Source organism: Mus musculus, chromosome 13 (assembly GCF_000001635.26).
Source record: "Mus musculus strain C57BL/6J chromosome 13, GRCm38.p6 C57BL/6J".
NCBI classification, from domain to species: Eukaryota; Metazoa; Chordata; class Mammalia; order Rodentia; family Muridae; genus Mus; species Mus musculus.
Genome location: NC_000079.6, coordinates 117,048,621 through 117,120,709, shown reverse-complemented (window position 1 = coordinate 117,120,709; position 72,089 = coordinate 117,048,621). Strand labels below are relative to the sequence as shown.

The window sequence follows — 72,089 nt, the reverse complement described above, 5'->3', positions numbered from 1 at the left end:
CACGGCTTGGGCTGTGCCCAGAGTGTTTTTTCCTTTGTTCTCACTATCCCTAGGCCTAGACCTGGAAGCTTCTAGCCCCTGAACAATCTAATCTTCCAAGCTGACTGATTCAATCCAGCCTTTGATTGAATTACTCTGCCTGTCATCATACTAACTTTGGCAACACATTCTAATCTTCTGGCTCCTTCTCATTCTCTGGCTTGTTTTGTTTTTACCTGTGTCTAGCTTGTTCTCTCTGTAACCTGTCTCTGTAAAACTGTCCTGATACTAACTACCATACAAGCTCATCACACACCACACCCAGTGCAACCGCTGTTTTTCCCTCTTATTGCTCTAAGGAAGCCTCTCTTCCTCTGCTGTTCTCGTGAGAGCAGGGCACATCCTAGCTCTGACTCTTTCTGTCAAGTCTTTCTCACATTTGTCACTTTGTCTGCCCCTCAATTAGATGTCACCTTCAACATGGCTGCTTCCTTCTACAAACTAACCTTATCCTCATTGTTAGGGATTAAAGGTATGTACTAAGGGCCGGTCTATATTCCAGCCAGATTATACTATAATCCTAGCATCTGCATTCTGGCCAGATCATATCTTTGAATGAGATCCCTCGTCAGAGCCACATGTTACAAGATTAAAATTCTTCTACAGTTGTGTATTAAATTTGAGGTCTGGAGCAAGCCAGACAATCACACTACAAATGAGCCACACCCTAACCCTCCAAATTGCTTTGGAACAATGAGTTTTGCAGTCACTGGAAGATATGGAAACCATTGTACACTCAGTGTAGATTTCCCACTGGATTTGGTTCGTTTCATTTTTCTTTAACAGCGAAGCTTCTAGTTAGTATGCTGAAAAACACATGTATGTGGTATGAATGCAAATGAGGGTAAGTGACCCTGAGACACATAGACCTGCCACAGCTGACTGCTCATTCTGTGCTTTCTCCAGAAGGAGCTTCAGACACTCGCCAATTTCATATTATTAGTCAAGTAGAAGCAACATATTTCAAAAATCGTTTGACATTTCTAAGCATTTGAGCCTTTGCTTTAAACTTAACACAAAATCCTTATACACTGCCATGATCTGCACTTGCCTTCCAGTACACTGTCCCCAGAGCTTGCTTCAGAGTATAAAAACCTTTTGTTTTCTTCTCAACTGAAATTCCCCTGGTTGATTTTTAAAGGCAAGATTCCTCAACAGAGACAGCCCGAAAAACGTGTGATTTTTGTTCTATTCATGCAAGGCACAGTGACTCTTCCAGCTTTGCCCAAGTTCCCTAGATGCCTGGAACTCAGTTTTTGTTTTGTTTTGTTGTTTTGTTTTTGTGCTCACTGCTCTCTGCTGATGTCACTATCAGTTTTCTGGGAAACCATTGCTTCAGAGTGGAATCTGTACATCACAGCCTTAGGAAAGAGTATTCTGGGCACTCAGATGACATCAGTCTTCTCTGGGATGGGTTCAGGGAGGGAATTCCTTTCCGTACCACTTTAGGCAGCTTGACACTGAGTGACCCTGGGTAATTAGTTAACCACCTTGTTACCCTTACAGGTAATGCTATGAAGGACACAAATATAAACAGGATTTAGTACTGTTGACCACACTCTATGTCTAGTACTAATATCTAGTATCAGATAAAGGCTCAAGAAAACATTTTGGTGGATTGAGTAAGTAACACAGCATGGTGGCCATAGCTATGAACAAAGGCATATCACATGAACAAAGGTATACCAAAATAAATATAACTTTTATTGTCTTATATATAACTTGTAATTTATATTATACATATATAATTTCAGATATAATCTTATGTTCAAAGTGGACATAGGATTAAATTTTTATGAAAATAGAAATACAGTGTCTCCTTATCTTTGCCCTTTTATTTCTACTATACTTAAAATTTTTAAGTTATTTTAGAAATTATATACAATAATGTGATAAATACCGTACTTGAGTCCCCTCTCCAGCAAACCCTCAACAAAGAGCTCCGTGGTAATGGCTTGGATAAGAGACAATGCCTGGAAACACTAGTGACACCGTGAGAGAGTGAGGCAGAAAACAGAGGCAGTTTACATGACCTTCTAGCATAATTACCAGTGCCAGAGCCTGTTACTAAGTAAGTTCCCATTCGACCTGTGAGTGAGTCTTCAGAACACAACTCTGCCATTCTGCAACTGAGGTGCAAGGAAGCTCAGGTCCTTGCACGTCCCATCAGTCATGAAGAGCGCTGCGTAAAAGGTGTGAATTTCTATTCTTCTGCTTAGTGGGTACCAGTAAAGTGGCTTCATACTGTCCAAGAAAAGTCTCCAACACATATATGCTCTGACTGTCAAAGTCTACTGATTATGTACACTATAATACTGAGGAGTAGCATATATAAGAGCAGGCAGGGTCTGCAGTAATCAGTTTTACAAATGTTTCTTGATGAGCAATTCTAAATTTTTACCTTCTTCAATACTGAAGTGCCCTATAGCCATCTCTCATTATGATATTTATGAACTAAGCGTTAAAATTGTTGGTAGTACATTTTAAAAGATAAATAGCACACATCCCCCTTTAAAGGAACACAGTAGGAGGAGACTACCGAGTTAGAACAACGATCAGCCATGATGAATCTGTTCAGTGACATATAGCCTCTAAAAAGGTTCTGGGAAGAGAGTCAGTGCAGTATTTTAAGAGTTGAACCAAAACATGGTTTGTAGGAATGCTTTCATATGTAAGCAAATGCCCTTTAGAAATCTAGTTGGCAAAAGTGGACTGCTTCTTTTCATGTGTGTGTGTTGTGGTGTGTGTGTGTATGTGTGTGAGTCAATAGTAATTTAAAACACGTCAGTAATTTGAGAGGGAGTAGGGGAATGCAGAAGAGTTGGAGGAAGAAGAAACAGGATTAGAAATGATAAAAAATAGAGTACTCATATATGAAATTCTCAAAAAAAATTTAAGTATCATTAAAAAAATAAATTAGCCAAGCATGTTCTCCGGATGAAAACAAATAGACAAAACAATATCAACAAAAGCACAAGCATATTGATTCTGAAGATAGAAGAGGGCATAGAGTGGAGCTCGGCGGAACGAAGCTGTTGGTTACCCTGAGCTGTCATGTAAGTGATGAGTGTCTTAAAGATCTCAGAATCACTTCACTGAATCACTTTTGGACATGCATATGGAATCATTAACTCTCCACGCTATGAAGAGGTTGACCTCCTACTGATAATTAAGAACTACATTTGCCTCATGAAATCAATCCATTGAATTTATACTACAGTTTTCAGCAAAGTAGAGTACTTTACAAAAACATATCATTACCATATATATTCTTTTTAGGTAATAAATATTATTGACTGTAGGCTTAGATTTTTCAAAACCTACTTTAATAAGGGTTCTCAAACGATTCAACTCCCTTTCTAGCCCACCATGCAAAGGTAGGGGAGAAAAGATGGTAAATAGGACAAAGGGGATGTGGACCTGTTTAGAAGTAGTTCTTTAGGGCAATTCCAATCTCAATTGTCAGGGTACCAGCAGTTCAGCTCAAAAAATGTGTCACCAAACACAAATCAGCAGGGGTGGCACGATCTAGCAGAAACCACATGGTCATTGCAGAATCTGCAGTAATCAATGGGAGTGACCAGAACCATCTGGGTTGCCAGGAGACATTCTCTGCTATGCCTCTCTCAGAGAAGAAAAGATTGCCTAGTCACTGTCCATTGAGTCCCACTTAAACTCTCTTTAAACATCATGTGCAGGCCATATGTCTTGCCTTACAAAATATCATGTGAGTCTGCATCACATTATACAACCAGCACCTTCCACTTCAATTGACCATCAGATAGACGATTTAAAAACATGACTATCAAGTAAAAAGGGGGGAAACTTCCTATGGGGTTGCAAACCCCTTCAACCCCTTCAGTCCTTTCTCTAACTTCTCTATAGGGGACCCTGCACTCAGTCCGTTGGTTGACTGCAAGCATCCACCTCTGTATTTGTCTGGCAGGGCCTCTCAGGAGACAGCCATATCAGGCTCCTTCCAGCATGCACTTCTTGCAATTCACAAGTTTGGGTTTGGTAACTATACATGGGATGAATCCCCAGGTGGGACAGTCTCTGGTTGGCCTTTTCTTCAGTCTCTGCTCTACACTTTATCTTCATATCTGCTCCTGTGAGTATTTTGTTCTCCTTCTAAGAAAGACAGAAGCACACTTTGGTCGTCCTTCTTCTTGAGTTTCATATGGTCTGTGAACTGTGGGACTAAGCCATCAACAAAGGAGTACACATGGCTCCAGCTGCATATGTAGCAGAGGGTGGCCTTGTCAGGCATCAATGGGAGGAGAGGTCCTTGATCCTATGAAAGCTTGATAGATGCCACAGTGTAGGGGAATCGAGGATGGGGAGGTGGGAGTGGGTGGGTGGGTGGGAGAAAACCCTCATAGAAGCAGCGTATGGGGAGGATGGGATAGGAGGTTTTTGGGAGAAGGTGAACCGGGAAAGGGGATAACATTTGAAATGTAAATAAAGAAAATATCAAATTTTTTTTAAAAAAGAAAGAAAAGAAAAGGGGGAAAACTTTCAGTTGTTAAAAAGACTGTGAGGAGGGCTAGAGAGATGGCTCAGCCATCAAAGGCCAGGCTTACAACCAAAATAACCAAAAAGAATGTAAGAATATCCTACTGCCCAGGGCTATATCCATATGAAACCAATTATTATAAATACTAGCTTCCAACCTCACAGCACCTCATCTTCATTGCTGTAAGTTATCCTTAAGACATTTTGTTTTCAACATAGGAAACTCAGTCTGTGGCTGGATGTCTGCTGAAAACCCTATCTCCTCCTTCAAAGCCAAACAAAGCCTTAGACGGAACCCACCACCAACCATTTCCTCCGATTAAATACAGTTTCATCTCCTACACTCATCTTCTCTCTTACTGGAATAAAGAAACGGTCCCTGTTCCCAATGGAGGTGGTGCCTTCTGTGTTCTGGCCTTTACCATCTTTGAAACTTAATAGTATCCACTACCTTCTTCTTTGTCACAATCATGTGAGCTTTTGAAATATCTCTGTGTTTAAAAACCAATCGAAGAAAACAAGCACATAGCAGCAATATAAAAATTAAAAACAATAAAATCCCCAAGAACGTCTACTCTGTAAGCTCCTCTCTGCTTCATGGCTAGGAAGGGACCTTGAAGGAGTTGTTCAAACTCATGGACTACAGCTACTCCTCACCTGCTCACTCCTTACTCTCTCCCCATTAACTACAAACCCCAAAGCTTTTAATTCCCACCGTACTTAACCCTTGGAAGGTTTGTGCTTATTAACTGCAGTTTCCACAGAATCGTTCCTTAACTCTAAGTTGGTACACCAAAGTCTGAAAGCGGGTTTAAGTCTCCTTTCGGTACTCTGTAGCTGGGCAGACGGTCCTGCTTGCTGCCTAACTCACAAGTTAGGGACTTTATCATCCATCCACCTCGTCCTTCAGGCCACATGTGTAATCCTTCCCAGATGCTAATAACTCCATCTTTATTCCCCCTACTTCTCCCCATTCCTGATACCACGGCTCAAATGTACATTACGGTTATCCACTGTAAACGGCTGATGTAAAACCAGTATGTATCTTTTCAGTATGTGATTACGCCCTGTACTGCTGAGAACCCTAGGATAGTTTCCCACTTGTTTTATGAGGAAACCCAGAGCCCTTGCCTGTGTCTTTACTGCTTTGCAAGCTCTACCCCAGAGTCTGGTTCCACTTCCCCCTCACTCCAATCTCCAGCTCTATCTGTTGTAGATCGTCCAGCAATTTATATTCTGTGCCTCAAAACATTCCCCTCCTCCCAGAATGCCTTTCTGTCTGTAAGGAAAACCCAGATCAAAAGACCCAGTTCTTAGAAAACCCTTATCTAACCATCTTAGTCCCCCATCCTTTAAATAATCCTTGCCTCTCCTTGGTGGCTCTGAGCAGGGTTACTAACTAAATGTTTGTCTCTGTAATTATTTCATCCACGTGTATCTGACCCAATCAGACTGGCTCAATTAAATCAGGACAAGGCTGGTTTTTATTGGTAGCATGTAATTTTTTTAAATTTTATTTTAATTAGGTATCTTCTTCATTTACATTTCCAATGCTATCCCAAAAGTCCCCCATACCCTCCACCCCTCACACTCCCCTACCCACTCACTCCCACTTCTTGGCCCTGGTGTTCCCCTGTACTGAGGCATATAAAGTTTGCAAGTCCAATGGGCCTCTCTTTCCACTGATGGCCGATTAGGATATCATATGCAGCTAGATACATAGCAGCTAGAGACACGAGCTCCCGGGGATACTGGTTAGTTCATATTGTTGTTCCACCTATAGGGTTGCAGACTTCTTTAGCTCCTTGGGTACTTTCTCTAGCTCCTCCATTGGGGGCCCTGTGGTCCATCCTATAGCTGACTGTGAGCATCCACTTCTGTGTTTGCTAGACCCTGGCATAGTCTCACATGAGACAGCTATATCAGGATACTTTCTGCAAAGTCTTGATAGTGTATGCAATGGTGTCAGCGTTTGGAGGCTGATTATGGGATGGATCCCAGGTATGTAAGTCTCTAGATGTTCCATCCTTTTGTCTCAGCTCCAAACTTTGTCTCTGTAACTCCTTCCATGGGTGTTTTGTTCCCAATTCTAAGAAGGGGCAAAGTGTCCATACTTTGGTCTTTGTTCTTCTTGAGTTTCATGTGTTTTGCAAATTGTATCTTATATCTTGGGTATTCTAAGTTTCTGGGTTAATATCCACTTATCAGTGAGTACATATCATGTGAGTTCTTTTGTGATTGGGTTACCTCACTCAGGATGATGCCCTCCAGGTCCATTCATTTGCCTAGGAATTTCATAAATTCATTTTTTTAAATAGCTGAGTAGTACTCCATTGTGTAAATGTACCACATTTTCTGTATCCATTCTTCTGTTGAGGGGCATCTGGGTTCTTTCCAGCTTCTGGCTATTATAAATAAGGCTGCTATGAACATAGTGGAGCATGTGTCCTTCTTACCGGTTGGAACATCTTCTGGATATATGCCCAGGAGAGGTATTGCCGGATCCTCCAGTAGTACTGTGTCCAATTTTCTGAGGAACCGCCAGACTGATTTCCAGAGTGGTTGTACAAGCTTGCAATTCCACCAACAATGGAGGAGTGTTCCTCTTTCTCCTCATCCTCTCCAGCATCTGCTGTCACCTGAATTTTTAATCTTAGCCATTCTGACTGGTGTGAGGTGGAATCTCAGGGTTGTTTTGATTTGCATTTCCCTGATGATTAAGGATGCTGAACATTTTTTCAGGTGCTTCTCAGCCCTTCGGTATTCCTCAGGTGAGAATTCTTTGTTTAGCTCTGAGCCCCATTTTTTAATGGGGTATTTGATTTTCTGGAGTCCACCTTCTTGAGTTCTTTATATATATTGGATATTAGTCCCCTATCTGATTTAGGATAGGTAAAGATCCTTTCCCAATCTGTTGGTGGCCTTTTTGTCATATTGACGGTATCTTTTGTCTTACAGAAACTTTGCAATTTTATGAGGTGCCATTTGTTGATTCTCAATCTTACAGCACAAGCCATTGCTGTTCTACTCAGGAATTTCCCCCCTGTGCCCATATCTTCGAGGCTTTTCCCCACTTTCTCCTCTATAAGTTTCAGTGTCTTTGGTTTTATGTGGAGCTCCTTGATCCACTTAGATTTGACCTTAGTACAAGGAGATAGGAATGGATCAATTCGCATTCTTCTACATGATAACCGCCAGTTGTGCCAGCACCAGTTGTTGAAAATGCTGTCTTTCTTCCACTGGATGGTTTTAGCTCCCTTGTCAAAGATCAAGTGACCATAGGTGTGTGGGTTCATTTCTGGGTCTTCAATTCTATTCCATTGGTCTACTTGTCTGTTGCTATACCAGTACCATGCAGTTTTTATCACAATTGCTCTGTAGTACAGCTTTAGGTCAGGCATGGTGGTAGCATGTAATCTTATTCTGATGATAACTGTACATAAAACTTTGTACTTTGGTGCAAATCTTTGTCCTCTCTACCAGTATAGGAATTCTCCACTGTAGACCAATCTGTGTGGCTGTGTGGGTGGACGTGTATGTCTAACAGATTTGGCTGCATTTCTCTAAGCCATATGCTGTGTATGTCATATATAACAATAAAAACAGAAACTCATGTTTTAAATTTTGATTTTAAAACCTAAACTTTTTTAGACAGATCTGCCATAGCAACATTTCAAATCTAGTATTTTAAAATCACACATCTTCTGACTAACTACTTTTTTTTCACTTAAAAAGTAAACAATAGTCTTAAAATTTTTGATCAAACAAAGTAGAATATTGTACCCAGGAACTTGCTACTACTCATAGATGGTCAAGTGATTTAAACAGTAGTGTTCTTCAGCTGTAGAGATATTTATTATGTGGACAGTGTTTGGACCATGCCTGAGTTTTGTAGACAACATATTAGAAAGAATAGAAACACTGGCTTTCCACGGAAACAGAGGCTTCGGTGGTCTGTCACTTGAAATCAGCAGGATCCAGGCTAGCCTGGACTATCGGATACCCTATCTCAAAAGTATCAAACACAAATAAAACTAGCAGAAGTCCCAGGCCAGGCCCAAGTGATGACTCAACAGTTAAGAGCACTTGTTTGAAGTTGTAGGAAGGGGAGCTCAGATCCCAGCACTCTTATCTCCAGAGGGGAACAAAGGACTGCCTCTGTATAGAGAGGAGACATACAGGACATGTAAGAAAATTGCAGTTTATAAAGGATAAAGGGGGGAAAGCCTATGTTAAGATGAGATGTTTGATTTCAATTGGGCATGTTAATTAGGTGAGCCAAAGGAGGTTTTTGACTGCTGGACTTCAGAACTTTGATAGAAGAACGCCTAAGTAGGAGGAAGTGGCCAAATAAGGAAATAGACCTTGGTGGGTAGTTTTAAGAATGTAATCTAACAGTTTTTAGCAAGGCAGAAGGGATGGCGGAAGAAGGGCAGGGCCTACCAGAGCCATGTTTGCAGCCTGGCTAGAGTTCCTTCACTTTCATGTTCTCTTGATGAGAGACGTCATAATGGACCATTTTGATACTGCATATTTCCCCAAATAGTTGTTTGCTTATAAAATACTCCCACCACAATGCAATTCTGCTGTACCTTCAGCATCCCCAAAAGAGCTATCGCAAGCCTCACTTGTACTCTGACTTCTGAAGACACCTCCCAGAAGCTCAAATCCAGGTTGTTCTTTTCTCTTGGGTCTTGGAATGTCAAACAGTAAACTGAAATTATGCAGATTAGATTGCCTCACCTATGGCTGCTTTCCAAGCATGGTATGGAAATCAGTACACATGCAGCTGAATTCAGTGTGGGTTCTTGGTACAGGATTAACAACATGTGAAGCAGTGCTGTGAGCATGTTTCATGCTGAACTTAATGTAAATATGCCATACCAAAACGATTTAGGATGCAGATTCATAGATCTGTTAAATCACACTGGTCGTAAGTCACCAGTGCTGTTATCTATAGGAACCTAAATCCAGTTGACATTCATTTCTAAATTTTCATTTGAAATGTCTTCAGCGTCTAAAAAATTTCTCCCTAGAGCCAGTCAAAAATCAATATAGAATCGTATTTCAAGTCATGATGCTTTTCTGGCCCACTGAAACTTTATTATAATATTAGGTATGCTGAATAATATTAAAACAACCCGAGGCAAGTTAAAGTCATTTGAGAAAAGAGGACTCCAATTAAGAAAAGGCCTTTATAAGATCCGGCCATAGGAAACATGTTGGCCACTAGTAGTTTGCGGAGGAGGACCCAGCCCATTATATGTAGGGCCAGCCCTGGGCAGGAAGTACTAGGTTCTATGAGAAAGCAGACTGAGCAAGCTGTCAGGAGCAAGCCAGTAAGCAGCACCCCTCCATGTCATCTGCATTAGCTCCTGCCTTTAGGTTCCCACCCTGTTTGAGTTCCTGCCCTGATTCCCTTTGGAAATGAACAGTGATGTGAAAGTATGAGCCAAATAAACCCCTTCCTCCTCACTTTGTTTTGGTCCTAGTGTTTCATCACAGCGATAGTAATCATAACTGAGATATTAGATATAAACAGAGCTTGATCAAATTTAATAATATAGAGAGACCTTGATTTATAAGTACTGGCTAGCGATAAACTTGAAAATGAAATAAACTGATACATTATTATGTGGTCTTTAAGAGATTTTTAAACTCTAACAGCATTTTCATTCATACAAAAAATCATATATGAAGATATTAAAGGCATTTGTTTTACTTAGTAATATATTTAACTTGGGAAATATTAAACAAGCATTAATATTTATTATAATGCTACAATGACTACTGTCAGCATGCCAGATTTCCATAGGACCTTAAATTGCTGACCAAGAAAGGATGATGGGGGGGGGGGATTTGTAAACAGCTTCCCTTATACCAACAGGATTGATCTACCCTACTACCACAGTTTTGCTGACAGCATCCTTTCTAATTACTGTGGTTATTTTGATTGGATCTGATCAAGAAGGTGGAGAATCGGCTAATATTTTTTAAGACTGTAGAAGTAAGATTTATAAATCACATTAATTCCAATGCCAGCAATCCATAAGAGGTCAGCTTGGTAGTCCAGGGTTCCTAGTTATATGTTTATGTTTTTTTTTTCTTAAAAAAAACCATTTTCCATGCTGCCACATGGTCTTAATAATTAGAAATTTAACTGTGCTGAATAATGTTATTCAACACAGAGGATCCGTAATTTGAGTAGACTACTGCTTGACTGCCAATTATATAGTTTGTTTTCATTTCTTTATTGAATTGTTTTTCTGTGTTGGGCAACAGTGAAATTAATAGTTTGCAGCAGATAACTTTAGAAGATTCCCTTGAAGTTCTATATACTTCCTTCTTAATAAGTTTTGCTGGAATACAATGCATATTTACCACAGTGCACAGACTTTAATTGTGTAAGCCAGTAAGTTTTTTCAAGTGTTCCTTTCCATTTAGTCAATAACAAAGATGCAGAGATGTTCCCCGTGATTTTAGAAAGTTCCATTGCACATTTTGTTCTTGAGGCTCCTTTATTCCCCACTGTGGAGGTTTGAATAAGAAATATCCCCCAGAGGCTTAGGGATTCAAGCACTTGGTCCCCAGCTGGTGGTGCCGTCTAAAGATGTTATGGAACTTTTAGACCTGGACTCTTGTTGGAGGAAGTACATTGACGGGGGCAGGCTTTGAGAGTTTATAGGCTTGCTTTCCCTCTGTCTGTCTGTCTGTCTGTCTCCCCCCTCCTCTCTCCTTGTTTCTTATGTGATACATTGTATTTTGTCAACTTCCAACTCTGACTACCTAGTGCAGTGGCTTCATCACTATGATGAACTTGTCCCCCAGAATCATAAGTCAGAACAAATTCTTTCTTAAGTTGGTTGTGGTCATGGAGTTTTTATCACAGCAATGTAAAATAACTTTTATACCCTCTTAGGTACCCACGTGAACAGGTTGTACAGTGTGTACTTTGGTGTCTGGCTGGCTTTTTTGGCTTGGCAAGACAATTTTCTTAGATGTCTCCATGATCATTAGTTTGTATCTCTTTAAGATTGAGTCATATTTCACTGCATATTCATGGTTGTTTAATTGTTCATGTGTTGAAGGACTTTGGGGCTATTGTGAATATTGAGGATGAGTAGAGCTACTGTCTATATTCTTGTACATTCCTGTCTAGGAATAGAAATTCTCACTTCTCTCGAGTCAATACTTAAAAGCAAAGTACAGGAACCAGGTTACAGGAGGTCTTTAATCAATGGTGACACTGGTTTACATTCCAATTGCAATGTGGGAGAGTTCCAGTTGTCCCACAGCCTTGTCAACACACCTGAGCTTCTTATACTTACTGTCAGTAGGACCATGTAACTCATTTAACCATATTACATATCCCACCCAGGTACTCAACACTACCTTATTCTAACAGCAAATACAGCAAGACAAGGACCTTACTCCTTCTTTCACAAGGATGAAATAAAACAAAGGAGGCTATTTAGCTCCAGGTCTGACATCAAGAAGAAATTCAGTACATTTTAAATGACTTTTTCAATCAGGTAACCATCTTCCTTTTCCAGTGTGCTCAGAAATCATCCCAGGAAATTGACTTTGGTTTTCAGTTAGATAATGACACAATTGTTGCAAACAGATCATAAACATTTCACTGACTGTGCCAGCCAGTTTTATGTCAACTTGACACAAGTTACAATCATCTGGGAAGCAGGAAATTGAGAAAATTCCCCCATCACATTTCCTGTGGGCAAGCCTGAAGGCCATTGTATTGATTGATGACTAATGCAGGAGGGCCCAACTCACTGTGGGCAGTGCCACTTGTGACATGGTGTTCCTGGGTGCTATGAGAAAGAAGATTGAGTAAGCCTAGAGGTGCAAGCCAATAAACAATGCTCCCCATGGCCTCTGCACCAGCTCCCGCCTCCAGGTTCTTGATTTGAGGTTTTGCCCTGACAACTCTGGGTGATGGACTCTATGCTTGAAGCAGAAATAAATGCTTTCCTCCCCAAGCTGTATCGGCCGTGGTGTTTATCACAGTAATACCAACTCTAACAGAGATGTGATACTTGATTTTATTTCCAAATAATAATCTCATTGTTCTAGCACCCAACTACCACATTTAAAGTATTTAATTATTTACTTTTATAGTCACAGATATGTGCAGCCATACACAAAACCAATTTTAGAACATTTAAAAAGAACCACCACCTATTAGCAATGTATTCTTCGTTGTTTTGTTTTGTCCGCAAAAAGGGGTTGTTTTACTAGGATTGTCTTGGGATAAGTGGTTGAATAACTGGTTAGTAGATGACGAACACAACCCAAATTAATTTTGGATCACCATACAAATGTGTTTTGAAATGAATGCAATAAAATCCAATGAGGGATTTGAGAGAGATTGCTCAGTGGGTAAAACACTTACCTCACAAGAGTGAGGACCAGATTCACGACTCTCATCCCCTGTGTATTTGTCTGGTGGGTGTTTCCCCCACCCTGGTACCACTGATAGGGCAGGCTGATAAAGGGGATCCCTGGAGAACATTGTTAGCTGGACTAGACAAATCAGTGAGCTGTGAGTCCAAGTGAGAGACTCTGCCTTTATACATAAAGTCAAGATCAATCAAGAAACGTACTTTTCCTAAATATTTTGTCTGCTGCATAAGTGTACCTATACACAGGCAACATGCATGTAAATACATACCACACAGAGACACATGTGGAAAAACATTCATGAGTCCTGTTTCAGATTAATACAATAAAAAACTAGAAAAAACAACATATTTTGATAAATAATGTCATCATATTACCATTCTTTTTTGCAGTAATCATGAAATACTCACTATCCCTGAGGTAGTAATAATATTTGGGGAATGCATTCTCATGAAATATTTCAGCTTAGCAAAAATGTCTTGCCTACAATTCTGCTTATGCTTAGGATGCCAACAGATGTGGAAGACCTGTTTTCATTTCCACTGAAACAGTGTGCTTACGCAACAAAGCAACTTAAACCTGCCATGTGGTAAAAATCCTGTTTCATGGGAACACATTATGTAAAAGAGCTAAACTACCATGGGAAGATAAAATCTCGGTAGGAGAGCGAGTTGGGGAGTGTATCGGCCCCTGGTGCAGCTGCTGAAGTGAGATGGAGATGAGTGCAGCCTTAAGCTCCCAAAGAAAAGCTACCTTCTGCTTTGTTAAAGACAAAATGACAAACATGGAATCTCTGAGCTGGTGTCAGGGCTTTAAATATGAAGAATCTTTTTTTTCCCTGCAATCCTCCATATTGAAGATTGTATTGAGTCATTAAGCCTAGAGTTAAGGCTTGAAAACCAAAGAGCTCTCAGTACTCCACAATTTCATACTTTAAAAGTCTTATATTTTTAGAAATTGAGCAATCTTAATGCCTTCACTATTATATCAAGAGAACCACACAGCTGTCATCAAATCAATGTTAGAACATTTTCCAAAGAAAAAGTGCTATTAGTTTTAACTCCAGTTATAGGGGATCCAACACCTGCTTGGATGTTGGATTTAACATCCAATATCAATCTTTGAATATTTAAAGGAATAATATATATATATATTCTAATAACATATACATTTGCATATATGCATATATACATACATTAACTTTCAATATCAACCTTGGAATATACATATTCCTATATACTCCTATATATTCATTATATATTCATATATATATATTCCAAGGTTGATGTTGGATGTTAGATTTTTTTTTCCTTGTAAAGTCCATTTTTTTTGGATGTTAGATTTTATACATACATACATATATATTATTTTTAGAATATACATGATATATAATATATATTATACAAGATATATATTATACAAGATATGTATTGTATTTGTAATATATAATATAACGGCATTCAAAAAAACATGATTGCTATTGATTGCTTATAGCAAAAATAACAAACCAAAAAGATATATTTTAAAAAACGACTGTAGCAGGTAAACATATATCAAATATTGTTCATGGTATAAAATCTTTGTGGGGGTCAAGAGGTGGGGCAAAAATAGTAAGTACATATCAGATCAGCTATCTTTGATGAAAGCTGTGATTCAGAAGTCCTAAAAGCATGATAAATTCTTTGCAAGTTGAGCAAAAGCAAGGCTTCAGACTCTCTTAAGTTCATATCTGAGATCTCAATTCAGTAATACTTTACTATCTCATTGATGCCTGGAGAGTGTTTGCCTAGTATGTGTGGACTTCAAGATTCACCATCAGCTCTAGACAAAACAAATAAAACATGGAAGAAAACAAATACCTAATCTTGATTTCCTCTCTGCCAACCCACACTAGTAATACTTTAAATGCTATAACATGGTTAGTCAATGAAAAGATGTGTAATGGTTAAGACAGCCTGGGTTCAACCTTCAGAGAGTCATAGAATAGTAGCTTTATAAGAGGTCTCTGAAATTTTATTTGATAGGCAAATGTTTCTCAGAGACATAGGCATAATTCCTCCAGAAGAAGTGGTTCTTTAAAAAGCCATCTTCTAAACACTCAGGTATTTTGAGTTAGGACCCACAATTACTGAATAATACATTGTAGTGATAATTTCTAATAACTAGGACCTTTCCCTCTCCTGTCCCTGGTAATGACCAGTGCTCATGCAAGATGCTCCTCTTTGGTCTCTTGTGCAACTTGATTGCTGATTGCAAACTCTGGGAATAAACTTGGCATTACCCCAGCCTCTGTTCCTGCCAAGTCCAATTTCATCAGGGAGTAATAAAGAACAATACACATTTTTACTTTAATGTTCAAAGACTTCTGGATCATTGAATTTGGACAGTGTTTCATCTGTGGGATGCAAATTATTCTAATTACAACAAATTTACCTAATAAAAAAGAACACCTGCTTTTTTTTTAGGGCAACATCCTCCAAACAATAATGAATTGAACGAAATTAAATTTTGCTTGCATTTAATAGTACTTGGAAAAGAATAAAAAGGAAACAAAGAATTGTGGTTGCCACTAGGGAAAGCATTAGCTGGTTAAAGAACTTTACAGAAGAAACAATAGACTTTTATGTGTGTGGATTTGTACTGGCTGTCCCCAATAAATGGAAGGAAAACAGCAAAGACACCCAGATGAAACAACTGTTTATTGACTTTCCAAAAAGGAAGTCTTCTTTTTGTAACACAATAATCAAGAACTGAGGTCTTGACTTCTGTTTACATATCAATAAAATTTCCATATAATTTAGCTGTGGAACCTCAAGAGAAAACAGTTTCTATTGTATCATTCATTCTGTAAGCATCAACTATATATAGGTGAAGCATGTTTTCCAGACACAGAGGCAACTTTGGCTCCAACAGAGAACAGGAGCCCTACATGTTGGGGTTTTTGTAATAACTTATGTACTCCTTCCTATAATAACATTCCACCAAAATTCTAGCTCACTTAAGGTATATGAATTTACCACCTTTATAATATACTTCACATTTTTGGTTTTTAATCTCCTATAAGATTCATAGGAGCTAAAACAAAATAAGTAGAGTTTGTTAAGCCATTGTATGTTCTAGGAATAAGACTGAAATAGGTCCCTGAAAAGCATCTGGTCAAAGGCAAGGATCTGAGAAACTTCTTAGATCCGAAGAAAACATTGCATTAATACGTTTTCTAACAGCAAGAGATCCCTACACGAAATGGGCTACATGTAAACCCTGCTTTCCTTATGATAATAACAGAAGAGAGAACTAGTAACAGAAGCTCATGTATACCAGACATTTCAAGCAACCCTTCCTACATGCTGGAAACCCCAGACCTAGGGAAGGAAAGGGCAGTTTCTGGGCTCTTCTCTTCATTTGATGAAGGCAGCTTGTTCCTGTGCTCCCACGAGGCAGAAAGACAATGAGATCCCTGCTCATTTGTTCATTTGTCTGTCTGTCTGTTTTTCAAGAGATATGACAATCCATCAGATGAAGACCTCGGAGTTATAACCTCCTTTGACCTATTTACAGTCTCTGAGACCTCTATTTCCAATACTTCCAGCTTCTGGTAGGATTTTAACATATGAAACACAGACATTTAATGCCCATGAGAGGTGGTGAAATCAAATTATTATACTAATCAGTAGTAGTATTGTCTTAGATAATGTGTATAAATACTTCTCAGATATTGATTTTAGTAATATTTGTGATATTATATTGATTGATATTGATTAGTGATTTTAAGGGTATTATATACCATTTGTAGTCAAACTCAGAAATGGTATTTATTTTCTGGGCTTATTTTATAAAATGTTAAATTATCATGAGTTATAGCTAGTATTTAGAATCAAGTGCACAACTTTCCCTATATTTACTTATGCTATTGATAGGAGCTGGAATGAAGTACATGTTTGGCATATGTGAGGCCTTACACACCACTCACACACACACAGACACACACACACACACACACACACACACACACACACACACACACACTGTTGACATCAAGGAATTGAGAAATAATTTTTACGTATGATTTGCTATGATGTCAGTGAAAGGCCTTTGAATATAATGAAGCCTTCATAGGCTTTCTGTGGGCTTTGCCTACTGAGGGTTTAGGAAGTAGAAAGAGGAGGAGGCAAGGATCCTAGATATTCAATGACAGGCAAAGCCCCCGGAGACAGTGGCTTATGTATGATTTGGCTCATACAAGAAAGAATATGGAAATGGAGAAAAGGACTGAGCATAGCAAGCACGCTGAGCCATCTCTCCAGGACATCCTTGGGTTTTTTGTTCCAAGGACAAAATGGTAGTTTCCAATGAAACAATTCTAGAGTGGTGATGTTTCACCTGGAAATCCCTGATTTCACCAAACTCTATAATAACTCTAAAGTTATTTATACAGAATGAACCAGTAAATAATTTTAGTATATCTTGTTGCTGTTCAATAGGAAGCTGATAATACATACAGAAAATGCCAAAGGCTTTTATTCCTGTTTTAAATTCTATAGCCTTGTGGTATTACTCCCTAGAACTTTTCCCAATAAAATAAAATCTTATTTCATTACTGTACAGCCTCACATACAAGTGGGCTGGAAGTAAATGTGTGTAACGTGCAGTGTGTTTTAAAGGTCAGCATGCACACATGTGTGTGCATGCATGCTCATGGGCGCACACACACACACACACACACACACACACACACACACACAGACACACACCACCTGAGGATATTATTAAGCCTTTCTTGAATTTCCCATCCACTGGAGACTGAAACTCTGCATTTGCCAGAGTGGTGTGGTCAATCCAGGCTGGGATTGGAGAAACAAGTCTTCAAAGTTGCAGGTTCTGTTTCTATAAGTGCATACAAGGCATAAATTGATAAGTAACATTACTACCTGATTCTCTGTGTGTGTGTGTGGGGGGGGGTGGTTCTTGAGGATAGAAGATGTAACATATATAATAATTGGCTGGCCCAAGATAGTTTTAAAACATTATGATCTATTAATGGAATAAACAAGAGACCTTTAGAGTTAGCTCTATGTTGCTGAATTGACCTAAGGCAGAGAATTTAAGGGGCTCCCTTAGGATGGGAAAGGCATGTAGATGTGAATTTACTAAATATTTTCGACTCTAAGGATGTACTTGATTTCAGAAGTGGGAGTAAAGTCATCAGTGGCTTTCAGTCATGCTGATGAGGGAGCAGAATGCAGTTTTAAACCCAAGATGATTAAAGCTCGGCAGATGAGGTGCATTTGGGCTAACTTGGCTTTGATCTCATGAAGGTGTGAGGGTAACAGTGGAAGCAATGTAAAGGGAAAAACAGGAAAAGCTTGCATTTATTGAGCTCCACTCCATCAGATTCTGCTTGACCTTACACTCACTGTGTGGCAAGACATCAGAAAGGCTTTCAGAAAGTGTGTGGGTGCCCCGACACTGTCTCATGGGTCACAGCCATGTCCCTAGGGAGGACTTAACCTTCCCAAAGCTCTTCAGGAAGTGCACTGCGTGCTTGTAGGGATGTCTTCAACACTAAAACCACATAAGGAGAGCCCATACCTCTCTGTCCCCTCTTGTCCTGTAATGTCCCCCACAGATGATAAGTAATGGCTGAATAGCTCTGCTGAGAGTTATCTCTTATTCTGAAAAGTCCACATTGAAAATAAAGTGCTGCTTAGTTAGCCGGGCTCCCCTGACCCCTCTGTTCTAGCTAATTCTTCTCAGGTGTGCCCAAGCTTCTGCTTGCTAAAGGGACGGTCAGGAAACGCATACAAGCTAGGAAGTCACAAGTTTAATGTTTCAAGATTTGTTTTTCTCACACTCATAATGTCTCGAGGCAGAGTACTGAGTGAATCCCTAGTGCTCGCTCTCCCTACTTTACTGCCAAGTACTGCAAGCTATCCAGGAAAGAGCAATGGAGTGAACGATGCCGTTGTTCTTCCATCTCCAAGTTAGCAATGTCATTTTTTTGATCTTGCAACAACCGTAGCCTGAAATATTAGTAAATATTGTTAGGAAATATGGTCGGTCAGTTGAAGCAAGACCTTCATCTTGAGTGTTGTGACCACAGCTGTGATTCTGAGCACAGCGCTTCAACTCCTTCTCCTCTCTGATTTTTGGTCCAGTTCATAGATCAACAACCCAAATAACTTCCTTTCCCACTTCAGCATTATCAAGCCATTCCTGATGCTTCTAGTTAATTTTGACCGGACCCATCTTTCCAGTTTTTATCAAAGCACATTTTGTGAGTTCCCTCCTTTTTTTTTTTTTTTTTTTTTCATAACCCAAGCATTTTATTTATTTATTTATTTTTTGTTTTCTTTTTTTTCTTTCTTTTTTTTTTTTTGGTATACATATATTTATTTTTTTTTTCCTTTTCCATTTTTTATTAGGTATTTAGCTCATTTACATTTCCAGTGCTATACCAAAAGTCCTTCCCTCCTTTTTAACTTGAGGCAAAACAAAAAGTTGAGCCCACCCAACTAAAAACACATGATAATATCAATAACTTATATATATCACAATTCTGACACTTTTTCAAAATTGGAGTTTACCTGGTATTAATGTCTTCTAAAAGTGTGTTCTTTGGGGTTTTAAAGACATGTCCTCTTATGGTACCTCTGGTCTTCTCTTTGGAGCTACTTGAGTCAGCCATCATTGGGAGGAGAGGCCCATGGTCTTGCAAAGATTGTATGCCCCAGTACAGGCGAATGCCAGGGCCAGGAAGCGGGAGTGGGTGGGTTGGGGAGCATGGCAGGGAGGGGGGAAGATATAGGGGACTTTTGGGATAGCATTTGAAATGCAAATGAAGAAAATATCTAATAAAAAGAAATACCTCTATTACGGTTTCCTTGGAGTAATGATTCTCAGTTGTGGATACACACTAAAGTCACTAGAAAGCATTAAGCAGCATCAGTGTTTGGGACCAATTAAATTAGAATCTCTGGGTTGGGGTCCAGAGGTGAGGATATTTTTAAATTTCAATAAGAAAAGCTGCTTCTTTAGTAATTATAGTCTCGGCAAGATTCTGGGAGAGTAAAATATCTCTTTCTTTTTTCCTATGGGAAAATAAAAACACAAGGATGGAAGCACATACGGCATTGGTTCAGACAGAGGAAGCCATAGGATGATGTGAAGGTCAGGAAGCTGAAGGGTTCCTTGGAGACAAATGTGGAAGTCTCAAGAGTCGGAGGATACCACTTCAGCAGGAACTTTGACTCAGCACCTCGGAGTTGTATTGGTAATCGTTACTGTAGCCGAGTCTCCTAATGCACTTGTGGGGAGCTCTTACTCAAAATGAGTCCATTAGTTGATGGTGGCTCAAAATCTCATATCCCCCTGGTCTGCACCAAAGGCTGTGGGGAACAGAGAACTCAAACATATCAAACATACTCGGCTGCAGCTTTTCACTCTGGCACTGACCCAGCTCCTCAGGCTACAGGTGACCTTCTCAGGATGCTCAGTCACAAGAGGCCTCAGAAGAGCATGATGGGTATGTAAGAGGCAAAGAATGGCATCACGGAACCCTCTGGGGGTATGAGCCACAGGTTCAAAAGGCATCTTTGTCACTTCCAAGGAACCAGGACACTTGTTCACTGGACATTTTTTTTCCTTCTGCACTCATAACTAACCATCTTGTGGTTCTATTTCCTCGTGAATCAGAAGGATGAAGGACCAAGTGCCATACAGAACCTTCTTAATAAGAAGACACACAGCTGGATACCTACAAAACTGTAATGTGGGAAGCCACAAACGCCATTACAAAATGGCGCTGGTTTCAATAAGCAGACGCCCATGAATATGGGTAAACAACCAATGTGCACATGTGCCATAGAGTTTTTTGCTGAGTCACTGCCTGACCCGAGGCATGTGAATGAGGTGCTGAGGGCACAACCAATCAGGTGTGGACATGTCACTCCTAGGCCTATATAAGCAGCGCCAGTTCTGGGCCTTGGGCTCCTTCGCCTACGCAGTCCATGCTCTCCCAATAAACGTGTTGCAGAAGGATCCTGTTGTGGCGTCTTACTTGCTGGCGAGTGGGCATCTACACTGTAAAGCCTTAATATTATCCAGACAAAATATTTCATTATGGGTATTTATGAGAGATGAGTTTGACCCATGGTCTTCTATTGATTATATTTCCAATCAAATGGAGTGTATAAAATGGAAAGAGGGACAAAATTTTTACTACCATGTACTTAATGGCATAATCAGTAAAAACAAAGGAAAATTGGTTATGATACAGCACACTGGGCACTTATGATAATCCATAACCTAGAATTATTTGGGAAATTCAGGACAAGTAAGAAGAAAATGCCTTGATTTTTTTTTTTTTTTTTTTTGTCTCATGTACAATATGTGAGTCATGATCCCACAAACTCTCCTTTTGCAGCCAGGGCGTTTTAGGGCAGAATGACTGCTTTTAATATGTTTAAGCTTCTGAACTCCGAAAGGTATCTTTGTCACTTCCTAAGGCAAAATAAAACTTCAGTCTTTGCCCCTTATTACCTTCTCCAGGGAAATGTCAGCTCCTCTATCCCAGTCACCGTGGGACCTGACACCACAAGGCTATTCAGCTACTCTGTAGTAAGAGGCCTCAGACTTACCCAGAGATTCCGTACTGCTCACTTCATATATGCAATGCACACACAGTCTTTATTCTCAAAATGCTTTTTCAGAGCAGCGGTTTTCATCTGAATATAAACACTACAATTTCATATCAGAAATGACCCATTTCAGGGTCAGGGATATAGCTCAGTAGTAGAGTGCTTGCCTAGCATACATGAGATTCTAGTTTAAATCCTCAACGCCACCAAGAAGAAAAACAACAAACAAACAAGCAGATTACCTGATGTCTGTTAATTTACCATAACCTAGAATTATCTGGGGAATGAGTCCCAGCTGAGGTTCTGATGTATTCTCTACATCAAAATGGTCTGTTAGTCTATGTCAGTAGAGGATTGTCTTGATCTTAATTGGTACAGAAGGGCACAGTCCATGGTGGGCAGCGTTATTTCCTAGGCAGATGGTCCCAAACTATCTAATAAACCTAGTTGAACATGAGTTTATCTCCCAGCCAGCAAGAAGAATCTGAAGTTGAAATTTCTGGTTTCTTTGAAGACTCAGTTGTATTTTAGGATGTGGTTCTCAAAATTCTCTTATGACAGGATGTGTTGCTGAGAGCAGACATGTGGTGTTTTTCTGGAAGCTGCCTGGAAAAGGGACATGTGATGTTTTCCTGGAGTGGATGCTTGAAAGGACATGTGATGTTTGGAAAGGGTATAAGGATAACCCACCAGACAGTGGATGATGATAGGGCATTGGTTTGCTTGCCACTCTTTTGCTGGTCTTTTTTGGTGCTTTGCTGACACTGTCTTCACTAATGATGCTGTGGAATTGGCTCACCTTGACTTCTTTGTTGATCATCATTTGTCATGACTTCATAATGAGAAGTGCACCAAAAAACTTCTCGTGATAATCTGGAGGACTTGGGCGGATTGGCAGATCCTTGTGGTTTTTTCTGTATTGAACTACTGTTGCTGATTCATGAATGGTGGTTGTGAGTGGATTGAGCTACCACTGTGGAGTCCAATGAACTGACTGCTGATATCCTGACAACAAAGTTTGGAATTGACCCAAAGAAATATTTCTAAACAGGTCCATATTCCCCTTTGCCCTATTAATCTTTCCTCTCCTCTGGTGAGTGGTGGGGTAGAAGCTCCCTTGCCAGGGCTATACAGAGAAATCCTGTCTCAAACAAAACAAAACAAAACAAAACAAAACAAAACAAAACAAAACAAACAAACAAACAAACAAACAAAAAAACCAAACCAACCAACCAAACAAAAACCCTTATTAAAGTAGGTTTTGAAAAATCTAAGCCTATAAGAGTCCTCCATGATCCCTGCCTTATTTACTTAGCTGTGATGCTCATTCTTTGGATGGAGGTAATCCTGTGTGAAATATCAAACAGATCTTTCCCCAAGCTTCTGCCTTGAGTATCTGCCTTGATGTCCCTCAATGATAGATTGTGAGCTGGGTTGTAAGTAAATAAATTCTTCCCTCCCCTAAGTTGCATTTGATTAGTCAGGATGCTTTATCACATCAGTAGAGCTAAAGCTAGAACACCTGATGTGAAATTAGAAAGGTTGTTGATGAATTTGATGAATACCCAAGGACTCTCCTGGAAACCCCACGTTATAACCAGTGAAGGAAAACAAGTTTGAAGCCATCAGGAAGGATTGTGTTCCATTTAAGTCTCCTAATGGGTACTCTTCAGTCTTCCCTCAATTTTTATGAAACCAGTCAAGTTATATTATTTTATTTTTATGATATTTTTGATGAATGGTTATGAAGAATACATGAGAAATATTACTCCTTAAAGAAAATGTTGCCAATCATTGAGTATGCTAGTATTGACTATTTAGAACATATATATTAATTTGAGTGACATGAATTGTCCATTTTCACTAACGGACCGTGACTCAAATCTCCCTCTCATGTCCAATTCTTTGTTCTTGCCGTTTGTTTCTGTTTTTGCTTTTATTCTCCTTTTCATCCTAATGCAGAGTTTCACTATATAGACTGTGCTAAACTTGAAGTCTCAGTCCTCCTCCCTCTGCCTCCTGCATGCTGGAATTGCAGGTGTGTTCCTGCTTACTGGGATTTCATACCTAGTTCTTGATGATCACTTTAAAAATATCAGATGGTTTGGCTTTAACCTGTGAATATCTTTAAATCTTTCCCCATTTACCTTTTGAATCACAAAAGTTAGCTGCTTTATCTTTTTTCCCCTGACTGCTTTCATGCTATGATAATTTGAATCATTGAAAAAGAATTTCCCTTCATAAACCTCAACCCACTTCATCATGCCTTATTGAGTTTAACTATAGTGCTTTAAGATTGAGGGAAAAAAATGCCTTGTGGATTGGGAAGTTCGACAAGAAATTTTCAGATTTACTTGTTCTTAGACCTTAATGCTTCTATACTCATATAAATTGCAACTTAGTGTGCAGTGCGGTTATTTCACTAACACCATTTTCTGATTGTGTTTATTCAAAATTTAGAAGGCAAGTTTCCTTTGTCCCATTATGTTAGGTCCTTAAACAAGTGTTTTTCTGCCATTCCTAGAACATTTGTCTGTATCTTATATCTTATTTCTTCTGTCCTCTCCTCCCACTAATAGAAAATAAAAGCTCAAAATGTTTTCTTCATAACAAGAAATATGTTTCCTCTTTGATACTAATGGAAACGACAAATGTGGATAATATTTAAAGACAGCCCAAATGACTATGTGCCTTATCACTGATTTAACTTGGCTTTCATGATTTTTTTCCCTCACCACCAAATCAGCACAGCTTCCACAATATAAAACAACAAAAATGTCATAAAAATACTTAAATTGTCACTGCCCTTTGCTGCTTTCTCATTCTGCTTTCCTTAAGGTAGCTCACAGTTCAGGATCTGTTGACTCCCAAGCGGTGAACATAACTGTCACTTCTAGTCTCTTTGATTATGATCCTTAGCCTTTAATGGCTGAGCCATCTCTACAGCCCACAGCTATGCTTTCTAAACGACAAAGTTTTAGGGACAGAATCTCTTTGTCATCTATCCCTGCCCCTATGCCTCACCCAATCTTTCTTTTTGTGTTCACTAAAGTTCAGTTTTCATCTCAGTCTACCCTGACACACCCTGACTTCTTGTTCCTTTGTTTTCCCCGATAGTTTTGCTTATTCTATATATATATATATACCCTTCTCTTGGGCAAAAGCTTTTCCCCTTACCTAAGAATTTCACATTGACTTCAGTAGTTATGTAAACACTTGCATCTGCCGATTCTGCATTGTTCCATCTCCAACCTCAGCAGCTTCTTAACCATCACTGCCTTGCCTAACCTTTCTTAAGTAGCAAAATCACTCCCAGGTTTCTTTGTATTTATTTTGGAACCACCTCCGCTCCCCCAAGACCCATGAGAGGTAAAGGAATGGAAGTGCATCTTGGAACAGGGAACAGGATGCCAAGAGGAGACATCAGAGGGGAGAGGAAGAGATCATGCCTGGAGGGCTGGAAGAGGAAGATTAACACAGTGTTGGAGAATTTGCTTCTTCTGAGCCTGATACTAGGAATGCTCTACTTCCAAATGTTCCAAAGAGTGAGAGAAAATAAGAATAGCATCTTACCTTTAAAGGGGCATTGTGAAACTGGTGTCTGCAGCTCCAGTCTGTCCTGAAGATGAGCGTTACAGGGACAGTAACAACAAACAAACAAACAAACAAACAAACAACAACATAGGTTGTGAGAAGCTTAGCTTTTCTTCATATCCACTTGTTTTCTTGCTATAATCCAGGCTAATTCCCTGTTCCCAGAGTTCATCAACCTTAATTTTCATCTTCAATGTCCCCACTGCCTCTGTTCTTTAGAGTGAAATTCTACACTCAGGAGCACTCTTACACTGCATTGGCCTGTGTGTTGGCTAGTATCAGGTCAACTTGACACAAGCTGCAGTTGCCTGATTAGAGGAAACCTCGACAGGGGAAATACCTCCATAAGATCTGGCTGTAGACATTTTCTTAATTACTGTTGGGATGGGAGAGGACACAGCCCAATTGTAGGTGGTGCCATCCTTAGGTTGGTGGTCCTGTGTTCGATTAGAAAGCAGGATGAGCAATATAGCAAGCCAGTAAGCAGCACCCCTCTGTGGCCTCTGCAGCAACTTCTGCCTCCATGTTCCTTCCCTATTTATGTTCCTTTCCTGATTTCCTTCAATGATGAACAGAAATGTGGAAGTGTAAGTCAAATAACTCCTTTCCTCCCTAACCTGCTTTTGGTCATGGTATTTCATCATAGCAGTAGTAACCCTGATCAAGACAGCCTCATTATTAACATGTCTTTATACCATCAATTTGAATGACAACATACATTCACAGTTTTATTGGATTGTCAAACAGATGGTTATCAATGAGAACAGCTGTCTTTTAGAGCACTAATAAACACAATCAAACTTAGTATGGTTCTACTAATATGAAGCATGTTTTAAAAGTATAAGTAGAAAGACCTTCCCTTGCCTTGTTGCTAGTCTGGAAGGGCAGAGACACAAAATTTATTTGCAATGTCTTGAAGCAGTCCTCGACACCAGACCAACCACTTTACCTCACGACAGCATGAATCCTACGAACCCTATGGTTAATATCCGCTCCGCCCCATCATGTTCCTTTGTTTTGTTTTGGTGCTGATGGTGATTTGTTTAGTTGTTTTGATTGGGTTTTGAGGCAGGGTCCAATGTAGCCCAAGAAGGCCTGGTACTCTATATGTAGCCAAGGCTAACCTTGATCTTCTGGTCCTCTTGCCTCCACCCCCTCAATGTTGAAATTATAAATGTGCATAAGCACACCTGGCTGCCTCTCCGAATCTTGCTGTAAAAGCATCCCTCAGCCCTGAATGGTCTCTAGGCCCTTATGCCTTCTCAGACCCTCAGCATCAGCCTCACTGAAGTGGTACCCTTTCTGTCACGTAGCAGTTTCAATTTCCTGTTGGCAAGCCAATCGGATTTTTCAAAAGGTGAGTTTGACCTTGATTCTCTTTGGCTAGTGGTTTTGTTAGAAATCTGAAGCATTAAAATAAGTTTCTCCAGTAAGCAGTTGTGATGACTCTGGACTCTAATTGCAGCCCTTGCGGAGCAGAGGCTAGGAGACCAGGAAGTCATTTTTAGCTATACAGGGACTTTGAGGTCAGTTTGGACAACAGGAGACCCTGTGTCAAGAAACAAACACATTAAAAAAAAATGTCAGCAGTCTTGTTCATATACTTGCCATATGATATATGTAAAAATATTTAAAAATTAAAATAAAACCTGAGAGAGAGTTAGAAATAAATATAGGGAGGGAGAGGGAATAGAAAAGAGAGAGAGAAAAGGGGAGAGGAAGAGGGACAGAGGGAGAGGAGGGGAGAGGAGAGGAAGAGGAAGAGGAGAAATGGAGAGAGAGAATGAGAGTCAGAGAGACAGAGACACGGAGTCAGAGATAGACAGAGACAGAGGGAGAAACATAATGGGACCTTCTGCCCAGGGGCTCCCCTGCCCTTCAACCTGCAGTTGGTGGCTGAATGTCCAGTGAGCAGAAAGGTGAGTTGCAGCGAGCTCTGAGTGTGTGAAGAATTCCATGGTGAGAGTAATGAGCTCACAGGTGACTTACCTTCTCCGAGCTTTCTGATGTTTGATTATAATGACTATATGCCCGTTGTTGTGCCACAGGAAAGGTTTTAAATATCAAATGTTTTCCATTTCTAACAGCGCTGTTTCATCTTGCAGATGCTGCCGCCACCAGCTTTCTAGCTTTATGAAATGAATTCTGACATTGTTGCGGAAAGTGCCATGTTACATCACAAGGCAGTGTCGAAGTTCCACTGAGATCACGGTTCAGAAAAATCAATATCATAGTCTCACCCGAGGTGCTGCTCTTGTTCATCTCTGACTCTAACTTACATATTGCTTTTGCTTTCACCCTTCTTGGTTTTACAATCCATACTCTTCGCATATATATGCAGACAAGAGGCTTCTGCCATCCATACTGTGGTTGTCTGCTACCCAGAGTCAACTAAAATCTCTCTCTCTCTCTCTCTCTCCCTCTTTCTCTCTTTCTCTCTCTCGTTTTATGTGCATGGATGTTTAGCCTGTGTTTGTCTGTGCAAGGGTGCCAGATTCCCTGGAACTGGACTTATACAGTTGTTGTGAGCTGCCCTGTGGGTTCTGGGAATTTAACTCAGGTCCTTGGGAAGAGGAGCCAGTGACATCTTTCCTGTCTCTCTCTCTCTCCCTCTCCCTCTCCCTCTCCCTTCCCCTCTCTCTCCTTCTCTCTCTGAGACAGGGTTTCACTCTGTAACCCAATCTTACCTCCAATTTACAGAAGTCCTCCTGACTCAGACTCCCAAGCACTGTAATTAGAGTCATGAGCCACCATACTCAGCTGAAAATCTTCAGGTTACTGTAACTACAGGTTTGCAGGGAAATCCCAGGCTCCAGCAGCCTCAACAAGCTAGGCCTGGCCACTTGACCCACTACACCAATTAAAGAGATGAGTAGCACCAAGAAGTGGGGGAAAGAAATGCATTCAAAGTGGCCACACTAGAAGAAGAACAGACAAGAGGATCTGCTGATCCAAACTCCATCTTTGGGCTATTGACTTGGACTTTAGGCTTAAATAGAGGAAGAAATGAGGCACAGGGCAAGAAACACATGCAGTTAAGCAGTCCTGCTCTTTGTCCCAGAGCTTGGCATCTCACTCTCTTATGCACACTGGCTTACTTAGAGCACAGAGTCCTCACAGCACCTCTCTCACCAGAAAGTCTCCACCCCAACCCCTTTTTTGCATGGAAAACTGAAGATGTCTTCATAGCTGCCATCACTTGAGGGGTGGCAACCAAGTGGTTCCTGCAAGATGATTGGGTCTCCAGGATGCAGCCTCACCTTTGTGGATAATTGCTCTCCTCTGAGCAGGGGTTCAAAGATGTCAGACTTTGTGGGGTTTTATGTGGATTCCTGACCTCCAAATAATTTGTGAGTGTAGGACAATGACTTACCCTCTGTGTTTTCAGCCTCGATCGAGGTTGAGATAGCTTAGCATTCCCTCGAGTCCTTAACAATCCTGTGTGCAGAAGTAAGCAGGTGAATTCAAAGGAAAAGACAAATAAAAAGTGAAGACAGAAATACCAGACTTTCCACCACCTGCCTTTTCTCTCGAAGCCCAAATGAAGCAGCAGTGAGTTCCAGTTTCTGTCTCCAGGTGCCCGTCTTAGAACTCTGCTGTGCAGAGAAATGCTTCCTAGATAATTCCTTGGATCTCTCCTAATCATCCAGCCCTTAGGACTTCTCAGTGTCCTGCTTTTCAGAGAAATCATATCCATAAGGACTGACCGAATATTCCAGCGCACTGGAATAACATTGGGTAATAAGGAGGGTAGTCATCATGATAATTAATACCACCCATTCACTTTAATTTCCCTTTCTGCTCTCCCCACTGGTTTTAAATCCAGTTGTTAGTGCTTTTGCCTATGCTTTGGTCCAAGCCTTGCCATCCACTTCATCACATCTGTTAGCCCTGTTTCTCTGATAGCTTTTTGCTGTTGTTTTTTCTATGTGCATATTTACATCTTTCTGCTTTTCTACTGGAGGCTTAGACAAACTGCTCCCTGGCTTGGCATCTCGCTCTCTTATGCACACTGGCTTACTTAGAGCACAGAGTCCTCACAGCACCTCTCTCACCAGAAAGTCTCCACCTCAAGCCCTTTTTAGTTTTTTGCTTAATTTCTGGAGCCTCTGCAGACTCATGTGACTCGGTTTGTTGTTTCTGTTTCGAATTTCAACACCTGGTGAGAAGTAGCTAATTTCTCCCCACCTCCTTTTGTTTGTTTGGTTTGGTTTGATTTGGTTTGGTTTGGTTTGGTTTTTCCAGATAGGGTATCTCTGTGTAGCTCTGGCTGTCCTGGAACTCCATTTGCCATAGCCAAGGCTGGCTTTGAACTCAGAGATCTACCTGCCTCTGCTTCCCTACTGCAGAGGAGTGTTACCGCCACTACCCAATGTTAATCCTATTCTTTAGTTCACTAGTTTGAAACTCTCGTGACCTGTTTCTGGCACTTTTGTTACAGCTAGTGATTTAGAACCACTGGTTCACAACGGACTCAGGATTATAAACACCTTCTTTGCTCTGTGAGAAACCAGAAGCTCATATGTCTAGATTTCTGGAGCACTTTTCTAACACTATAACTCATACCATTTTCCCCCTCCAAATTTGGGAGTTAAACCAAGAGCCATGTACACACCACACAAGCTCTTCCACTGAACTATATCCCAAATATCCCAAACACCCATCATACATTTTTGGAATTGTGTGTGTGTGTGTGTATCATATCTATGACATAAAAATATGCATACTTGTTCATTTATTCCTTTTGCAGTGCTGGGTGTTGAATTCAAAACCACTCTACCACTGACACCCAGCATATTTTATCGTTTATGGTTTTTTTTTTTTAATTGTTTGATTTCAGAGACAGGTTCTTGCTATGTGGTGCCAGTTGGCTTGGAACTCACTGTACAGATCAAGTTGGCCTCCAGCTCATGAGGAGTAGTCTTCCTCTCCCTGCCTTCTGAGTGCTAGGACTACAGATGTACAAGTGCACTACTGGACTAGGCTCCGGTAAACGTTTCAAAATTGGTGTTTTATATTTGCATAGTCCTCTTGGTTTTACAATGGTTCTTCACATCTGTCTTTATGTGTCTATAGTTTAAGTTATTCTTGCTCAACATTGCCTGTCCATATCATCCACAGCCTTGGGAGACTGCTGTGCTGATATTGCATGTGTCTGCCCAGCCCTTTGGATAACTACATAGACACCCCCTGCCCCCTACATCTCACCCCCACCACCATACACTATTTTTTTTCTCTAACAGTTGATTCCTCTTTGAAATACAAATTTTGCTATTAGCCTTTCATGATCATGATAGGGAGACAACAATCTAGATGAAGAAGTTTCCTTTAAAGCAAAGCAAAATAACCAAGATATTCGTGGATATCACCTCTTTACGACTTTTCTGTATACTTTAATAGTTTGGGGGTATGTTGTTTTCTAAGACAAGTCTTTCTGGGTAATTCAAGCTGACATTGATCATGGTACTTCTCCTGCCTCAGCATCTCCAGAGTTGAAATCACAGCTTATAGCAGCACTTTCTTGAATCTGTCAGCTATATAAATGACACAGAGACTTACTAATTTTGTTACAGCTTAGACTTTTAACTTCGTGCACTTTCAGCTAGCTCAATCTAAACTAACCTGTCTATTCTGCCCATGGCCCACCATGTAGCTAGTTCTTTACCTCTCTGCCACTATTCATGTCTGTCCATCTCCGAGTCATCTGGCAAATCTTTCACCTCTCAAGTCTTCACTCATAGACCAGAAGTTCGGCCCTCCTTTCCTGCTCAGCTATTGGCCCTCATATCTTTATTAAATCAATCAACAAGTGAGGAGGGTGAGTTTACAAACAAAAAAAATCAAGTGATGGACCATAGCTCTCTGCCAGTATGGAATTAACAACTAAATATACAGAGACATACCATCAAACAATGTACCCCAACAACAGTCGTTTACAACTATAACTTGCCTGTAGGACTTCAAAACCTTTATTTATCTTCTCCTAGAAACTAGTTCTGTTTTCTATTTCTTGAGGGACAATGGCATTTTTATTTTTTTGGTATCTGTTATTTTGTTTTGCTTTTCTCGTCTTCCTCCTCCTTGTCAGAAATGCATGTTAAAAGAAAGGGAAGGAAGGACTTGGGTGTGTCGTAGCCACATCTTCATACCTGGTCCCTAAGCCTGCAAAGTCTCTACAGCAGAGACAGAGATTTCACATGGGTATCATCAGCATCCTGCAGGGTAGATCACATGCAGGGGCTCAGGGCATGCAGAGCCTGAAGAAAGATGATCCTGTGGGGTTTTCATGGCCTTCTTTTCCCCTATGCTTTCTTATGCATTTCAGTTTTCTCTGCAATTGTTGCTCTATTCGTTTGTTTAAGTCACTGCTAGAGCCACTAACCTTGTCACCCTCACTCAAGCATTGAGCACTCATCCTCAGTATAGACTCTTAAAGGAGTCAGAGACCAGAAATTTCTTAAATTATGTGGTAGGGAGAAAGATTTAGCCATTGTCCAAAATTGCTGGGAATTAATAGGCAAGTCTCAAACTTAGACTTAAGTCTCTGGATGGGAGCTCACTGCTATTTCCCTTTGTTTCCTAAAAGTACATCAGCACAGTGCACAAAAATTCCCAAAACAAGTGTAACTTAGCGTATACTATGGAAACAGATGTACTGCATAGAAAGCCTTTGACCATATGTCATGCAGGCCCCTCGAGGGCTGTGTTTATATGATTACTTTACATGGGAAGCAGGAGGCATTAAAACAACTGTCAGGATGAACGCAGGCCAGCTGTAGGAGGATGAATGTGTTTAGTCATTTTCCTTGGTTCACACTTCAGCCCCATTTTTTTTTTCTTCTGGGTCATTACAATGGCTTTAATCTCTTCTTTACTTTGACATTCAGGATAGTTTTTAGCCATTACCCAATGAAATATTGATTCTCACTTACGAGCCTCTCTAATCTTCCCACTCCCTGATGGATTTCACTATTTATTTTATACAACTTTTAAAGCAGTAGGGTTAAAAAAATGCTTTTACGGTACTAAGAGTGGTTTACCAAAATCACATTTAATTTTCCGAAAAGAGAGGCTGAAACTAGAAATCATTACCATCGGCTTTCCCTAAACTGTGATTTGATCCTTTCTCTCTATAATGAAAACTGAAAACTGAGAGAGAGAGAGAGAGAGAGAGAGAGAGAGAGAGAGAGAGAGAGAGAGAGAGAGAGGCTTGCTACTAAGGAGGAAAATCTTGTTAGTGAATGTGATGACTAATCTTGATTGAATTGGCTGGATCTATAATCAAGTAAAACCAAGCAGGGGAAGACCCATTCCAAATGTAGGCAATGCCTGTTGGTGGCTATCTTAATACAAGGAAAACAAAGATTTTTTTGGCCTCCTCACTTTTGCTGGCAACATCCTGTTGCCACAGTACAGCTCCACTGACATTAGAGTCTACCTCTTCAGGATTATGACATAGACTGAAGACCAGTATCTTTCCAGAAATTCTTTAGACCTTTAGCATCAGATTGGGACTGCTGAGACATCCAGCTTCCTGGACTAAGCAACTACCAATACCAGGTTCTCAGCTGCCTCGGTGTGTGACAGCCATTGAATTACCAGACCATATTGTGTAAACCAATCTGAGAAACCCTCTTTGAAAATCTATTCATTCTATCAGTTCTGTCCTCCAGAGAACCTTCACTAATAGGAGCCTAATCCCTAGTCTCCACTATTTGTATATTCTGTTGTAATATCGATGTATTGGCTGGTTTTGTATGCCAGTTGATACAAGCTAGAGTCATCAGAGGGAAAGGAGCTTCAGTTGAGGAAATGTATCCATGAGATCCAGCTGTAGGGCATATTCTCAATTAGTGATCACGGTGTGTGTGTGTGTGTGTGTGTGTGTGTGTGTGTGTGTGTGTGTGTGTGTGTGTGTGTGTGTGTGTGTGTGTGTGTGTGTGTGTGTGTGTGCGCGTGCGTGCGTGCGTGCGTGCGCGCGCGCGCGTGTGTGAGGCCCAGCCCATTGTGGGTGGTGCTATTCCTTCCTGGACGGTCCTGGGTTCTATAAGAAAGCAGGTTGAGCAATCTATGATAAGCAAGCCAGTAAGAAGCACTGCTCCAAGCGTTCTGCATCAGCTCCTGCTTGCAGGTTCCTGCCCTGCATGACCGAGTTCCTGTCTTGACTTCCTCCAGTGATGGGCTATAGTCTGGAAGTGTAAGACGAGTAAAGCCTCTCCTATCCCACGTGCTTTTAGGTGTTTCATTGCAGCAGTAGAAACCCTAACGAAAACAACAGAGAGGATTTCTCCAAGCCTACATAATATCATATTTAGTTTCCGGATGGGAAAGTCTGCATAATTTTTTTCTAACACTTATGATTCCTTGATTAACCATCTATTTGACTAAACTCCCGTTTCTCTTTTATACATTATGAGCATCTAAAAAAATTTTTTTTCTTTGTCTTTGTTTTTTTAGTTGTTGGTTTTTTTTTTGTTTTGTTTTGTTTTTTTTTTTTTTTTGTTTTGGTTTTTGGTTTTGTTTTTTCAAGACAGGGTTTCCTTTGTAGCCTTGGCTGTCCCAAAACTAGCTCTGTAGAGCAGGCTGGCCTTAAACTTACAGAGGTCCACTTGACTCTGCCTCCTGGGTGCTGGGATAAATGGAGTGCAGTTCTGCCATCCAGATAAAAGGGTCATTTTTTAAATGAAAGTACATTACCTGGAGAAGAGATCATTATTAGGTAGACAATATCAAGGAACTGGATCACTGTAGAGAAGCTGCCCACCCAGGAGTGAGCTGCACAGCCAGGAGTGAGCTGCCCACCCAAGTCAAGTGAGGCTGTGCCAAGAAAGTAGTAGAGACACTTGGTAGAAGGGCAATACCTCATATTATTCATCTTTATATTTATGTAGTAGTTTGCTCCCTGGGTCTGCTTGAATGCCTTCTGGCACCTCTTATAGTTAGGTTTATCTCTCAGTAGAGGTTGTTCATAGAACCTTGATTAGAATCAGAACAAACAAACCAGCAGATCTCACTGAAACCCTAAAATGGCTTAGTAGAGATTCACACAGATTTACCCCAAGATTTCTCAAATTCTCTTTACCATCAATCCATCCAGCTGGAGCTCCCGTGAAGACATCATGGCTCAATTAATTCCAGTAAGGTTTAACTAGAGGATTGCCATAATAGTTGGAGACCTCAGACATGTTTGTAATCAAGAAGACAGCCACTCCTTCTGTGCATCACCCCATGTGAGGCACCCAGCCTACAGAACATTTCTAATAGGGCTTATACTCGGACCTGCCATTAATCCTAGGTCCCCCGAACAATGATGACCCAAATAAACCCGAGTTATTCAGCCTTGTCAGTACCATTTTATTTGTTCTCCGTGTTGGTGTCACGCTGTTACCAGCTGGAATATCAGGTATATCCACTTCATTATTCCATCATCCATGCGGTCTATAGATTGTCCATCTTAGAACAGACCTTAGCTGAATTGCCGCCAGAAACCTTGTGCTGAACTTATCTAAGAAAACCTGTGTCATAACTATGTCTTGTGCAGTTCTTTCTCCCCGGAGGTCACTTCCACACATCCTGGTCTCCACAAGACAGGGCATCTATGAGGGTGAGTATCATAAACTGTGGATGGTTGTAAAACTGAAAACTTGTTCTCATCCACCATTTTGCAACAGGCTTGGAGCCTGTATAACTGTTTACTTGTGGCAGATGACCAGATTTCCCCCATGAGCCCACTCCCTTCTCTGCCATGAATTTCAACTGTCTACCCAGGATGTGGAGATTAGACTCCATGAACACACACTGGGGAATAGACACCATGCTCTGGAGATTAATGGCACATTCCCAGGTTAGTGACACAGAGCAACTGATCCTAATGCTGATGTGAAGGAGGGTGACAGATAGAAGCTGCTCGGGAGGTCTTGATAGCCTGGCTGGCTCCTGCCCCTGTGCCCTTGGGGCAGACTTTGCAACCTACCCCTCTGCTTGTTCCTCAAGTTTCTAGTTCTGTAGCGCTTCCTACCCTGGTCAGACCTGCTCTTTAATGATCTGATCTCTGCGAACCTGGTCTATCTGTGTCCTGATCCTTCTCCCTAGCTGGAGACAAACTGCATCTTCTCTTGCCCACTTTGTGCCTCTGGCCCTGACCTTATAGATGGCTTTTCTTAAGATCCCTCCTCCCTTCAAGCTCCTCCACCTGAGCTTCTAGTGCTGCGTGTGTCAGATTTGTCCCAGTTTACCTTAGGTGTTCTAGAGTTGCCTCTGGGGGAGGAACAGATAGGAACTCTATGCACTGTGGGCCTCTGAGCTAACACTGGCAAGAAGTTTACCTGGTGCTGGGTAGAGGGCACTCTGTGCTCTGTAGCTTGAAGGCACAGTGGGAGAGCATTAGGTGTACTTCTCCCATGTGCTCAGTTCCTTGGCTCTGGAAGTGATGCTGACCCTAAGCCCCTCCCACCCTAACTTGGGAGAAATGGGAAGTGCATCGGACTTGAAGACAAGTCTGCTCTTAAAGGTACCAGGCTGCGGTGATGGGAGCCGACCACGAGTTATTTAGAACCTAAAGGCTGGAATGAGTAAAGACACACGGGACTCCAGGTAGCTGTCAGTGAAGGGCCTAAAACTCTAGATGAGTAGATGAAAAGATCTGGGGCATTGTGTCAGTAAAGAGGAGGAGCCTAAGGACAAGGCAAAGGACAGCCAGAGGCACAAAACGATAAGACTGTAGGCAAAAGCTTCGTAAGAAAGAGCACAAGTAACTAAATTATGTCTTAAATTGTTAAGAAATTAAGCTCAGGGCACGCAAGATGGCTCAGCAGGTCCGTGCCACCAAACCGGTTGAGCTGAGTTTGACCCCTGAAAGCCACAACGTGGAAGAAGAGAACGGACTCTCACAAGTTATCCTCTGTCTTCTGCATGAGTGTCAGGGCATAGTCAACCATGCCCTAAATAAGCAAATACATGTAAATAATAATAATAGTATTTTAAATAACTGGGGTGCTGGTGTAGGTAGTATGTTTAGTACTTGTCTAGCACACACAAGGCTCATTGTTTCTCTTCAGCATCAGTGCCACAGTCAACAGTAAATAAATACTGAGAAGGGAGGAAGGGAGGAAGGAAGGAAGGAAGGAAGGGAGGAAAGAAGGAAAGAAGGAAAGAAGAAAAGAAGGAAAGAAGGAAAGAAGGAAAGAAGGAAAGAGAGAGAAGAGAGGAAGCAGGAAGCTCCTGTTACCAAATCACGGGACCAAGGAGGGAAGAGAAAGACCAGACTAGCTCAGTATTGGCAATGACTAAGCGAGCTCAAGTTCTGGAATTTGGAGCTAGAAACATCAGATTCTTCTTGCTGATGACAAACGAAGAGGACAATTTGCTGGTTCAGGGTGAATTTCAGGTCTTTGTTAACAAAGCTAGAACAAAAATAATCTTTTCCACTTAAAATGCACAGTGAAGCACTAAACTCTAAATATAACTACAGGTCCCATCTCCCACTGATCTGTACATACGGGGCATGAAGAAAAGGCCCGGAAACAAAAGCACAAGGAAAGGATAGAAGACGCCATGTACTTGCAATGAAAGGATGTCAAATTTCAAATAAAGGTTCAAAATTTAAATATAGAATTCTTCAAACACAAAGTCATGAAGATTGTGATGTTTTACAGGTCTCTTTAATCAAGCTTAGCATATTTACCAATTTCAGAGCATAGCTTCCGAAAACAGCACATAGCATAAAGAAACTCAAGAATGAAGTCAGTCGTTTTCATTAGGGAGAAAGGAACTTGCAGGAGGCTCTTTCTCATGGCTGTGTTTATTTGTATAAGTAAATAGACAAAAAAAAAAAGGGGGGGGGGCTTTTTGTTTGTTTGTTCTTGTTTTTCAAGGTAGGGTTTCTTTGTGTAGCCCTGGCTGTTCTGGAGACCAGGTTGGTCTTGAACTCAGAGAGCCACCTGCCTCTGCCTCCCAATTGCTGAGATTAAAACCACCATGAGGCTGAGGCTCAGACCGCCACATACAGCTTAGACTTCTAACTATATGTAAGTGTAAAGTAAGTCTTTCCCACCCAGCTTCCATCCTCGCCCCACTGTTCCCTCTGTTCATTCCTTAGCAATGAGACAATGTCTGGGCTTTCAGGGTCAGCTCCAGATGCTACTTCTGGCTTTAGACTCCTGAAAGTCACATTTCTTTCTTACAGACCACGTTGTCCACCTGTATTTGTTTAATCAGTACTATTGATTTTATATTTTACTTAGAACAGTTTTTATTTGTGTTATTGTACCAAGAAGCATCGATCAACACACGGTTACTTCTGTGTACTTAGTCTTTTAACCGAATAATATGATCCTAAGGCTGACTTTGCTTCCATGGTGCTGTGGGGCAGGGAGAAGAATTATTTTCTATGTTCATGCAAACAGAAAATGGAATAGATATCTTTAGTGAGAACATGTGAGCTTACATAATTCGCCCTTGTGCTGGCCATTGGTTGAGCAGCCTACTTTTCTGAATTTGTCGACTTTGTTACTGTGAGTGCATCGGAAATCTTGACTCATGCATTTAGGACAATGGAAATACTGCTCAGAGGGTAAGTTCATCTCATTTAGGAAGTGTGTATCTGTAAGTTAATTTCCTGTGGGATCAATGTTACCAGCAGGGTCTAGTACAGTTATGACCAAAGCTCTTTTGGTATTTCTTCCAGGTGATTCAACGTTTGTTAGTTATAGAAAGTTTAGGCATGCTTCAAAGGAGGGATATTATTCAGCCAAGGCTGAAAGGACTGACTAATGTTTTCATAGCTTTGTCAAGGTCAGTAGAATTCTCAGTTGACAGTGCACACAGCTCTAAGAAAACTTCGTTCAGTGGTTACCACAAGAGAAAAAAAAAATCTTATAGAAAATAAAAGCAGGAGTGGTGGCACACACCTTTAATCCCAGCACCCTGGAGGCAGAGGCAGGCGGATTTCTGAGTTCAAGGCCAGCCTGGTCTACAAAGTGAGTTCTAGGACAGCCAGAGCTATACAGAGAAACCCTGTCTTGGGAAAAATCAAAAAACAAAAAACAAAAACAAAAACAAAAGAAAATAAAAGTATTCCAAAACTTCTCTGGGGCTTTTAACTTACTCCACAAACAGATAGGATTGCTATCCCCCACTCATTAGACATTTTAAGTAGCCAATTGTCTGGCATTTATGTAAACATAAAAATCACCTACATTCCCCAAAGTACACAGATATTCTGACATAGCCACCGTTGCCATGCATAATTATTAGCTTTTCTTGACCTAGGACTATTTTAACTCATTAGTTTTTCTCACATTCTAGACATGAAAATACAGCAGTTCCCACTATACTGTTGAATTTCTGTAGAAACCTGCAAAACCTGACTGGCTTTGTTGTCGTTAGGTTGTTCCTCCACCCCCCACACCCCACACCCACTTTGGCTTTTCAAGACAAGGGTTTTTTGTTTTTGTTTTTTTCTTTTTTTTTTTTTTGTATAGCCCAAGCCATCCAGGAACTGACTCTGTACACCAGGCTGACCTTGAACTTATAGATTCACCTCCCTCTGCCTCCCAAGTGCTCAGATTAAAGGTGTGTGCTACTACACCTTTAGTGTATTTTTAACATATATTGTTAATGTCTAGTAAGTGATTTTTTTGTTGTTGTTGTCTAACAGTCACCCAAGAGATTAAAAAAGATTGCACCAAGCCTCTCTATAGTTTTATTCAGGTTGAGTATTTTTTCAAATTTTATTAGATATTTTCTTCATTTACATTTTAAATGTTATCCCAAAAGTCCCCTATACCCTCCCCCGGCCCTGCTCCCCTACCCACCCACTCCCCCTTCTTGGCCCTGGTGTTCCCCTGTACTGGGGTATATAAAGTTTGCAAGACCAAGGAACCTCTCTTCCCAATGGTGGCCTACTAGGCAATCTTCTGCTACATATGCAGCTAGATATGCAGCTAGAGACACGAGCTCTGGGGGTACTGGGTAGTTCATATTGTTGTTCCACCTATAGGGTTGTAGACCCCTTCATCTCCTTGGGTACTTTCTCTAGCTCCTCCATTGGGGGCCCTGTGTTCCATCCAATAGATGACTGTGAACATCCACTTCTGTATTTGCCAGGCACTGTCCTAGCCTCAGAAGAGATAGCTATATCAGGGTCCCTTCAGCAAAATCTTGCTGGCATATGCAATAGTGTCTGCGTTTGGTGGCTGATTATGGGATGGATCCCTGGGTGGGGCAGTCTCTAGATGGTCCATCCTTTCGTCTAAGCTCCAAACTTTGTCTCTGTAACTCCTTCCATGGGTATTTTGTTCCCTGTTCTAAGAAGGAACGAAGTATCCATGCATTGGTCTTCCTTTTTGATTTTCTTGTGTTTTGCAAATTGTATCTTGGGTATTCTAAGTTTCTGGGCTAATATCCACTTATCAGTGAGTGCATATCAAATGAGTTCTTTTGTGATTGGGTTACCTCACTCAGGATGATATCCTCCAGATACATCCATTTGCCTAAGAATTTCATAAATTCATTGTTTTTAATAGCTGAGTAGTATTCCTCTGTGTAAATGTAACACATTTTATGTATCTATTCTTCTGTTGAGGGACATCTGACTTCTTTCCAGCTTCTGGCTATTATAAATAAGTCATTAATATTCTCCTAGCCAAAAAAAAAAAAAGGACCAGGACCAGAGGGGTTTAGTGCAGAGTTCTATCAGATCTTCAAAGACCTAATTCCAACACTCCTCAAACTATTCCACAACATAGAAACAGAAGGTACTCTACCTAATTCATTCTATGAAGCCATAATTACTCTGATATCTAAACCACACAAAGATCAAACAAAGAAAGAGAACTTCAGACCAATTTTCCTTATGAATACCGTGTTGAGTTTTGAGTGTTAAATCTCGCAAAGGAAATATCAAACAAACTCTGTGTCAGAGGTATGGGCTGTAGGTGTGAAGCATCTATGTACCTCCAGGTGTGATTTTTACCTCTCTCTGTCCCAGTGGTGTTAAGTTCCTTTCTGAGAAAGGACATTTTCCTCAGGGACAGGAATCTGGAACCAAGCCTTCACTCATGTATTTGAATCCTTGGTCACCAGCTGATGGCACTGTTTGGGAAGGTTAGACCTTTAGGAGGTACAGCCTTGCTCGAAAAGTGTGTTACTGGAGGTAGCTTTATGGTTGTAGAGCCTGGCTTCTCTTCCAGTCTCTCCCTTTGTTTTGTTTTGTTTTGTTTTTTGATTGTTGTTATTTGTTTGTTTGTGTTTGTTTTTTGTTTTGTTTTGTTTTTGTGTGTGGAAGAAATGTAATCTCTCTACTTGCAGTCTGCCAGGCAGGGCTTATGGTCCAGCTGCCTTGCCTTCCCTGACTATGGGTTCTGTCCTTCTTTAAGTCAAAATAAATTCTTTTCCGTCCTAACTTGCTTTATGTCAGGATAGCTAATCACAGCAACAGAAAAGCAACCCATACAGCTGCTATACCCAATTTTCTCTGGAGCCGGGCTCCATGAATCATCTGGTCCATGAAGCTCATGATCACATAGGAAATTTGAGAGTATTCTGTAAAATGCAGAATTAAGTCAATGCCTCTGTCGCCCTAGACTTCAGGTTGTTAGTAGGCCAGATTCTGCTTCCAGTAAGTTTTAAACAGGAAGAGTTAGCATTTACAGCCAAGACTGGTTGGCTACTCTCCAGGGTTTGAGTTTCTGGGTTTTTCTATCATCAATTAGTTGAAAACTTGCAGGTAAATGTGTTTTTATTTATAATAGCTATTCTGATATGCAGGTTCCTGGAGACAACCAGCAGGTGAAAGTGTATATGACAGTGAACAACAAAATGTGGCCAGACAACTGTGGATACAAGCCAATTATCCCAGGAGCAGAGGAGATCCACAGCCTCTTCCTTTTGTCCCCATGGAGGTAGCAGGCTGTCTGACTGTAACAGCCAATATTCTTCACAATAGAGAAAGGACCAGAAACCCTTTCATTGAGAAGGAAGTTGCTGTGCAGAGATTTCATGTCAGGCTCTGGGTGACTCATCCTCTACTCTGTGTGTAAGAATTATGTTCTATTGAAATTCTCACCGAGACCAGAAAATGATGCTGCTTGCTGCAGGCAGGAAAGCAAGACATTTCTGAAAACTACTTATTACAAAGAATGAATTTTTAATAGGTGGCAAATTACATTTCATAAATATCAGACTAAACTGTCAAAGCCTTAGTATATTCTCCAAACAAATCCCAATCAACACAACAACATTCCTTGTTGCTCTTCAGAATCTAGGAAACAATTTTTTTGACTTTCAAATGTATTATTTTTCTAGCCAAGGGCAGAAAATAATCTCTGTTGTGTCAAATCAGTTTACAACTAGTACTTAGTTGTATGTAGGTTACAAAGGAATTCTCTATATCCATGTTAAATATAATACTACATTCTTTGCACAATTATTTCCAACTAGAATAGGAAGAGCACATTAGAACGGTCAACAATGACACAAAATGCTTGTGTTATTTTAAGCATGATTTACTTCTGATTGGGTGAACTTAACTTTCACGGAAATCTCACTATTATATTACAAAGATGAATTTCAATGCCATAGGGTTTTATTGCTGTGAAGAGAAACCATGACCACCACAACTCTCACAAAGGAAATCATTTAGTTGGTGCTGACTTACACTTTCAGAGGTTTCGTCCATTATCTTCATGGCAAAAAGCATGGCAGCGTGCAGGCAGACATGGTGTACATGGAGCTGAACATTCCACATCTTGATTCACAGGCAGCAAGAAGAGAACTCTTGAGTTTCCAAGACCTCAAAGCCCACCCCCTCAGTGACATACTTCCTCTGGCAAGGCCAAACTTACTTGAACAAGGCCATACCTCCTAACACTACCACTCCTAAGCATTCAAACCCATGAGTCTATGAGGGCCATTCCTATTCAAACCACCTCAGTCTATAATTAGATGCTTATGTATTCATTTCTCTTTCTCTTTCTCTCTCTTTCTCTCTCTCCCTCTCCCTTCCTTCCTTCCTTTCTTCCTTCCTTCCTTCCTTTCTTTCTTTCCTTCCTTTCTTTCCTTCCTTTCTTTCCTTCCTTCCTTCCTTCCTTCCTCTCTCTCTCTTCTTTCTTTCTTTCTTTCTTTCTTTCTTTCTTTCTTTCTTTCTTTCTATATTTTAACATGGTATCTCAGAATGTAGCTCTTACTAACCTAGATGCTTTTATGTAGGGTAAGGTTGTCTTAAACTCAACAGCCTCTTTCCTTCCTCAGTTGCTCAAATTCTAGGTTTATAAATGCAAGCCATAGTGCTAGGCTATGTTTTCATTTTACATACATCTTGAAAGGATTTCTAACAGTACTTGGGAAACTACTATTAATATTCCCCAGATGGCAACAATTTAGTGTGTAAGAAATCAGCTCAGATTTATCCCTGATCTCAGACAAGGCTATACAAAACACAAGAAGCCAAAGTAGATGTTAAATATTAACTATACCTGTAGCTTCATACTCCTCTGTATCTGCCCAAGGTTTCTAAAAACATAACTAGATATTTAGTTAGACACCAAATTGAGATTATCATTGTTCAGATTTCTTTTCTAAGGTGTCAAGCCTAGAGGTTAGGAAACACATTTTTTAAAACTACCAAAATCAGCCATGGTAGTAGACATCTGTAATCTCAGCACTTGGAAGACTGGGGCAGGAGGATTGCCACAAATTCCTAGACAGCCTGGACTACAAAATGAGTTCCAAGCTAGCCTAGGCAAGAGAGGGAAGCTGTCTCAAAAAAGGAGACCAAAACATCTCAAATAACCAACCAGTTTTTATAAATCTGAGCAAATGAATGTTCTTGGAGGAAGCACAAGATCAGCACAGCAGCAAGTGGTAATGACCAGGGTGATCATGGGAAATAGACCAAGGATGGTTGAAAGGGAGGTTTTCTTAAAAGACCTGTGGAGGTACTGAGAAGAACTAAAGAACACTGACAATTGATTCTCTCTTCCATCCTGCCACCCTCTTCCACTGTTACTAACCGAAATTGCTTTCCCTAAACAAAAATTCAGAATTCTGAATAAGTAAAAAACTTCCATCATTGAGAAGTAACTCTTTACTATTTGTGTGGAGCATAGTCTAGTATAAAACCCAAATACCAATGTTAGTCCCCAAACTGCATGGAAACTTTCAAGAGTCCCTTTTCATTTTAACTCAGTAATATCAAGTTAACATATAAATAAATTTGCAAACTCGATGTTCCCATGTTAACTTCTGATTTTCATAGATCGTAACCTGCAATAAATAGAATTACCCACAATTATTCTCTAATTTTGAAAGAATCATATTTTAAAATATAAAATTATATATGCAAACACTCATTAAAGTTAGAGCTCAATCATTTGGAAGACCAAAGTATACACACCTGAGCACACACTTGGTATATGATTGAACAGGTAAGGTCTAAGGATTCACATTCTAAAATCTACTTAGTTCTGGTGAAGATATACATATTATTTTTTACATTATTTCTCTGGATAGAAAATTAAAAGTATAATAATTGGCCTGGTTGTGGTGGCAAACATCTTTAGACTCAGCATTCAAGAGGCAGAGACAGACAGATCTCTGTGAGGCTAACCTCGTCTACAGAATTCTGAGATACCTAGAGCTACACAGAGATACCCTGTCTTCAAAAGCAACGCAAAGGAAAGCAAAACTAAATAAAGCAAAACAAACAAAAACGTGCATTAACAGTCCTGCAAGTCATTTTTTTTTTAATTGGGACTTATCTCAAAGTAGGAACACTGAGCATGCCATTAGTAGAAATTAAAAGTATCTGTGCATACTATTCCCTCAGTTCAAAATAACACAGATGAAAATACAGACACACAAAAAATTTTTCACTGCAGAATCTGAAGATTTCATTAGTTGCTGCGGTAAAACACTAAAAAGTTCTTAAAGTTAACAAGTAAATTAAAATGCAGTTTAAACTGAAATACTTTAGAAAAATCAATTCGTAAATTGTCAAAAATTTTGTTTGATATGAGATTTGAACATTTTTTTTTCCTTAGAGGAAATGTGATTCTAACACAGGCAACATAATTTTCGTTCTGTCTCAGGTTAGAAGATCAAAAATCTTAAATTTTCTATCTTCATAATTCAATTCAGTTGAGACATAAAATCAATGGCGGGCATCTAGCAAGCTCTGATTACTAAGACTACTTTATAAGCCAGCAGAGTAGAGGAGAGAGTGGGGGAGAGAGGCAACCAAACCTCTGATGGTATGGTAAATTCTGGAAGAAAACAGAATTTATTTAAACCAAAATTACCAAACTTTAGTATTTTTCCATGGATTCTTCTATAATTAGGGAAACTACTGGGATTTGCTTTCATATATAAAAGCATTAAAATTTTGCTGAAAGCTATTAAGGTGCTCAGCGTTATGAACGTCTCTTACCAATATGTCTTCCTTTCCTTCTTACACTCTGACATACGTCCAAAATTAATCCACTACAGAACTAACTCCACACATATCTTTTTCTTATGGGCAGCAATTTAGTAAGTAATCTGTTTATATGAAAAAAGCCAATGAAAACAAGAACTCTGTTATTGTTAGGTAAATATTTAACATAATTCATTAGTTTTCTCCAGAGACATGAAAATGAACAAGCGTTTGCTCAAAAGTACTTGCATGTATGCAGTGGGACATCAGGAAAAAATTCTGGGCCAGTGATGATTTCTCTTTGATTCTATTATATACTCTTTTCTTGTTTGCTTGTTTTGTTTTGTTTTGTTTTGTTTTGTTTTGTTTTGTTTTGTTTTCTGAGGCAGAGTTTCATATACTTCAGGCTGACCTTGAACCCCTGATAGGTCCTAACTCTACCTTGAAAGTGTTGGAATTATATACTTTTTTGTGCCAGTTGTAGTCTTTGTGGTTTGGTTCTGGTTTGGTTTGTTTGTTGAGACAGGGTCTCTCTGTGTAGCTGTTACTGTCATTGAACTCACTATGCACACCAGGCATGTCTAGAATTCACAAAGATCTACTAGCTTCTGTCCTCTGAGTATTGGGATTAAAGGTATGTGCCATAATGCCCAGCCTTAGGTTTTTGTTTTTGGTGTTGTTGTTTTTTTTTAAGATGGCTGAGTTTTCAACCATCAGAAAACAGATATTTCCTATGGTCTTAGGCACCAAGCCACCACTGAGAAACAAACTTACAATTATGAAGTAGCAGCAAAAATACATTTATAGTGGGGTTCCTCAGACCATTAGAAATGTGTTTTCCAATGATTGCCACCCACAGATTAAGAACCAACGATACAGAATCTCATGTACACAAAACTGGCCTTAAGAATTTACAAAGTAGTCAAAGATGGCCTTGCTGTCTAAATTCTCCTGCCTCTACTCTCCAAGCCTGCGATTAATATAGGCTGTGCCGTCTAATCCAGTTACATGTGAAATTAGGGTCATCATGTTTGATATCAGTATGTGAATGTTAACATATACATTTTATTTAAGTTCACTTTTGTGTTTCTTTGAGATTTTACTTCGTTTAAGAAAGGGAACAGCATACACACACACACATACATGCTTGCTTTTTAAGAAATCAAGCAATATGTTCTCAAAAGTTACAGTGCTGTCACCTGGAAGACAAAAAGAGTAAACACATCTCCAAAGACTCACTTGGTAGCATTTGATCTAATAAGTAAGATCAGGTTCAAAGATAGCCTTTCATGAGTTCTTGGGTAGGTCTTTTTTTTTTTTTTTTTTTTAAACATTCAATACATTTGTTTACCTATAGAAAAATCAGTAAAAGAAAAAGTGAGGAACCAGCCAGGACACAGAAGTCACACTCTACAACCAACAATTGTAAAAGCTAATTAACATTTTTCTTAGGAATAAAGATTTGCATTTCACTTCACACCCACAAAAGCCTTCAGGGTTGTTTTCATTTGCCAGGGATCTTCCAAATCCCTGAATCTCAAGAGCGTCTCCATTCCAAAGAGCACAAAATTCTTCAGTTTATGTTGTTTTGCAGAAAGAAAAGGCAAGGCTGAAGCAGGTCCCAGAAGGTATCAAAGTACTCATTGTAGGCAATTTAAAAATTGTACAAAGATGTAGCCCCATGGTAGTGCGATGACTAAAGAAAGTCCATTTGATACTGGGCATCCATCTTGTTACCTAATAGCCATCTGTTTGTCTGTGACTCAGGTTCTGGGAAGTTCTATTCCTTGACCCAAAAATGCACAGCCATGATCATCTACTTATAATATGACTGCTTTTGGTGGTGGGGGGGGGGAGCTTCAGTATCCTGCTTATATGGACATTCAAGGTCTATTTTGAAGTTGTCTTGACTATCTTATCTTGGCAGAGTGAAACAGCTCTTGGTTCACTGGTACTCAAGGTCTTTTTTGTGGTTTTCAGTTTTAAAAATCTTTCCCTTACCCCTCTGCCTGTAGCAGTCTCTAATTCGGCTTAAAGATTATTGTCTTCCTAGTAGCTTCAGTAAATTGAACTAATTATAATCCAAATTGTGTCAGCGGTGGTCTTTTCTCTAGGGTATCTTGAATTCCTCAACAATAGCACAGATTTGGGTAGCATGTATGAGGACCTAGGTTTCATCCCCAGCCAGAATCATAAAAATAAAATGTCTAATAGAATCTCCTTAACTTTCACCCAAACACAATGTTTCCCTGACATGTGCCACTCATGAAGACCATTGGCAAACTCTTTGGCTGCTCCCCATAGGGAAATAGGCACCCAGAGATATAAATCAGATGTGGTAGGTCTGTTTTTCTACTGGGTTACTACTGTGAAAATAGTAACAGTAGATTTTACAATGTAAGTCTATACATAAATTAAATCAGATTTATAGAAGCAAAGAATTGTAGTTTAGACAGAGCTTGGCATCTCTATATGCAAGAACCTGGAGATCCTCAGGGAATAAGCGCCCAATGATCTAATTCTTCTGGTCATTTGTTCCACTTCCCTGGGATGCTAAGCAGACATCCTGCACATAGAGAAGGAGAGATAGGAAAGAGTTGGAAGAGAAATGACTGTTTCAATTGTCAGGTCCCATAGCAACTTCTTTCTTTGCAGTCTTATGCAATTGCTCATACTGATAGTTAGTTCTGACCCTGGAGTTGTGCTGGTTCCATAGAGCAGATAGACATCTCCACAGTGTCCCCAATGAATGTAATAATGCATTTTTCTTCATTCTGATGTCTGTGATAGAGCAGTCATCTTCCTGTATTCTGGAGTCTCCTATAGCCATATGTGCTGATAGCATCCTTTCAAATGGTTACGTTATTTGGAGAATTCAGCAAAGTTCTAAATGTCCACTACAATCATAATGTAGAATATCTTGTAGTAATAAAACAAACAACTAGTGCGAAATACTTTTACCAGCGTCAGCCCCATGAGGTCTCCTTTTTTCTTTCCTTAGCTTTCTGATTTTTGTAAGCATAGATGTTGGATTCAAACTTTGAATTGGTTAGGGTATAGATATAGTTTAGTTGGGAGAATGCTTGCTTACCATGTTGTTGTTTGATCTCAAGCAATGCATAAACTGGGTGTGGTTCTGCACATCTGTGACTCTAACCCTTGAAAGGTGGAGGTAGGAGGATCAAAAGTTTAAGTGCAGCCTTGGCTATATACTGAGTTTGAGGCCCTTCTTAACTATAGGAAACCCTGTTTCGATATAAAGCACAAACAAACAAATATGAAACAAATATCCCTTTTTAAAGTGCATAGAAAACTAGGTGCTAACAAAACCTTCTAAAAGGAGCAACACAAGTGTATACATAAGTATATACTATATGTATTCAGAATGCATTTGTTACTTTTCTATTGCCGTGATAAAACACTATGACCATGGCGACTTATAGAAGAAAGAGTTCACTTGGGTTATGGTACCAGAGTCTGTCATGGTGTGGAGGCATGGCAGCAAACAGCAATCACATCCTTTGCTGAATGGTCAAAACATAAGAAATCAACACTAGGAATGGCAGGAAGCTTTGAAACCTTAAAGCGCTGTCCCCAGTGATGTACTTCCTCTAGCCAGTCTACACCCCTAGAACTCCACACACAGTGCCAGCAACTGGGGGCCAAGTGTTCAAATACAGGAGCCTCTGGGGGGCATTCTTCTTCAAAACACCACGCAAGCAAGCATTGCTGTATGGCTACTCTCGCTGAAGAATCAAAATACAAATGACTGACGATGAGAGTTTTCATTCATTTTGTTGCTTACCAGATTGACAGTTCAATAGCAACCATAACAAATGGAATCCATTATTAACAAAGATGTGGTAAGGCAAGCCCGTCCACGCCCTTTTGCCAATAGGATTGAAGTATGTCTTCTGGATGGGAGTTTTCAACACAGGTCAATTGAGTGCTTCTGTTTTTATTAATGTTTTAGAAGTTAAGGAATTTCCAATAGTTTCAAGGCTAGGCCTATTCTCCCAAAAGACTGCATCCGTACACTAGAATGCCAACCAGCCATCCATGATAGAGTTGTGCATCTAGCCTTATTAAAACAGAATAATTTTATAAAGCAGTAGGTAGTAAAGGAGTAAGACAAACTTGTCAAGCCATTTGTTTAATATATATGTATATTATATGTATATATATAAAATTCTGTATTAACATGAAGATATTTTCTTGAAAGTAAGAGAATGCAGGTGACTTAGTACACTTCAAATAATACTTGAAGGTATTTCCAAAATAATCTCATTAAAAGTTTCCTAATACTCTGTGAATTGGCATCTTCTAGATTTCATTAAATCCAGTGGTTTTGTTTTTCTTTCTTTGCCACTCTCCTATACTTATTCATTAGTCTGACTTGTCATTTTCCCCTCCTTTACATTTATATGTCCTTGCAATTTACAGTATACACTAAAGTATTTTATTTTCTCTATAAACTTCATCTTTATAAATCTGTTGCTATGTAAGGAGTCCTCAGAAGGATGCTGTATGGAACTCATTTTTCTTCCTATTGCTTTTCTAAGCCTCCAAATTTTCATGTTCCCTCTCTAGATAAAATATAGCTCCTCTAATCTCTCCCTCACTTATATTTTTATCGTAACTCACTCTTATATCATTATACATCTCAAAAATGTGTTAGAGTTATTACTTGAGAGTAGATGTGACAGAAACTTGAAAGTTGCAAAGATGAGCTTTTGGACTACACAAAGGAATAAATAAATGGCAGGTAGCAGGGGACTAAGTGAGTAGCAGGTGCCCGGATGTCTGTTCATCCTTAAATAGCCAGCTGTGTGACTTTCAGGGTTAAGTTTGTCCTGTCTCTTACTGCCTTTTCTATCACTTATCCTGTGCACCTGCTAATGATGGTCTGTGTCATCTGAGAGAACTACTTTCAAGGAATTGTAACTTGACAACAAATCTATAAGAGAGACTTGGATTCAGAAGCCAAAACACGGAACCATCCAATTCCAGTAATATCACATGGGGGTCTTTATAGTCCAGCCCACCAGCTTCAGGCCATACTGATATTTCGTGTTTTCTATTTTTTGTATTTAATAATTCTAAAACTTTAAAATTTCCAATTTCTTTAGAGAAACAGATTTATTGGTTAGTAATAAAACAAATAAATGTTTTATGCCTGTTTCCTTGAAAACTTCAATCCAAAGTAAGAAACTACAGTATTTTGCACACTTTCCTTCACAGTAGCACAAAATCAAAGATAAAATGCTTTGTCAAGAACTGATCATTTTATTAATATAACAGAAGATAATTTGATACCAGTATCTCTAGAACCATCAAAAATTGGTAACACAAAGTGGCTCACTGTTCCTTACTAAGACTCTTTGAGCTGGGCCAGTTGTTTAGTGGTAGGGCACTTGGTTTGCCTTGCATTTCTAAAGCCCTGGTTTCAGTACTTGCACTGAAAAATAATTTTTAAAATTAATTTACATTAAAATATTTGCCCTTTGTAAAATTTACAATATGCTCTATAAATGTAAATTCTTAAATATTACTTTATAAATATATTACTAAATAAATAATATACTAAATATCTACCACTGATTTTCCCAGCAGTTCACCATGAATATTTCTCCAAGTCAATAAGCAAGCATTTTTAAATTGCTTTAGCTCGAGGCTGGAGACATGACACTAGGGTTAAGAGCATATACTGATCTTGCAAAGGAACTGAGTTTATTTGCCAACACCAACACTGGGTAGCTTACAACCACCTATAATTCCAGGTCCAGCGAGCTCTGATATCCCTGGCCTGCACAAGTACTTTCACTCATGTGCACGCATGTATGCACACAAACACACACACAGACATCCACATACACAAACATATACACAATTAAAAATAAAAACAAATATTTAAAAATAAGATTACAATAAATAAGTATACAGTTTCTACACAGATCTAATTACTAAATATATGTACATATATATGAACATATAAATGATTAATCTTTGCAAATTGTCTATGTTAATCAAAGGTAAGGCCTGGCATGCACTATATATATGTTCCTCTACTGCTTAACCCATTTGTTCCTGATGGGAACGTACAGTGTTCCCCACTCTTCTTTCTTTTGCTATTATAAAAGAAAGTGGCAAGAAATAATCTAATATTCCATAGTGTGTGAAGGGCTTATTCTAATCAGTTATTTGCTTTCCAGAATACATTCAAGTCTCAAAAGTGAAAATGCAAGATCAAAAGGAGTTTGTTTTAAAGTAGGTTTTTCCTTTGTTTATTTATTTTATATGTGTGCATATATGATGCCTGTGCTTGTATGCATGCCATGAGACATGGGTGGAGATCAGAGAACAACTTTTGAGAGTCACTTCTTTACTGCCATGTAGGTTTCAGAGTTCAAGTTCAGATCATCAGGCTTGGTGGCAGGTGCCATCTTGCTTACTCTTCTGTTCCAAATGGTTATTGTCAGACTACAAATAAAATATATCGTTCACACTCATACTAAGAATGTGTAACACTGATTTCCCAGAATCATTACCAGCACTGAAGTTTTATTTTTCTTTTCTTTCTTTATTTTTTACAATTTAAGATAGAGTAAAATCGTACAGTTTTGGATGACTTAGAACTTCCTATGTCGCCCAGTATGGCTTTAAAGTTTCAGCTCTCTACCTCTGCCTCCCAAAGGCTTGGATTACAAATGGGAGCCATCATTGCCCTGGTGAAAATTTGAAAATAATTTTTCTTCAATTTGAAAATTCCTCATCACTAATGAGGTGAAAAGGCCATTTTCCCTTTAAAACAAAAATTCCAAAAGTGTATTCAATAGGCACCTAGGCAGAGCTTCCCGGGCCAGTGCTCTGCAGAGTATTTCAAATGCACCAGTCCAGAAGGCAATGCAAACCAACAGCAGCTTGAACTCTGAGTCCCTTCAGGTGGAGAACGGCTGGTTGGCTCTGTGTACTTCCTGGTCACTGCTGGACTCTGCTTGCATGTGTGCACCATATGAAATGACAGTTCTACCCCATGCCCTATCTTTCTTCTATATTTTGAGCCACAAAGAACCTGATGTGTTAAATTTTGTCAATTTGGTTACTTTTTTCCACTACTGTAGCATTTCCATACCATCAGGCTTAAAGGTTAAAAGGTCTATAGCTGAATGACTCAAATCTTCTCTTTGGGGATAAAACATGCCAAGAAATCTAGCCATCAAATCCAATGAACTTAAATAGTGTTAAGTAGCTGAACAGAAATTTGTATGCCAGGTTGGATACTGTTTATCGGGCTTAGTGGTCCGTTCCTGTCTGAATTCCAGGATAAGGCAGAGGCTTTAGTTGCTTATTAAATGGCATTAGGTGTAGTATCGGAATCTCCACGGGAATGCTAATGGTGTGATAGCATCTTTGAATGTGGAACTAGAAGGTTCCTGTACAAATCCTAGCTCTGCCTATTAGCAGTATTTCAAATGTGGGCAAATTCCTTATTTTTTCCAACTTTCAGTCCCCCCTAATCTAAACTGGGCAATGTAATTAGCCCCCCACCCCCATTTTGTGGTGCTCTGATGAGGACAGGGTTAACAGCTGTTAAAGGTCTGGGCACAGTACCGTGGAACAATCACTATCTGGTTGTGTCACATGGGCTTGTCACCTCCTCTATACCTTCACAGATTGTCTCTGTGGGATCTTAAGGGAATCCTGCTCATGTGGGACAGAAACAGAACATTGTCCTCTCAGTGACCTGAACATGGCTTCACACCAGAAATTTGCTGGCCAACAACTATTCCTCCTGCTTCAATGGGCTACTGACTCTTTCTTTAATCTCCGTAGGCAAATACCACTCCCCTGGGATGCATGTCTGTAATCTTAGTTTGTGGGATATGGAAGCAGGCAGATCAGATATTCAAGGTCAGCCTTGACTTGTAAATTCAAGTCCTGCTTAGGCCATAAGAGACTTGTCCCAAAAAATGAAATTAAGTGAGTGAATGAATAAATAAGTAAATACTTCTTTTAAAAAAATGTCATAGGGAGTTCAATAAATTCATTTGAGTGCTGTGGTGCAGTGGTCTGAGTGTTTATGTCTCCTTCGGAGCATAAACTTACATCAAACCCCCAAGGTGATGAGACTCAGAACAGGAGCCTTTGAAAGATAATTAGGTTCTGGGACCAGGAACAAAAGAATTAGATTCTTGCCTTTAACTCAAAAACAAGAACTTGGTATAAAGATGTGATTTAACAGTTCAGAGCAGGAAGTGCTTTCGAAGAGGGCCTAGGTTTGGTTCCCAATCACATCCCATCAGGTGGCATATTATAACAATCTGTAGCTCTATATTTTAAATTATGTGTAAATGTGTTTGTATGTCAGTGTGTGTGTGGGGGGGGGGCATGTGAGCACATAGGAATGCAAGTGCTGGTAGAATCTAGAGAAGGCAACAGATCCCCCTGGGTCTGGAGTTAGAAACCATTGGGAGCTGTCTGACATGGGTGCTGGGAAACAAACGTGGACCTCTGCAGGAGCAGTGTGCAGTGGTGACATCTCCCTAACCAAACCTTAAATAGATAATAACAGATATACATAATATTTATACATATATATATGTACACATATACATATATGTATGAAAAAAAACAAACTCAGAGAGCTCACTGAACTGTTCCATTGTATAAAGACACGGCAAGAAGATACAACATGGAAGCCAAAAGAGGGGCTTCTCATCAAATGTGAAACACCCCTTGATCCTGGACTTCACAGCCTCAGCAAATGGGCAAAACTCATTTTTGTACTTTAAAAACCTCTCAGTGTAGGTCTCTCTGTTGTAGTTGCCAAAGGAGATTAAAACTCTTTAAAACACCCCTCACTTTGCCTCTGCGCCGCTGCTCGTCTGTGTAGATTCATCTCTTCATTTCTCATTCTCAGGCTCCAAGGCTTCCTATCAGCTCACAGTAACTTTGATCAAGTGGTGACTCTTGCTCCTTCTTTTTCTTGTCTGGTTCAAGGCACTCAGCCCTACTTCCTCTCAACTATCTCCCTCCCATCTCACAGACTGCATTATTTTCAATTAATTCCCAATAAGTCTTAATTGTCTGCGCCCTGGCAGAGCCAGCAGAGTTAATCCCTGTTTAAGCTAATAGGTTCAACTTCTACAACAAACAAATCTTTCAGGAAAGCTGCCGACAAGCCAGAGAATTAGCCGAATGAGGTTTCATTGCTTCTTCTCTTCCTTGATCTTTCTCTCTGCTCTTCAGGGTATTTCTATTTTTATTGAGTTCTGCTGCTGGCAAATATGATAAAAAACAACAACAACAACAACAACAACAACAAAAAAAAAAAAAAACAGAGGTACAGTCTAGTAGGGAGGTGTACACCTTACCCCACTTGGAGTGTTTCTTATGAATCAAGCTTCAACTTAAACAACAACAACAAAAAGGTAAGACGTCAGTGACACACCCCTTTAATCCCAGCACTGGGGAGGCAGAGGCAGGCAGATCTCTGAGTTCAAGGCCAGCCTGGTCTACAGAACAAGTTCCAGGCCAGCCAGGGTTATAGAAATCATGTCCTAATCAAATAGACAAACAAAACCGTGGTGGGTGATGCCCGAGGAACTCCACCAGAGAAACAAAAAGAGAGGTTGGCCTCTGGATTTGACACACACATTCACACTCACAGAGGGGAAAATGGGACAATAAGGGAGTTGAGATAAGGCTTAAGTGGATAAAATCTTTGTTGGGTAAGCATGAGGACCTAGGTTTGGGTCTCCAGAACCCGCATGTTGTAGACTGAAAGAAAATCCCCACCCCTACATAGGCACATATATTTGAATGCTTGGTCCCCTGATGTTAGAACTGTTTTGGGGAACATTTGACGCTGTGGCCTTGCTGATGGAGGTGCACCACTGAGGGAAGTCTTTGAGATTTCAAAAGCTCACACCATTTCCAGGTATCCCTCTCTGCCTTGTGCATGTGGGTTCTCGGCTACTGCTTCATTACCTTGCCTGCCTGCTTCCTGCCTCTCCATGGATTCATGGCCTAGAACCATAAGCCCCCACATCAAATGTTTCCTTTTATAAGTTGCTTTAGCCATGCTGTTTTGTCATAGCAATCAAAAAGCAAAAATGCCATGGAAGCCTGGACTATAATCCCAGCATTCCTGTGGCAAGACGGGAGATATAGAAGACTATGGCACTCATAGGCCAGCTAGCCTGGTATGTACAATGGAGAATGAGATCCAATCTCAAAAACAAAGTAGAAGGCAAGAATCAACACAGGAAATTATCCCCCCCTCCCCCCACCTATGTATATTCATACGTACATCATGCCATTTGCATATGCATGCATATGTGCATACACACATACCAATACATACACACAGAGACACAGAGAGAGGGAAAATGGTAGGTAGATAGATAAATGAGAAAGAGAGAAACAACGAGAAAGCAGTAGAATATGTCTCTCTTAAGAAAAGAGAGAAAAATACCAATAGTCCTTCATCACCCCCAAGAAAACTATTGTTAACAGCAAGTAGTTATACAGATTCAAATATTTAAATTTTGGGGGGATATAGGTCAGTTACTAGAGAGCTTAGCTAGTGTGCATGAGGCCCTGGGTCCATCATCCAATCACACTTAAAGTGGAATGTCCTGGCACACACTCATGGTCCCAATAATCCCAGCACTTGAAATGGATTTTCAGGGAACCAGAAGTTCAAAGTCAGGGCTGAAGGGATACTTCTGAAGTTGAGAGGGCTTTCTTCTCATCCAGAGGACTCAAGTTCAGGTCATAGTCAGGTGACTCACAATTGCTTCTAACTCCAGAGTCAGGGGATAGGATGCTCTTCAGGCCTTTTTCTACAAGCACTATAACATAATGCCCTCTCCTCCACACCACCCCCCAAAAAGCTCTCACACTCGGGCAGATAGAAATAAAATCTTTTAAAAAAAGAAAGTCCAAGGTTATCCCTGGTTACTTAGAGAGTTGAAGGCCAAGCTTAGTAATATAAGGCCCCCATTTCAGAAAAGAAAAATAAGGAGGAAGAAAGAAAGAAAAATTAAAATTCAAGATATAACATCCACTTGAAGAACAAAATATTATATTATAGAGTGCTTGAGTTTCTTTTTCTCCATCTTTACCACTAATTGGGACTAATAGAGATGTTCAAGATATCAATCTAATAAAATTAGTGAATATTTTGAAAGTGCCACATTGTTAGCAAGATGGTGATTATTAAGCCACCTAACATGACATTGGAATATGAGCTGGGACCATGTTTGGAGAGCACTTAAGTCACAGCCATCAGAATGTATTCATATTCTGGCAGCGATCTCACTGGAAGGAATCTATTATATAATCTTCAATAAGTACATAAACCACAGTATTAATAATATTATTTATGGAAGATTATTTTAAATAAATGTGATAGATCCATACAATGAAAGTAAAAGTATCTTGAAAATAAATGATTAGCTGGGTGAGGCGGCTCACACCTTTAATCCCAGCACTGGACCATCCAGGGTTACATAGTAATATCTGAGAGAGAGAGAGAGAGAGAGAGAGAGAGAGAGAGAGAGAGAGACAGAGAGACAGAGAGAGGCAGAGAGACAGAGAGAGACAGAGAGACAGAGAGACAGAGAGAGACAGAGAGACAGAGAGAGACAGAGACACACACAGAGAAACAGGCAGAGAAGGAGAAGAAAGAAGAGGAGGAGAAGGAGGTAGAGGAGAAGGAGGAGGAGGAGGAGGAGGAGGAGGAGGAGGAGGAGGAGGAGGAGGAGGAGGAGGAGAATGACATGATTAAACAGAAAACAAAACTAGATAGCCTAGACCCTGAACATTCTTTTACGTAATATTAAGAAAAAAATCATATTCTAAGGAGGACTCATGCAGGGTAGATGTGAGCAAGGCACAGTCATTAAATATACCAATATGGCAAGAAGAAATACATGTCTGTCTGCTTACTAAAAGTGTTAATTATGATATTTTACTGTTTTATTTAGAATGTTTTCAGACAGGTCCCGATGCAGTCCAGGTTGCTGGAAACTTGCTGTGTAGCTAAGTATGCCTTCCAACACCTCCTTTTCACTCTCCTTCCTAAGTGCAGGGAACACAGGCCTATGTCTAACAAAAGTATACCATTAATCTTAGTACTCAGAAAGCAAGAAATGCCTTACAAAACAGTAGCGAGTTCAAGGTCAGCTTGGGCTGCATAGAGAAGTGTGTTTGAAAAAGAAAAAGAAAAAGAAAAAGAAAAAGAAAAAGAAAAAGAAAAAGAAAAAGGAAAAGAGAGAGAGTTGTTGATGTTGGAGAAGTATTTAAGGTAAATATTCTCCGTATGGGGATGAGTGTAAAAGTTGCTCGTAGAAGGAAACAGACTAACATAATTATCTTCAGGGAAATTCCAACTGGTGGTGGGAGACCAGAGCAGAGAAAATTTCATTTTTTAACTTTATTTACGTTTTGAATTTTCTTACTAGATACATGAATTATGTTTTTTACGTTGGAGTGAATTATCAGGTAAATGAAATTCCAGGCCATTTCTGTAGTCTCTCATTTGTTCTGACGTCTAGATAAAGAACGTGGAGGTTTCTCTCTCTCTTTTTTTTTTTTTTTTTTTTTTTTGGCTTGAATAATTCTGTGCCCGTGAGCTTTAGGAAAGCCCTTTAGGAAAGCTGCCTTCCTGTTTCTTCTTCCCCGGAATTGTTGTTATTGTACAATCGTTATTTTCGCAAGACAGTGTCTTTCTTGGGAGGTGGATACAAAAGAGGGGGGATACATTTTTGGTTCAAATTTCATATTCTGGGATATAAACAGTATGATGTCATTTCTAGATCGTTCCCTGATCTATCAATTCACCAAGTTAAACAGCTGAAATCCTTTCTAAAACAAATCCTTTTGCAGTCAGCAAAATGAGGCAATTACATGAATAAGTTTTTCCACTTGGCCTATTTTTCTGCCTGTGGTTATTAATCAGCCTCGCTGACTGCGTTTTCCATTTTACATCCACTCTCAGGCGCTACTCCAGGTGGCCAAACATTCCACATTGCCTTAAAAAAGTCAAGCAAAAACCTTCGTCCACTGCGCAAAATTCATCGCTGACTGTGAGTCTCTCCCAAATTACTGAAAATTACAACCTGGAGTCTACAAAGGGGCAGTCGGCATAGACAATCCCTTTGCCTAACTGGAGGTTCTTTAAGTAGAAATGGTTCCCTTAAACAGATGGCTGGCTGGCTGAACGAGTTCCAGTCGATGCCAGCTGTCCTCCACCCCTTCAACCCTTGGATTGATTGTTCTTACACTTTGCCTTGTCTTGTCTTTCTGGAAGCGTGGACACTGTGGCGTCAGAAACAGCTGTTTCACATAAACAACTCCTCCAGACACCGCTCCTTGGCCATCGGAAACACTGTTTGATTGCATCGGTGGCTTTAAACGTTTAAAAGTTACCGTATCCTTTATTTTTATTATTTATAATTTTGTTTGCTTTGTCTTTTGAGATGGGATCCCAAATATCCCAGGTGATGAACTTAAACACATCGCAGAGCTGGGGACGAAGGTAAATTCTAGATCCTCTTGCTCCCACCTCCCAAATGTCGGGGTTAGAAGTGTGGATCACCAAATCAAGTTTGTGGGGTTGCTAGACTTCACCTCCAGGACTCCCTGCATACCCGGAAACTTTCTACCTAAGTGAAGTACAACTCCAGCGTTGCTTTATTTTGTTTTTGATAGGGTCTGAAATGAACTAGACACACCACCCTGGCCCCACAATCAAAGCGATCCTTGGGCTCAGCCTCCCAAAGGCAGACATTACTGCAACATGTATCTATGCGCAGGTCAGAGTCGGCTTTTAAAAAAAATAAGACCATTTTTTAATTTAATGTAGAAAGGTACAAGAACGTGTGTGTGTAGAGGTCAGGGGACAAATTGTATGAGTCAGGTCTCTTCCTTCTTTGTATGGTTTCTAATGATGGAGCTCACGTTGTCAAGTTTGGCAACAAGATGTTTTTGGTTTTGTTTTATTTTTAAATTGGATATTTTCTTTATTTACATTCCAAATGTTATCCCCTTCCCCCTCCCCCCGACACCTCCTATCACATCCCCCTGCCCCTGCTTCTATGAGGGTGCTCCTCCACTCACCCACCCACTCCTGCCTCCCCCCTTCCCCCCATGCATTCCCCTACACTGGGGCATCGAGCCTTCACAGGACCAAGGGCCTCTTCTAAGACTTTTTGCCAGCTGTGCTGTCTTGCTGGCCCCAGAATCGCCATTTCCTTACACAAGCATTGTGCACACAAAAGCAAGGATTCAGACTCAGTCAACACAGAATGGTACCTAAGCTTCTACAAAGCTTCTAGCATCGTTGCATCACACTATAAACAGCTCCACTCTCTCTATTAAGCTCATGTACTTAGTTTGCACTCTAATCCTGTCAGATTCCTATAGAGTGACTTGCCCTGAGAGGTCACGTGGTTGTGACAATGAACCCATAATGTGTTCACTCTTCAAAGGAAGGGTGGGCCCCAAATCATTGCATGGCTGTGTTGACAAGATTCACAACATGTCCTCCTCATAGTACCTGTGGGGCTTCAAGATCAAGGCTTCTTCATCCACTCCTGGCATCTGGCATGTGAACTCTGGGGATTGTAATATTTTAAACAACTTTTCAGGTGGTACTCATGTACAGTCAAGGTTGCATATCTGCTCACCTGTTGTGTGCCTGGTGTTCAAGAGTAATAGAAAATGGTGTTGGATCACCTAGAAGTGGAGTAACAGCTGGTTGTAAGCTACCATGTGGATGTTGAGAATAAAATTATGGTCCTCTAGAAGCACAGCTAGTGTTCTCAATCATCTCTCCAGCTCTTATTCATCATGAGTTTTGTTTGTTGTTTGTTTGTTAGCTTATATAATGGACATGTACGTACCTGAGTTGGGGAAACTGAGGAAGACCAGATTTAAATATTAAGATAATCAGCTCAGGTTAAAGAAGTTATTAGTTTAGGATTTTTTTAAAAGAAAATGTGGACATCGAATGATTTTGTAAAATAATGGATGATTTAACGGTCATGAAAAATTTTTGTAAATGTCAAAGTCAGAATATGATGGGTTGAAATTGGATGGAGAATATTTATGCCATTAATGCATTGAAATTATCATTTATAGTGTTATTAAGCAATATTCTCTTGGCAGAAGTGACAATCTATGAGGAGTTATAACTATAAAGGGGCATTCTGCCTAAAACTCACCTTTCACCCTGTCAAGTAAGACTATGTAGTCTTCTATGTACATCACTCCTTGTGGGGCTGGAGAAATGGCTCAGTAGTTAAGAGCACTTACTGCTCTTTCAGAAGACAAGGGTCCAATACCTAATGTTTACAACCTCCCGTCACTCCATCTCTGGGGGATCCAGTGTCCTCTGACCTCTGAGGACACCTGCAAACACATGGTACACATAAATTCATGCAAGCACCCATACAAAGACATAAAATCACTTTTACAAAAGAAACGATTCCTTCACATAGACAAACGTGGAAACAGGTCTGTAGACCTCTCATTGACACTGCAGTTCTCTATGCCTCCCTGAATGGGTAGCACTTGAATTTTAAATGGTCATCACTAAAGAGAGTTGATTTCATGTCTTACGATTTGCCGACTCCTTTTTATCTATCTATCTATCTATCTATCTATCTATCTATCTATCTATCTATCTATCCGTGATGCTGAGCACTGAAGCCAGATCCTCTTCATTCACTCCATGTAAACAGTCTATCATTCAGCTACATCCTCATACAGTTCATCAACTGTAGGTCTTATACCTTACTTATAATTTGAGGGTGTGTTTTTGCCTTTTATGAAAATACTCTCCCTTATCAAAGTTCACATATATTTCTGTGCTTGCATACCATGTATAATAATATAGGAAACAATAAAAGAGATTAGAGTGTACTTATAAATTTGTATCCTATTGTTTGGAAGTATAATAAAATATTTACTACATATGGAAGATTGTTTATAAAATATGTATATCAGATCAGTCCTGAAATAATAATACTATTTATACCTCCAAGTTTTAAAACCAGGTCATTGAAATACTTGTGAAGCTCATGCGCCTTAACAAGCAACTTCCTCCATCTCTGTTCAATCATTTATTGAATTCTGATGAGTGTGCCTTCACATCTCTTTCTCCTACTCCATTCTGTAGTTCAATAAAATAGTACTTTCCGTTTTCTTTGCCCTCCAACTTCACAATGGGATAGCTACTAGGAAACAGCAGGAGATGCCAGGATGACAGATTATCCTGTTGTCTTCTGGTATTTCCAGTGATTCCTGTCTCTTCTCTGCAGGTTCAACTCTTGCCAGAGGGTACCTCCTGTCATGAACCAGTTCCCACCAGGTGATTCTGATCTGACCTCTCACCCATGTCTAGCCTCCTGGCTCCAAAAGCAAACTGCTGTTAGCCTTCTAGACCTCGGGGCTTACTGTCTCCTGCTCCGGAGTAGCTGAATCATCATGTCTGGTTTGGCCTCCATCACCATGGCAGCCAATCATTTATATTAAATCATTCCTGCTTTGAAGACCAAGAATAATTTCTGATTTATAAATGGACACTAAAAGCACTTTTATCTCTAGTTTGCTAAGAACATTTATCATGCTTAAGTTTTATTGAATTCACATTGTATACCTCTCCGTAGGATTTGTTGTTTCTCCCGTAACTTATTAATTTGAAGAACTGTACTTATCAACCTGTACTTTGGTGTCTGTGTTTAAAAAAAAAAAAAGTTGTGTTCATAGGATAAACACAATTTATTTATTTATTTATCTCCATTTTATACTATGTGATGAAATTTACTTTAGAATGCTTACTGTAAGTTCGTGGTCTTTCCTCGTGGTTTTGTGCTCCTATATTGTGTTCTTATATGCCTTGTATTATAGACCATCACTGTCAAAACTGCAGTTGTCTTATTAACAAGTATTCCTTCATTTTCTGTCCTGAGATTGCTTTTTAAGATGAAAATTATCCAGTTTTTTTGTTTGTTTGTTTGTTTTGTTTTTGTTTTTCGAGACAGGGTTTCTCTGTGTAGCCCTGGCTGTCGTGGAACTCACTCTGTAGACTAGACTGGCCTTGAACTCAGAAATCTGCCTGCCTCTGCCTCCCAAGTGCTGGGATTAAAGGCGTGTACTACCACTGCCCGCCCAATTATCCAATTTAAATAAATAACATCAGGTATAGCATGCAAACAACTCTGCTTCTTCTATCTTCCTGGGGGGGAGGGGTGTGGAAACCTTCAACTTTTAAATTAGAACTCTGTAGTACATCTGGAACTCTGTGTTTTCTGTGCATCTCAAACATGGTAAATTTGAGCTAGGGAAAGTTCCATGCTTTCCTCTGTGTGACTTTTCCCTGGTTCTATTTCTTCTGTGTGAGTCAGTTTAGATTGGGACTATTATTTCTGACCCTGAATTTCATGTGATCATTCTCCTTATTTCCATCTACTGTCGTAAGAATTACTTGTTGGTCTGGTAAGATGGGTCCAAAGATAAAGGAGTATGTCATGTGAACCTAGCGACCTGAGCCGATCGCAGGATTTTTGTGTTAGTCACTGGGCAATTGTGAAGTGACACCATGGCCAAGGGAACTTATAAAAGAAAGCATGTATTTGGGTACTTGCTTATGGTTTCAGATGCAAGTTTTTTTAAGATAAAAATTATCCATTTTGTTTTGTTTTGTCTTGTTTTTGTTTTTGTTTTTCAAGACAGGGTTTCTCTGTGTAGCCCTGGCTGTCCTGGAACTCACTCTATAGACCAGGCTGGCCTTGAACTCAGAAATCCGCCAGCCAGATCATGATGGGTGTGGTGGCCGGCAGGCATGTTGCTGGAGCAGGAGCTGAGAGCTTTATCTGATCCATAGGCAGGAGGCAGAGAAAGAGCAAGACTGGGACTGTTATGGGCTTTTGTAATCAGAAAACTCACCACCAGTGAGTTTCTCCTCCAACAGGGACATATCTCCCAGTCCTTTTAAAACTGTCCATCAACTGGGAATCAGGCATTCAGAACCATGAGCTTCTGAGGGCCATTCTCACTCAAACTACCACCCCCACATACAGGTGGAAGGGAGAGAACTAAGTTCACAGAATCTTCCTTCACAGGTATGTTATGGCAGTCTTGCCCCAGCCTGGACACACAACAATGAAAGAAACTTACATTTTCTTAAACCTTAGAAAGAACATTTGCTTATTTTCTCTTTGACATATTGATTTAGTTTCCTTATAACAAGTTATATCAAAAAATATTATGTTTTTTTGGGTCAGGGAAATTGAGGAAAATTGCTTGTCTTTTAAGTCTAATAATTTGAGTTCAGTCTTTGGAACACACAGTGAGAGGAGGGACATGACTCCCTAAGTTTGTTCTTTGACTGACATGTACACACACACACACACACACACACACACACACCATGGCATACATGTATGTGCCTATATTCACACACGTCATATATCATATACACCCAATAACAACAACAAAGACAATTTATGTTAAGAATGTATCATTTATATTTTCTATATCTAGAGATTTCTTTTAAAATTGTATGTGCTTTTGTGTGTATGGGGTAGTGGGTGTGTGTGTATGTGTATTGGTTCATGTGTGTCACAGTGCACACATGAAAGTCAGAGAACAACTTTAGCAGTCAATTACCAGGATGTTTTGTCTCTCCTTGTTGCGAATATAGCCATTCTTTATATTTCTGCTCCTCAGCATGCTTTATTATTCTGTATTAACATTAACATTTTCCACATGGGCTTTTAAGCCATTGCCTGGCATTGTTACCATATATTAACAAACCCATCTAGAGAATTTTACAAATATTGTTGTTCTTGACCCCTTTTTAAAAAGTAATACTGTAATATATTCCAACCTATACCATACATATATTAATAACAATTTCCTGGAAAATAATTACTGAATCATTGACACAATCATTCTGGATAGTAAAGCACATGCCGATATTCTGTCCCCAAAATAACGATACTAGTTCACTTCGATACAAAGTATCATTTGTCTGCACTCCCACCAATGCAAACTATTCATTTTTATGTCTGAATTATATTTTGTATCTGGCAAAGATTTTAGCAGGCCTCTCATTTCTGTGTGTGGTCTTTGTGTACCAAAACACTAATTTACTCGCTACGCTATCATCCGTCTCAAACAACCAAACACTGTTTTTCTGTGCTTTATATTAATGCGACCATCATCATTTTAGTCCTCAAAAATAGTTTCTAAAGGAAAAAAATATATTGCTCAGTTCATATATTTTACATTAGATTTCCCTTTTATTTTGATTTCTGGAAAACCATGTCAGAATGCTATGCTAATTGTAAACAGATGGTCCTGCATACTGTCTTCATCCGGTGTCCTCTTTGTAAACCTACATTTGATCAGCCTGGTAAGTAGCTCTGCAGTCTGGCCTCTGGCATGAATCATTCCAGATAAACTCACAATTCCCATTGTTTCTGCCCTGTTGCTTGCTATTTTTTTTTCTCCTATAACACAAGACTTTTAAAAAAAATAGACTCTTATATATTCTTCCTTCCTCCCAGCTTCCCACAACCATTTAGATTCAACTTGACCTTTTCTCCCGTTCTTACTTCAAGTTGCCTGCGTGTCAATAACTGAGAAATCTCATCAAAGGCTTAACTGTCTACACCCCACTGACTCATTCTTTATCACAATTTGATCTTCCTTATTCCCATACGATTTGTTTTTCAGTAATGTAAGTTTTTCAGGTTTTTTTTTTTTTTTTTTTTTTTTTTTTGCAATGTGTTTCTCCAAAGAGCAGCTGTTAGCCTTCTTTTGCCCTTATTTACAAAAAAATCAAGCATGCTAAGCTTCTTAGATGACAACGGTTGTTCCAACTTGAGAATAAGAAATTGATGCTCTGAAGACAAAATGAAGGTATTGTAGCCATGCCAATGAGCAGAGCAGAGCAAGGCAGAGCAGAGCCAAGCATTTGTGGGACCCTCTTGGGCTTTATTTTCAACAAGCTACACATGATCGCTGTTTGTGGAGCAGAGACCGAAGGAAAGGCCATCCAGAGAGAGCCCCACCCTGGGATCCATCCCACATACAGTTTACCATACCCAGACACTGTTGTGGATGCCAAGAAGTGCATGCTGACAGGAGCCTGATATAGCTGTCTCCTGAAAGGCTCTGCCAGAGCCTGACATATACAGAGGTGGATGCTTGCAGCTAACCATTGGACTGAGCACAGACAGGATCCCCAATGGAGGAGCTAGAGAAAGGACCCAAAGAGCTGAAGGAACTTGCAGTCCATAGGAGGAATAACAATATCAACCAACCAGACCTATTAGAGCTCACAGGGATTAAACCACCAACCAATGAGTACACATGAAGGGACCCATGGCTCCAGCTATATATGTAGCAGAGGATGGCCTTGTCGGGCAGCAATGGAAGAAGAGGCCCTTGGTCCTGTGATGGTTATATGCCCCATTATAGGAGAATGCAGGAGGAGGGGGAAAGGGATAGAGGGTTTCTGGGGTGTGTGTGTGAATCAGGAAAGGGGATAACATTTGAAATATAAATAAATAAAATAGCCAATGAAACAAATAAAGTTTTCTCCTTTTCTCTGTTGGTATAATTGTCTGTTTTTGAATCATGTCTGCTGTTCAGACATGGATCTTGAAAGTCACAGCTTCTGTTTTAGAAGAGGCCTTGTTACAAGGTATTAAGGTATTAAGCTGAGCCCAGCCCTACTCTACTGCATTAGGCTATGTGATTTCCATTCACTGCTAGAGTCATCTGAGTACATTATTCACTGCTACAATGCTGTTGCCACACCCCAGCTACTCTTTCTGCAGGTGACTTAATTAGTTAATGAAGCAAAAAGCTCCTGTTTCTAACTGATAAAGAAGAGACACCGACTGTTATTTTGAGTAGCAAAACAGGTTATTCTGTCCTAGTTTAAGACAGAGGCAACAGGGATAGCTATCAAGGTTTTTGTTTGTTCTTTTTCTTGAGGCACATCTGTGGCATAGTTACTTTGGCTGAGAGAAGCCTCTTGAACAATTGGAGTGCATTCTCTTCTTTGTTCTTTCTGAGGTGTGTGTGCGCGCGCTCGCGTGTGTGTGTGTGTGTGTGTGTGTGTGTGTGTGTGTGTGTGTGTGTGTGTGTGTGTGTGTTTCACATTCTTTAATTTGCTGTTTCCTCCATGTGAAGTCTGGTTAGCATATGTGGTTATTGTTGGAAGGTCACAAGGAAGCAGAGCTGCTTATCACGGCCTTTTATCTTTACCTAGGCTAGATTTTTTGACCAGCTCATGACTGCCCTGCACCTCTGTCTGCAAGATTTCAGAACAACTAACAGAACAATGTAAAATGGCTATTATTTTTGAGAAAAGGCAGATTTCAGAACTGGAGGAACGAGGTACCAACCGGAGAAGATTGTTTCGTCCTATTGTGTTCTTGCTGTTCTTTTATACAGCCAGGAATTAAGACAAGCAGTTCCTAATTTTAAACAACAACAACAACAACAAAACGTACTGCAAATAAAGCAAAGCCTGGAGAGATGGCTCAGCCTTTACCAGCACTTGCTGCTCTTCTGGAGGAACTGGGTTTGATTCCCAGAACCTCATGGTAGCTCACAACAACCTGGTACTCCAATTCTAGGGAACGTGGTGGCTTTCATTGACCTTCTCAGGCACCAAGCATTCACGTGGTATACATCGCACACAGATCAAACACATGCAAATAAATGCATTTTACAAAAAGAAATATGGCTGTTGACACATAATTATCATTTCCAGCTACAACATACGTGTATATAGTTTGAAAGAGAAAGTGGAAACTAGAAACCCAACTAGAAAAACTCAAGTTGCCTGAATCATTGGCTGACTAATATTTTTAAAAAACAGAACAAAAAATATTTATTTATTTGTGTGTGTGTGTGTGTGTGCACCTACATATGTGGTATTTCTGTGACCAAGTGTATATGAGCACACAGTGACCTACATTTGGAAGTCAGAGGACAGTTTTCAGAACCTAATTTTCTCTTGACCTTAGAACCTTAATTTTTATATTATTGTCATTGATCTTACTGATATTTTGATACAAGGTCTTTCCATGTTGCCATGAATAGCCTGACACTTTCTGGATAGTCAAGACCAGCTTCAAACTCACAATTCTTCTGCCTCGTTCTCTAGAATCCTGCTATTCTAGAGAATGAGCCACTGTGGCCATCATATCTTTATTTCATGGTAAACATACATAGAGAACTGGTAAGGGGCTAAGTTTAGCTTTGTTCTTTTCACGAAACACAGTCTATAACAGTAAAACAACAGTAATAAAATGGAATGTATAAGTGCTCAGTAACCTTTTTTGCAACTACACTGCTTAGCCCAAAGTCTTCAAGGACTTGATGTGTTTTGGAAGAGTAACCAGGTCTCTCACATAATATTAGAACTTTGACCATGGAATAATACCCGTTGTTGTTGCTGTTGCTGTTGCTGTTGCTGTTGCTGTTGCTGTTGCTGTTGTTGTTGTTGTTGTTGTTGTTGTTGTTGTTGTTGTTCTTCTTCTTCTTCTTCTTCTTCTTCTTCTTCTTCTTCTTCTTCTTCTTCTTCTTCTTCTTCTTCTTCTTCTTCTCCTTCTCCTTCTCCTTCTTCTTCCATTAATGTACTGTTTCCTCATTGTAGGGTCTAGTTTGCATATGTAGTTACTGTTGGAAGGTTACAAGTCAGCAGAGCTGTTAATCATGACATTTATCTTTTCCTACCCTACCATTTCTTGACCACTTCATGATTGGCCTGTACCTTTGTCTGCAAGATTTCAGCACAACTAGCAGAATACTATATAATGACAATATTGGAATACTGATGTAAACTTCAGGCAACCTAATTTTGAGAAACAAAACTAGAGGAATGAGTTTAGATTGTAGGTTAGAGAAATGGAGGGCAGGATATGGTCTCCCCATTCTCAGTTGTTTGCAAATACATTTACCCCCCACAAAAAAATTTACAGTTGAGGCAGAGTCTTTTTGTCTGCCCAAGAGCTGTTTCTGATTCCTATCTGTTATCTGTTTAGGAGCTGGTTGGGCACAGTTGATGAATCAACCATTGCCCATTTCCCCTTTTTTGTGATTTCCTTAGAGGCCGGTTCTATTTCTGATCTCAAAGACAGAAAAGGAAGTAGCCTGAGAACTTCTGGGAAAGAGTTTGCTCCTTACACAAATGAAAGAAGCTTTATTGCCCACCTTTCCTGCCTCCCCTCTAACGTGCAAATAAATATCGACAATCTTAACTGTTGCAGCTACAAACCATGAGGAGATGAACTTCATGATGAAACCAGCTGGCCAGGAAGCCAAAGCAAAGGAAGGAAGACATCAGGTTTCAAAGACAGCATCAAGCCACAAACAACCCCAAGGCAAGGAATTTTAGGATTTCTCATTAAATACCATGATATCAGTAAAGTGGCCTTCTCTTCTTTCTTCTTTCTTTACTCCTCTTCGTTATCTGTGGTGTTTGGGATGAAACCCAATATATTCACCAAGACTTCATGACTGATCTCCTTCCCAGCCCATTAGTAAGGATTTCTGTTTCATCCAAACACATTTTTTTTTTTTTGCTTGCAGTGTTTTGATTTGATTTGGTGTTGTGATTTTATTGAGAGAGGATCCTGTATTCTGTAGTTCAGCCTGTCCCCAAACTCATAGTACTCTCCCTACTGCATCTTCCCAAGTGCTTGGATTACAGGCATAAGCCATCACATCTGGACTTCTCTGTTTTGCATTAGTCCTGTCTTGTTATATTAACTTTATTCTGGGTAGCCTTTTATTGCATTATAATTGTATCACATTCATTTCTATTACGATGTTTCTATTGATAGTCCCATTATTTAATAACCCCATGGTTGCCTTTTCTTGTATAATGTAACCTTTTAGCATAATATATTTAAAAATTGTGTTCTTTTGTGTGTGTGTGTGTGTGCATGTGCATAGGAGTGTTGTCATGGGTGTGGACATGTGAGGCCAGAAGTCAACATCAGGTGCCTTTTCCAATCTACTTCTGCTTTCTCCATCTTATGTACTGAGGCAAGATACCTCGCATGAACCTAGAACTTGCTGATTCCGCTGTCTGTCTAGTCAGCTTGCTCTACAGATCCCAAGGTCTGGGATTACAGTTGTGCCACCACACCCACCTGATATTTCTGTGGCTTCTAGACATCTAAACCTCTGATCCCCAACTTGTGTTACCAAGTCATTTTATCCACTGAGCCATCTTCCCAGCCTTAGCTCTAATATACATTCTTCATACTGATGGTATGGGACAGACAAAATACATCCACCAAATTGGTGATTTTTGATATACTGCCACCCAAAGCTTTAGGTGTGAGTTTTGATGCTTTGATGTCTCTAGATTCTAGAGATTTCAATTTCTTCACCTAGTCGCTCCTTTGTGGCTTATAACGCTGCTGCCACCCTTTGTGGCTATCAAGATGAAGAGAATGATTTCTAACTGGTTCAGATTGCTGTGCTCTTTGGTTTGTCTTGGTAGACGTCAGTCTCTGACTATGTAACTTTTTTTTTTTTTTAGAAATAACTCTTGGTTTGGTCCTAGTCATCATAGAAACTCAAGTTCTAGCAACAGAACAAAACATAGTGGCAGAAGCTGCTGACCATGAAGGAACCCTAGCAAGTCAACTCTCCGATCCCTTGAGAAGATGGGAATGACTTGTACAGACCTGTGTCTTCCAGGGAGATGTCCTATGGTCAGGTGTAAAGCTGGTGCCTAAGAACTTGTCTAGATGATTAAGGGAATGGAAGGAAAAAAAATAGAAAGATTGTTGACAAGATTGGTAGAAAGGATGTGGATAAACCTCTAAGAATGATTCAGTTCTCTCTCTCTCTCTCTCTCTCTCTCTCTCTCTCTCTCTCTCTTTCTCTCTCTCTCCTCCCCCCCCACCCCCACCCCGCCACCGGTTTCTTTGCAACTTCACCAATGGATAAGCCAGGATGCTCACCTTTGATTTTGGGGCGGTACTCAGAACAGAGCAAGAAGAAGACCGAAGGAGGCCTCTTGGGCGAATTGGGGTCCTTGAACTTCTTTTTGGTCTCCCCTTTGAGGAGGGGGGATGTAGGTTTTCATTTCTCTTTCATAACGAGCCTTGTCAGCTTTTGCCATGTCTTCAAATTTCCCCTTTTCTTTAGCAGACATGGTCTTCCATAACTCTGAGCACTTCTTGGAGAACTCTGAGAAGTTGACAGAAGCATCCGGGTGCTTTTTCTTGTGCTCCTCCTGGCAGGTTTGCACAAAGAACGTATATGAGGACATTTTGCCTCTCGGCTTCTTAGGATCTCTTTTGCCCATGTTTAGTTGATTTTCCTCCGCAAGGCACAGAGTCTCCCAGTGCCTATCAGGCTCTCGCTTGCCCCAGTGCTGTCTCTATGGAGATCAATGTACTGCAATGGCTGTGAGAGCGGGAGCCAGACGCAGCCTCCTCACTCTCTCCGCTCTGTAACTGTCTGTCTCCATTTCTTAAGGGCAGTGATGAGAAAATCCAAATGGCGGAGCAAAGCATCTCCCTTTATGGGACATGAGGAGCAGGGTGAGGAAGAACCTGGATTTTACCTCCAAAGGCTCATCTACCCCTACTTCCGGTCACTTTCTTCCTCCATCCAGATTTCATCACCTGAGCCCTCTATCCTCTCCTCACCAGACAGGAACCAGGACTTTAAAAAAGAAAAATAATAGATGTTATTTATTCTTTGTGGATGTCATCCACGCAACAATGTGGTTTGACCATACTTGGCCCCAACCTGTTCTTCAACATCCCTGGGATCCTCCACCCCACATTCCTTTCCAACTTTAAATCCTCTTTAAGATTATTTGTTTATAACCTCTGAGTCTAAAGGACCAAGGTTTTTGAACACATGAACCTGTGGTGTATATTTTCAATTTAAATGTGTGTGTGTGTGTGTGTGAGAGAGAGAGAGAGAGAGAGAGAGAGAGAGAGAGAGAGAGAGAGAGAGAGAAAGAGAGAAAGAGAGAAAGAGAGAGGCAGATAGACAGACAGAATCAGGGACAGAGCAGAGAGAGTCTGTAACTGGACATGGTGGCACAACCTGTAATCCCAGCCCTTTTAGGAGTTCAAGGCCTGCTTTAAAATCTTTCTATCTTATTACATTTATGTATGTGAGCATGCATGTGTCTGTATGTCTACTTGCCTACTGGTATGCACCTGCCATGGTATGTGCATGCTTCAGTGTAAGTGTGGAGGTCAAAGGGCAAGTTGAAGGAGTTAAGTTCTCTCTTTTCATTATATGGGCGCTGGGGAGTGAATTCAGGTCACCATGGCTTGGCATCAGGTATCTTTACCCACTGTGTCTCTGGCTTTAATCACCGGCACTCACTCTCTCTCTCTCTCTCTCTCTCTCTCTCTCTCTCTCTCTCCCTCCCTCCCTCCCTCCTTCTCCCTTCCTTCCTTCCTTTCTCTTCTTATTTATTTTTAAGGAATAAACAGTGGCCAAAGCAAGATCATATCACTAGGTTATCAGCACATAGATGCAACTTTGATTAGCGGACTTTTTTAGCTGAAGCCAAATGGCCATTCATGCTAAACCGCTGGTAAAGAAGTAAGAAGGTAGGATTGATGTTTGTGTCCTTCTGTTGTCTTGCACATAGCTATAGAATCCAATACTTCCCAGTCTTCCATCTGCTCTTTTATCCACCTCTTTCATACAGGGCATGCTAGGAATGGTTAAGTATCAAGGCAGTACAGTGATGGACTTAGAGAAATGAACCTTTTGATTCAGGGTCTTACGTAGCTCAGTTGGCCTCAGATGCCCCATGCAGTTGAGGATGACTTTGGATTCTCGATTCTCCAGCTCCCACCTCTCAGCTGCCAGCATCCCTGGCATGTGTTGACATACATTGCCAAGTCACTCAGAGTTCTTGAATTTGGAGATGATGTTCAGTTACAAGGGGAAAAAAATTGGTTTCTTTCTGTTAGGAGAAAGTTTGGGTCTTTCATGTTTAGTTTAAAAGGAAAGGTCTGTATAGTTATTGAGCAAACCAAAGCAAGAATATCTGTTTTCATTTGAGGCTTTTTTCTTTCTGAGGAATTCCCTAGTGCACCAGTTTAGAAAACGCCGCCTGCTTTAGAAGCTAAAATGCCAAATGCTAGCTTCCCCAGCCTCCTTTGCAGCTAGGGTACAAACATATGATTTCAGTTTTGTCAATCTGTTTGCCAGTACTGCATTTTGACTTGGGAATTAATAAAAATGAAACAGATTCAGTTATGCTTTCTCTGTTTCTTGTGCAGGCAGTGTAACAGCTGCTAAAGTATCTGTTGTCTCAAGAACAAGTGGGAGTTGTAAGGGTGGTTTAGCAGTTGGCTTAGGATTGAGCAAGCCTCACAGTTGCTGTTCTGCGGGCTGCTTGCTTCTCACTGGTGGTGGGGTGGTTTCCTCGCTAGGTTTGG

General features: G+C 40.1%; 2 pseudogenes; one reads left to right on the top strand and one right to left on the bottom strand.

The window, feature by feature from the left end:
* Positions 1–34,730: 34,730 nt before the first annotated feature.
* Gm48026 lies at positions 34,731–35,085 on the top strand (annotated as a pseudogene).
* Positions 35,086–36,471: 1,386 nt separating this feature from the next.
* Gm29767 lies at positions 36,472–69,976 on the bottom strand (annotated as a pseudogene).
* Between the last annotated feature and the right edge of the window lie 2,113 nt (positions 69,977–72,089).